The sequence below is a fragment of the Oryctolagus cuniculus genome, chromosome 16, assembly GCF_051225735.1.
Source record: "Oryctolagus cuniculus isolate XC-2025 breed Fujian yellow rabbit chromosome 16, ASM5122573v1, whole genome shotgun sequence".
Classification (NCBI taxonomy): domain Eukaryota; kingdom Metazoa; phylum Chordata; class Mammalia; order Lagomorpha; family Leporidae; genus Oryctolagus; species Oryctolagus cuniculus.
The window spans coordinates 4,184,601-4,245,793 of record NC_142882.1 but is presented as its reverse complement, the minus strand read 5'-3'; the positions used below and the strand labels follow the sequence as shown (position 1 = coordinate 4,245,793).

Below are 61,193 nucleotides of genomic sequence, written 5' to 3'. Positions count from 1 at the left end.
ATAATCATCATCATCAAAATGTCCACTCTTCCTAAAATAATTGCAGATTCAATGCAATACCATTCAAAATACCAAATACATTCTTCTCAGATGTAGAAAAGATGATGCTGAAATTCATTTGGAAACCTAAGAGGTCTAGGATAGCTAAAGCAATCTTATACAACAAAAGTACAGCCAGAGGCATCAGAATACCAGATTTAAAGGCATACTACAAAGCAGTTATAATCAAAACAGCATGGTATTGGTACAAAAACAGATGCATACACCAATGGAACAGAATAGAAATGCAGAAATCAATACAACAATCTATAACAACCAACTTATTTTCATTCAAGTAGCTAAAACCACTCCCTAGAGCAAGAACAGGGATTTCCACATGCAGAAATATGAAACAAGGCCACTACCTTACACCTTACACAAAAATCCATTCAAAATGGATTATAGACCTAAATCTATGACCCAATACCATCAAAGTAAAAGAGAGCATTGGGGAAACCCTGCAAGACATCAGCCTAGGCACAGTGTTCCTTGAAAAGACCCCAGAGGCACAGGCAATAAAAACCCAGATTAACAAGTGGGATTACATCAAATTGCAAAGCTTCTGTACGGCAAACAAACAGGAAAGTAAAGAAGCAATGAATAGAATGGGAGAAATTATTTGCAAACCATGCAACTGATAAAGGATTAATAACTAGAATATATAAAGCGATCAAAAAACTCAACAATAGCCAAACAAAGAACCCAGTCAAGAAGTGGGCAAAGGATGTAGACATTTCTCAAAAAAATGAAATCCAAGTGGCCTACAGACACATGAAAAAATGCTCAGGATCACTAGCCATCAGGGAGATGCAAATTAAAACCACAATGAGGTTTCACCTCACTCTAGTTAGAATGGCTCTCATACTGAAATCAATAAACACAAATGCCAGTGAGGATGTGGGGAATAAGGTACCCTAATTAACTGCTGCCTGGGAATGCAAACTGGTAAAGCCACCATGGAAAACAGTTTTGAGATACCTCAGAAATCTGAATATAGCCCTACCCTAGGATCCATCCATCCAAACCACTCCTTGGAATGTACCCAAAGGAAATGAAGCCAGCAAATAAAAGAGACATCTGCACCTGTATGTTTATTGTAGCTCAATTCACAATAGCCAAGATATGGAATCAACCTAAATGCCCATTAACTGAAGACTTGATAAAGTAACTTGGAGCCTGGAGCCAGTGCTACAGCTCACTAGGCTAATCCTCCTCCTGCGGTGTCAACACCCTGGGTTCTCGTCCCAGTCAGGGCACTGGATTCTGTCCTGGTTGCTCCTCTTCCAGTCCTGCTCTCTGCTGTTGGCCCCGGAGTACACTAGAGGATGGGCTAAGTGCTTGGGCCGTGCAACCGCATGGGAGACCAGGAGAAGCACCTGGTTCCTGGCTTCAGAATAGCACCATGCACTAGCTGCACCACTCCAGCTGCAGTGGCCACTGCGGGGTGAACCAATGGAAAAGGAATACCTTTCTCTATCTCTCTCACAGTCCACTCTGCCTGTCAAAAAAGAAAAAGAAAAAAGAAAGAAAGAAACTATGGGATATGTACTATATGGAAAACTATCGGCAGTTTAAAAGAATGAAATTTGGTCATTTACAACTAAATGGATGACTGGAAAATATCATACTTAGTGAAATAAGCCAGTCCCAAAGGGACAAATATCATTATCTTCTCCCTGATTTGTGACAACTAACAGAGCACCTAAAAGGAAACCTGTAGAAGTGAAATAGACACTATGAGAAGCAATTACTTGAACAGCCCTTCGCTTGACTGTCGAGGAACACTTTATTATTTCACTTTATCTAGTATTTCATTCGTTTTTTCTTCTCTACTTAATACCATTAGCTAAACTCCTTACTTAACCTAGAATTAATCATAAATGTATTATCAATTGAAAATAGATTCCAGTTAAAAATAAGAATGGGAATGGAAGAGGGAGGAGCTGTACAGATCAGCACACATTCACATAGACCTACCCCTAATGGTGAAGCTAAAAATGTTCCATGCACGCAAATCCCATTTAGCTGGGTGGCACTGTTCCCATCTTATGTGTAAAAGTGATCATATTAAGAATCAACTTGATCATGTGAATAGGAACATCAGACAAAGGGATCACATAAATAAGACCAAGTGCCTGATAATAACAATAGACAGAATTACAAAGAAGGTAAAGTTCCAACACGGGAAGCAGTCCACACAGCAGACACATAGAATGACAAACACCCTAAACAGCACTCTGACCTCAGAATCAGCCCCTGAGACCTGACTGAAAACACGATGAGAGAATTTCAGGCATGGAAAGCCAAGACATAGTGGCAAAAATGGTTCTGCATGAAGGATCTCTGTGAGTGAGACCCCAGTGGAAAGAAAAAGCCATCAAAGAAGGATGTACTTTATGCTGAAGGGAGCATAGAACTTCCACTTCGCATATACCCCTGTACAAAAAACTGACAGAGTTTGTGAATTCAAAAGGCTTCTGTAACCTTCGCAGCTCATTTCAAGAGCCTCAGGTGATCACTGACATCATAACTAAGAGTGTCAGTTGTTAAATCAACAACAGGAGTCACTGTGCACTTGCTCCTCATGCTGGACCTCTGTCCTTAATGTGTTGTACTACAAGAGTTTCAGGACAATGCATTATTTTTTTTGAATGTAAGTGAAACTTTTTACATTTGTTTTAACTTTTATTTAATGAATATAAATTTCCAAAGTACAGCTTATGGATTACAATGGCTTGTCCCCCATAACGTCCCTCCCACCCGCAACCCTCCCCTCTCCCACACCCTCTCCCCTTCCATTCACATCAAGATTCATTTTCAATTCTCTTTATATACAGAAGATCAGTTTAGCATCCATTAAGTAAAGAATTCAACAGTCTGCTCCCACACAGAAACATAAAGTGAAAAATAATAGATGATTTTTTAAATGATGATGAAATCAGATCAGACCTATTGTCATGTTTAATCCCAGAGAGAGTCAAGTTGGGAATTGATAATTTCTTCTTCTTCTTTTTTTTTTTACAGAAGATCAGTAAGTATACATCAAGTAAAGCTTTCAACAGTTTGCACCTCCATAGAAATACAGAGTGAAATATATTGTGTGAGTACTTGTTATAGCATTAAGTATCAATGTACAGCACGCTAAGGACAGAGATCCTACATGAGGAGTAAATGCACAGTGACTCCTGTTGTTGACTTTACAAATTGACACTCTTGTTTATGGCCTCAGTTATCTCCCCATGCTCCAGTCATGAGTTTCCAAGGCTATGGAAGCCATCTGAGTTCTCTGACTCTTATCTTGTTTAGACAGGGTCATAGTCAAAGTGGAGGTTCTCTCCTCCCTTCAGAGAAAGGTACCTCCTTCTTTGAAGACCTGTTCTTTCCACTGGGATCTCACTCACAGAGATCTTTCATTTAGTTTTTTTTTTTTCCTGAGTGTTTTGGCTTTCCATGCCTGAAATACTCTCATGGGCTTTTCAGCCAGATCGGAATGCCTTTAGGGCTGATTCTGAGGCCAGAGTACTGTTTAGCACATCCGCCATTCTATGAGTCTGCTGAGTATCTCGCTTCCCATGTTGGATCACTCTTCCCTTTATTTATTCTATCGGTTAGTATTAGCAGGTACTAGACTTGTTTATGTGCTCCCTTTGACTCTTAGTCCTTTCATTATGATCAATTGTGAACTGAAATTGATCACTTGGAATAGTGAGATGGCATTGGTACATGCCACCTTGATGGGATTGAATTGGAGTCCCCTGGTATGTTTCTAACTCTACCATTTGGGGCAAGTCAGCCTGAGCATGTCCCAAATTGTACATCTCTTCCCTCTCTTATTCCCACTCTTATGTTTAACAGAGATCACATTTCAGTTAATTTTCAACACTTAAGAATAACTGTGTATTAATTACAGAATTAAACCAGTCATTTAAATAGAGCAGACGAAAAAAACTACTAAGAGGGATAATGCATTAAGTTGTTCATTAACAGTCAGGGCTATGCTGATCAAGTCACCATTTCTCATAGTGTCCATTTCACTTCAACAAGTTTCCTTTTTCGTGTTCAGTCAGTTGTCACCAATCAGGGAGAACATATGGCATTTGTCCCTTTGGGGCTGGCTTATTTCACTCAGCATGATGTGTTCCAGATTCCTCCATTTTGTTGCAAATGACTGGATTTCGTTGTTTCTTTCTGCAGTATAGTATTCTAAAGAGTACATATCCCATAATTCCTTATCCAATCTACTGTTTTTTTTTTAATCTTTTATTTAATGAATATAAATTTCCAAAGTACGACTCATGTGTTACAATGGCTTCCCCCCCATACCGTCCCTCCCACCCACAACCCTCCCCTTTCCCACTCCCTCTCCCCTTCCATTCACATCAAGATTCATTTTCGATTATCTTAATATACAGAAGATCAGCTTAGTATACCTTAAGTAAGTATTTCAACAGTTTGCTCCCACACAGAAACATAAAGTGAAAAATAATAGATGCTTTTTTTAAATGATGATGAAATCAGATCAGACCTATTGTCATGTTTAATCCCAGTGAGAGTCAAGTTGGGAATTGATAATTTCTTTCTTTTTTTTTTTTTTTTTTTTTTTTACAGAAGATCAGCTTAGTGTACATTAAGTAAAGATTTCAGTCGTTTGCACCCCCATAGAAACACAAAGTGAAATATACTGTTTGAGTACTCGTTATAGCATTAAGCCTCAGTGTACAGCACGTTAAGGACAGAGATCCTACATGAGGAGTAAGTGCACAGTGACTCCTGTTGTTGACTTTACCAATTGACACTCCTGTTTATGGCATCAGTAATCTCCCTATGCACCCGTTATGAGTTTCCAAGGCTATGGAAGCCCCTTGAGTTCTCCGACTCTTATCTTGTTTAGACACGGTCATAGTCAAAGTGGAGGTTCTCTCCTCCCTTCAGAGAAAGGCACCTCCCTCTTTGAAGACCTGTTCTTTCCACTGGGATCTCACTCACAGAGATCTTTTTGCCAGAGTGTCTTTGCTTTCCATGCCTGAAATACTCTCATGGGCTTTTCAGCCAGATCCGAGTGCCTTTAGGGCTGATTCTGAGGCCAGAGTGCTATTTAGGACATCCGCCATTCTATGAGTCTGCTGAGTATCTCACTTCCCATGTTGGATCACTCTCCCCTTTATTTATTCCATCGGTTAGTATTGACAGGTACTGGACTTGTTTATGTGCTCCCTTTGACTCTTAGTCCTTTCATTATGATCAATTGTGAACTGAAATTGATCACTTGGAGTAGTGAGATGGCATTGGCACATGCCACCTTGATGGGATTGAATTGGAATCCCCTGGTATGTTTCCAACTCTACCAATTGGGGCAAGTCAGCCCGAGCATGCCCCAAATTATACATCTCTTCCCTCTCTTATTCCCACTCTTATGTTTAACAGGGATCACATTTCAGTTAATTTTCAACACTTAAGAATAACTGTGTGATAATTACAGAATTAAACCAGTCATATTAAGTAGAACAGACAAAAAAAAAATACTGACTGAACACCAAAAAGGAAACCTCCTGAAGTGAAATGGACACTATGAGAAATGGTGACTTGATCAGCATAGCCCTGACTGCTAATGGACAACTTAATACAATCTACTGTTGATTGGCATTTAGTTTGGTGCCAGGTCTTTGCTATTGTGAATTGTGCTGCAATAAACATTAGGGTGCAGACCGCTTTTTTGTTTGCCAATTTAAATTCCTTTGGGTAAATCCCAAGGAGTGGGATGGCTGGGTCGAACGGTAGGGTTATCTTCAGGTTTCTGAGGAATCTCCAGACTGACTTCCATAGTGGCTTGACCAGTTTGCATTCCCACCAACAGTGGGTTAGTGTCCCTTTTTCCCCACATCCTCGCCAGCATCTGCTGTTGGTAGATTTCTGTATGTGAGGCATTCTAATCGGGGTGAGGTGAAACCTCATTGTGCTTTTGATTTGCATTTCCCTGATTGCTAGTGATCTTGAACATTTTTTCATGTGCCTGTTGGCCATTTGGATTTCCTCTTTTGAAAAATGTCTATGGAGGTCCTTGGCCCATCTCTTAAGTGGGTTGTTGGTTTTGTTTTTGTGGAGTTTCTTGATCTCTTTGTAGATTCTGGTTATTAACCCTTTATCTGTTGCATAGTTTGCAAATATTTTTTCCCATTCTGTCCGTTGTCTCTTCACTCTCCTGACTGTTTCTTTTGCAGTACAGAAACTTCTCAATTTGATGCAATCCCAATAGTTGATTTTGGCTTTGACTGTCTGTGCCTTCCGGGTCTTTTCCAGAAATTCTTTGCCTGTGCCAATATCTTGAAGGGTTTCTCCAATGTTCTCTAATAACTTGATGGTGTCAGGTCATACATTTAGGTCTTTAATCCATGTTGAGTGGATTTTTGTGTAAGGTGTAAGGTAGGGGTCTTGCTTGATGGTGCTGCACGTGGAAATCCAGTTTTCCCAGCACCATTTATTGAATAGACTGTCCTTGCTCCAGGAGTTGGTTTTAGATCCTTGTTCAAATATAAGTTGGCTGTAGATGTTTGGGTTGATTTCTGGTGTTTCAATTCTGTTCCATTGGTCTATCCATCTGTTTCTGTACCAGTACCATGCTGTTTGATTACAACTGCCCTGTCGTATGTCCTGCAATCTAGTATTGTGATGCCTCCGGCTTTGTTTTTGCTGTACAAGATTGCTTTAGCTATTCGAGGTCTTCTGTGTCTCCATATAAATTTCAGCACCATTTTTTCCAGATCTGAGAAGAAGGTCTTCGGTATCTTGATTGGGATTGCATTGAATCTATACATTGCTTTTGGGAGAATGGACATTTTGATGATATTGATTCTTCCAATCCATGAGCATGGAAGATTTTTCCATTTCTTGGTATACTCTTCTATTTCTTTCTTTAAGGTTTTGTAATTTTCATTGTAGAGATCTTTAACGTCCTTGGTTAAGTTTATTCCAAGGTATTTGGTTGTTTTTGTAGCTATTGTGAATGGGATTGATCTTAGCAGTTCTTTCTCAGTCATGGCATTGCTTGTGTATACAAAGGCTGTTGATTTTTGTGCATTGATTTTGTATCCTGCCACTTTGCCAAACTCCTCTATGAGTTCCAATAGTCTCTTAGTAGAGTTCTTTGGATCCCCTAAGTAAAGAATCATATCGTCTGCAAAGAGGGATAGTTTGACTTCTTCCTTCTCGATTTGTATTCCTTTGACTTCTTTTTCTTATCTGATGGCTCTGGCTAAAACTTCCAGAACTACATTAAATAGAAGTGTTGAGAGTGGGCATCCCTGTCTGTTACCAGATCTCAGTGGAAATGCTTCCAACTTTTCCTCATTCAATAGGATGCTGGCTGTAGGCTTTTCATAAATTGCTTTGATTATATTGAGGAATGTTCCTTCTATACCCAATTTGCTTAGAGTTTTCATCAAGAAAGTGTGTTGAATCTTATCGAATGCATTCTCTGCATCAATTGAGATAATCATATGGTTTTTCTTCTGCAGTCTGTTAATGTGGTGAATCACATTGATTGATTTGCGAATGCTGAACCATCCCTGCATACAAGGGATGAATCCCACTTGGTCTGGGTGGATGATTTTCCTGATGTGTTGTTGTATTCTATTGGCCAGAATTTTATTGAGGATTTTTGCGTCTATGTTCATCAGGGATATTGGTCTGTAATTTTCTTTCAGTGCTGCATCTTTCTCTGGCTTAGGGATTAAGGTGATGCTGGCTTCATAGAAAGAATTTGGGAGGATTCCCTCTTTTTCGATTGTTCTGAATAGTTTGAGAAGAAATGGGATTAGTTCTTCTTTAAATGTCTGGTAGAATTCAACAGTGAATCCATCTGGTCCTGGGCTTTTCTTTGTTGGGAGGATCTCTATTACTGTTTCAATTTCTGCTTCAGTTATGGGTCTATTTAGGTTTTCTATGCCTTCCTGGTTCAATTTAAGTAGATTGCATGGGTCCAGGAATCTATCCATTTCTGATAGGTTTCCCTGTTTGCTGGCATACAAGTCCTTGTAGTAATTTCTGATGATTCTTTTTATTTCTGTGGTGTCTGTTGTTATGTTTCCTTTTTCATCTCTGATGTTATTGATTTGGGTCTTTTCTCTTCTTTTTTTAGTTAGTTGGGCCAATGGGGTGTCAATTTTGTTGATTCTTTCAAAAAACCAGCTCCTCATTTGGCTGATGTTTTGTAATGTTTTTTTGTATTCAATCCTGTCGATTTCTTCTCTGATTTTAATTATTTCTCTTCTCCTACTAGATTTGGGTCTGGTTTGCTGCAGATTTTCTAGATCCTTGGATGCATTGAAAGCTCATCTATTTGATGCCTTTCCAATTTCTTGATATAGGCCCCTATTGCTATAAACTTGCCTCTCAATACTGCTTTTGCCGTATCCCATAAGTTTTGATATGTTGTGTTGTTATCCTCATTTACTTCCAGAAAGTTTTTGATTTCTCTTTTGATTTCTTGAATGACCCAGTGTTCATTCAGGAGCATGTTGTTCAGTCTCCATGTGTTTGCATACTTTCTGGGGTTTCCTGAGTTGCTAATTTCCAACTTCATTCCTTTATGGTCTGAGAAGCTGCATGGTATGATTCTAATTCTTTTAAATTTGCTGAGACTTGCTTTATGGCCTAGTATGTGATCAATCCTAGAGAAGGTTCCATGCACTGCTGAGAAGAATGTAAAGTCTTTAGATGTAGGATTGAAAGTTCTGTAGATATCTGTTAGATCCATTTGGGCAATAGTGTCGATTAAATCTGCTGTTTCCTTGTTGATCTTCTGTCCGGATGATCTGTCTGTTTCTGAGAGTGGAGTATTGAAATCCCCCAGTACTATTGTATTGGAATCTAAGTCTCCCTTTAAGTCCCTTAACATATCTTTTAAATTGACCGGTGCCCTGTAATTAGGTGCATATACATTGATAATTGTTATATCTTCCTGTTCAATTGAACCCTTAATCATTATATAGTGCCCCTCTTTGTCTCTCTTAACAGTTTTTGTATTAAAGTTTATTTTGTCTGATATTAATATGGCTACACCTGCTTTTTGTTGGTTTTTGTTGGCATGGAATATCTTTTTCCAACCTTTCACTTTCAGTCTGCATGCATCTTTGTTAGAGAGATGTGTGTCTTGTAGGTAACAAATAGTTGGGTGTTGTTCCTTAAGCCAGTCAGCCAGTCTGTGTCTTTTAACTGGACAGTTCAGGCCATTCACGTTTAATGTGACTATTGATACATAGTGACTTTGCCCTGCCATTTTCCCGGAGATATTTTCTAGTATATGCTTTGAGCTTCCCATGCTCTTTTACTGGTAGGTGTTCTTCCTTTATGTTCTTTCATATTGATGGCCGTGTTTCTGTGTTTCTGAGTGTAGCACATCTTTAATTATCTTTTGCAGGGCCGGACAAGTGGCGGCAAAGTCTTCCAATTTCTGTTTGCTATGAAAGGTCTTTATTTCACCTTCATTCACAAATGAGAGCTTAGCAGGTTATAATATTCTGGGCTGGCAATTTTTCTCTCTTAGCACCTGTGCTATTTCTCGCCATTCCCTCCTAGCCTGTAGTGTTTCTGATGAGAAGTCTGCTGTGAGTCTGATTGGAGATCCTCTGAGAGTAATCTGACGTTTCTCTCTTGCACCTTTTAGGATCTTTTCTTTATGTTTCACTGTGGTGAGTTTAATTACAACGTGTCGTGGTTAGGATCTCTTTTGGTCATGTTTATTGGGGGTTCTATGAGCTTCCTGTACTAGGATGTCTCTGTCCTTCTCCAGACCCAGAAAGTTCTCTGCTGGTATCTCACTAAAAAGGCCTTCTAATCCTTTCTCTCTCTCCATGCCTTCACGAACTCCTAGAACCCGAATGTTGTTTTTTTTTTTTAATAGTATCCTGTAGATTCCCAACAATATTTTTTAGATTTCTACTTTCCTCTTCTTTTCTTTGGTTTGACTGTATCCTTTCCTGTTCTCTGTCTTCTAAGTCTGATATTCTCTCTTCTGCTTCACCCATTCTGTTTTTAAGGCTCTCTAATGTGTTTGTCATTTGATCTATTGAGTTCTTCATTTCATTTTGATTTCTCTTCACTATCACACTTTCCTGCTCTACTAGTTTCTGCATTTCATTTTGATTCTTCCTTAAAATTTCATTTTCACGAGAGAGATTCTCAATTCTGTCCAATAAGGATTTCTGTAGTTCAAGGATTTGCTTTTGAAAACTTCTGAATGTTCTTATCATAAATTTTTGGAAATCCATATCTTGCATTTCTTCTATCTCATCATCTTCATAATCTTGGCTTTGGGTGTTTTGTTTATTTGGAGGCGTCATCGTGTCATCGTTGATCTTGTTCCCTCGATTTCTGTGTTTATTGCTTGGCATGGTTAATTCTGTTTCCCTCACTGTGAGTTTTTTTTTTTTTTTTTCATTATACTATGTCCCTGTTAAGTGTACTGCCCGCTGATGGAGGAGCCTTGGAGGCTTGAGATGGGTGTGGCCTGAGAGCTCTGCTTGGTTCTTCAGGGTTACAGGTGTGCAAAGGTGACACCCTCAGGTTATGCGTGGTAAATCTCTCTTTATTTATTTATTTATTCATTTATTTTATTTTATTTTATTTTAATTTATTTTATTTTTTTGTTCAGGAGGTAAGTAATACTGCAAGGCTGAGCAGAATGGATGGTATTTAGCTTTGCTGGCTTCTACCCAAAGAGTCCTGTGGACTCCCACTGGGTTGCCTAGGCTACTGAACTGTTGTCTTAACTCTCCCCTTTTATTATGTATATCCCAGCTCTTTGTCTCTTGCTCACCTTTGCAAGGTTGGCAGAGAGTGGAACTTGTCTGTACCAGTATGCCCCCACCTATTTATTTATTTATTTATTTTTCCTTCTCTCCTGTAGTCTGTTGGACTTTCCTGCTTCAAAACCCACGTCCCTCTAAAATTCTGTCCGCTGTTTCCCCGCCAATGTCTCTGGTTACTAAGCTTACCTCCGCTTCCAGCGCCGATGTGTGGACTCGGAGCCCTGGGCGTCTCTCCTCTCCCCGCTGGTTTCTTTGTCACATAGACTCCCCTTCCCTCACTGGCGCTCAGATTCTGTGGATTCTGTGGTTCAGCTTCCGCGTGGTGGGCGACCCTGGTCTCCCAGTAGGTCCTTTGAGTCACAGCAAATAGCTCCGGAAGAGTTTCCTCTGCAATTTTTTGCTGATCCTTTTTCTGAGGCTACCGTAACTCCGCTTTTATTAAACTAAATTTTCCTGGACTACCAGTGCGCGCCCTCACTATTCCGCCATCTTGGCTCCACCACAGGACAATGCATTATACACATTAAAATGATTTAACATGTCGAATATTTGCACTGAAATATTCCAACTCTATAATAAAGCTGACATTAATAGTAAATGAATAATGAATGAATAAATACACTAATGAATGAATAAAAAAAGCAAACGGGCAGACGCTGTGGTACAGCAGGTTAGTGCCCTGGCCTGAAGCTCCGGCATTCCATATGGGGGCAGGTTCGAGAACCGGTGCTCCATTTCTCATCCAGCTCTCTACTACGGCCTGGCAAAGCAGCAGAAAATGGACCAAGTTTCTGGGACCCTGCACCAGGAACCTCTGTCTCCTTTCTTCATATCAGTGCAGCTCTATCCAACGTGGCTAATAGGAAGTGAACTGAACAGATGGAAGACATCTCTCCCTCTGTCTCTCCTCTCTCTGTGTAAACTCTTTCAAACAAATGAATAAATCTGAGAAAACAGCAAATGTGTAACTCATTTTAATTAAATAAGAATATTACAATGTCCACCAGGTGACAATGAAAACACAGAAATGAAAAGCAATGAAAAGTTTCAAGGAGAGCCTTTATCTGAGATCAGTTTGTGTTTGTGAACATGAAACTCAGGCTAAGAAATTTATAAACAGTATTATTTTTGAAGAGAGGAGGATTGGGACAAGTGTGAGTGTGTAGTGGATATAACCACCACTTGTAACTATGACATCCCATGTGGGTGTCAGTTCATATCCTGGCTGTTCCACTTGGAATCCTACTCCCTGTTAATGATCCATAAAAAGCAGTAGAAGATGGCCTAAGATGCTGACACTCAAATGGACAACTGAAATAATCTTGGTTTAGCAAGAACCAGCACAGGGCCACAGCAGATATCTTCAGCATCTATCACCAGATGGAAGGTTTCTTCCACTCTCCCTTTCTTTTCTATGAATTGGTGCTTCAGAACAAAAACATTTTAAGAGAAGCATAAACTATTCATAAGAAGGTTACATTCTGCAAGTTATTTTATAACATCAGAATGCAAAATCAGTTTTATAAACCTTAGTCTCTAACAACTGAAAACTGTGAGAACCTTAAGAGCTACACTTCAGAACATCTGTTTCCTTGGAAACTATTCTATCTCTCAGTCCTTTCAAAGAATTCTTCTTAGGACTGAAGAGAATAATGTAGCACTTGGGGACAAAGATGCAGCCCAGGAGCCCTGCACTGGAGCACAAGATGGAGAAGACCTCTACAGCCACCATGACCTTCCCCTTGGTGCTGTGGTAGACAGGCAGGAAGGTCACCCAGACACTGCAGAACACCAGCATGCTGAATGTCAGGAACTTGGCTTCATTGAACGTGTCAGGCAGACTCCTGGCTAGGAAAGCCACAGTGAAGCTGGCCAAGGCCAAGGAGCCCAGGAAGCCCAGGACACAGTAGAAGGCAGTGACCAAGCCCTTGTTGCACACCAGGATGATGTGGCCATGCTCAGAGTGTGCATCTATGTCAACAAATGGAGAAGTCCCAAGCCAGATGGCACAGAGAGCCAGTTGGATGAGGGAGCAGATGGGAATAATGGAGTTAGGTACCCCTGATAGCAGCCAGTGTCTCATCCTTCTCCCTGGGGCAGTGACCTTGAAGGCCAGAACCACAGTGATAGTTTTGGCCAGGATGGTGGAAACAGCCACGGTGAACACCACTCCAAACGTGGTCTGCTGGAGGACACAGGTGGTTGTGTTGGGACGACCAATGAACAATAAAGAGCAGAGGAAGCAGAAAATGAGGGCGATGAGCAGCATGTAGCTGAGACAACGATTGTTGGCATGACTATGGGAGTGTCTCAGTGCTTCACAAAGACCCCAAGAATAGTAGCCGTGAGGACAGAGAAGCACAGAGCTGTACAGACCAGAGTCATCCCCAGGGGATCTTCAAAAGACAGAAAGGTCAGTTTTTTGTAGAAGCACTGGTCTCGCTCTGTGTTGGCATACTGAAGATCTGGACAGTTCACACACTGGTCCATATCTGGTAAGAAATGTAATAAACATCATCCCAAGTTCAGTTATATCTGATTCTCAAGTACCTTCTAGAATACCCAACGAAGCTAGTTTAGGCAAATGGTCCTTATTTGATGTGAAAGACAGCATATAAAATGACATATAAAATTATTGGCAATTATTTATGTCCATCTTCCTCATGTTAGCCAGTTAATACTTCATCTTCCTAAGTACCTTACATAATGATGAGTGCATGCTCTTTTTCTCCTAACAAAGCCCTAAGGGCTACTATCTGAACCTATTCATGGTGCTTTAAAAACATACCTTAACCTCTGTTATTTTAACACCACAAATTCCTTCTTCAATGTTTCTTCAGATTGGGAACTGATGATCAAAGTGCCAGAGGGTTGCATGTGTGGTGAGGGCTACTCTGCTCTTATACAGTGCACATTCTGCTGCATGCTCACTTGGAACAAGATCAAGCAGCAGCTCTGGTTTTAAGTTTTTATTTAATGATTGCATTTTTTATACATTCACCTTTAGGAATATAGGGGTTCTTTTCCCTATACCCACCCTCCCACTCCAACTCCCATCACACCTCCTTCTCCCTCTTCCTCTACCATCTACTTCTTCATTATGGTTCATTTTTAGTTTGATTTTAAATACAGAGGACGAACTCCATGTTAAGCATAGATTTCAACAGTTGGTATCCACACACACAGACCACATATAGAGCACAGTTTAGGAACAAAATTTGCAGTCGAGTCTCATAGTACAACTGATTAGGGACAGCGGTCCTACATGGGGACTAAGTACACAGTGACCTCTGTTGTTACTTTAACAATTAACATGTTTATATATGTATGATGTCAGTGATCACCTGAGTCTCTTGTCATGGTCTGCCAAGGCTATGGAAGTCTTTTGTGACCAGAGACTCCATCGGTATTTAGACAGGGCCATATGTAAAGTGGTTGCTCTCTCCTCTCTTCAGACAAGAGTACATCCCTGTTTGATGACCCTTTCTTTCAACAGAGGTTTCACAGAGATCCTCCATGTAGTCTATTTTTTGCTGCAGAGTCGTGGCTTTCCATGCCTGAAATGAGCCTTTTTAATAGTACTACTCCCTCTGTACTCTCATGGCCTAGTCAACCACCCAATGGTTGCAGTCTTTGTTTTAATGAGTATTCATTTAATTATAATTTACATGAAAGTCAGAGTTTCAGAAAGAGCAGGAGAAGCAGAATGGAGAGAGAGAGAGAGAAAGAGGGATAGGAGGACAAGGAGAAAGGGAAAGAGGTAAAAGAGGAGGGGAATGATCTTCCCCCAGTGATTCACACCCCAAAAGACATTAGTAGCTGGAAATGGGCTGTTTTGAAGCCAGTAACTGGGAGCTTCTTCTGGGCTTCCTGTATTAGTGTGAGCTCCAAAACTTGGGCCATCTTCAGCTGCTTTCCCAAGCATCAGGAGAGAGCTGCATTGGAAGTGAAGCAGCTGGGACTGAGACTGTTGACCAACTGGGATGCTAGCATCCCAGCCAGAGGCTCAACCTACTATACCGCAGCACTGGCCCTGTGTTCCCACTCTTAATATCATGGACTGGGAGATATACTTTGTGAATTTGGGTTGCACAGAAATCACCAGGTGATCTCACTAAAACATATCTCTTTAAGGTAGAATCTGGATTATGTTATGATAGGGGAAAGCACTGATTGACAAACCACCATTACAAGGCAAATGGTCAAGTTCTAGAGAAACACAGAACAGCTGTACACTTGATAACAGCTGGATTATTTGCCAGCATTGAACATTTTCATCAAGGAACACACTAGGATGCTGCCTGTAATCAAAGTCAGTCTGTAGATCAGCTTGAAACTTACTGGCATATTTCCACTTTCCTGTCTTTTTATCCTTGAACATGAATTTTCTCTCCAGCCCTGTCTGTATGTATCCTCTTGTTTTCAATATATTGCTCCTTCGATGACTGATGTCTCAACTTGCAGATTTCTTTCAATATTTAGTTAATCTTACCTTTGGATATATCATACTTTTTAGACATTACAATTGCCAACTTTCATAGCTTTGTTTTCCAGAATTGGTAAGGAAAAGTAACTGCTTTGTACTGTTTTGTATATCAGTACTACTTATTTCAATGATCAATACACTGATTTCATTACACCATCCCAATATCATTTTTTGTGACAGACAGAGTGGATAGTGAGAGAGACACAGAGAGAAAGGTCTTCCTTTGCCATTGATTCACCCTCCAATGGCCACCGCCGCTGGTGTGCTGCGGCCGGTGCACTGCGCTCATCCAAATGCAGGAGCCAGGTGCTTAACCTGGTCTTCCATGGTGTGCAGGGCCCAAGCACTTGGGCCATCCTCCATTGAACTCCCTGGCCACAGTAGAGAGCTGGCCTGGAAGAGGGGCAACTGGGACAGAAACCGGTGTCCCAACCGGGACTAGAACCCGGTGTGCCGGTGCTGCTAGGCGGAGGATTAGCCTATTGAGCCGTGGGGCCGGCCAAATGTCATTCTTTTTTGACAATATGCATGGAGCCGAATCTCCTGTGTAATTTTTTGTAGAAGTTGCGTTCTTTCGTCAACTTTGTATCCAATCTTCAGCTTTAATTTCCATGTTTTGTAGCATTCTAAAATACTCTTTAGGATTGAAAGCTAATCCTTCTTTTTGCCATGTTTGAGTCGTTTTGTTCTTGTTTAGAATTCATTGATCACTTAGAATTTATTAACTATTTTTTTCTCAGTTATGCTAATTATTATTACATTTTTCATGTATTATAAACTGAATCAGATTTTATGAAACTCTTTGGGCATGATGTAGCCTATTTTCAAAATACTGTTGGATTTACATTGAGATTTCAAATGTATGAATTTATTTCAACAACACTGTCTTAAAATTTCATTTTGCTGAATATCTGGCAGTATTTGATCCATCAACTTGAGATGTTCCCATAGAAGAAACAGAATTTTTACATTTTTCCTGTTCTCTATAGGAGTTGAGAAAGGAGTTCATCTGAAAATTGTTTATCACAATTCAAGTATTGGGAATTATTTTAATAACTGTGAGGATATTTGGATGTTTGAAATATTGTTCAACAAATTACATAATATTTCTATCTGAAAATATCTGAATTTCTTCTATATTTTTCAATGTATCAGAATTAAATGATTAATAAGCTCTAAAATTAGTATTTTTATATATAAATAGACCTCTTCAGCTCTCTTTGTGTATACACACTGTTCCATCTTGCTGAGGTTCATAAATCTTTCTTGTTTATGATCACCAACTTTAAATTCTTCCAATTTTTACTTACTTCAATTTCCTTATAATGTCCACATTTTACCTTCAAGGGCTTGTGCTTAATTTGCAGTCATTGACCTACCTTGGTATGCATACTTATTTTTTTAAAGACAGAGTTACAGAGGGAGGTAGAGACAGAGTGAGGTCTTCCATCTGCTGGGTCACTCCCCAGATGGCTGCAGCAGCCAGAGCTGTGCTGATCTGAAGACAGGAGATTCTTCAGAGTCTCTCATGTGTGTGCAGGGGCCCCAGGACTTGGGCCATCTTCTACTGCTATCCCAGGCCACAGCAGAGAGCTGGATCAGAAGAGGAGCAGCCAGGACTAGAACCGGTGCCCATATGGGATGCTGGTGCTTCAGGTCACGGCTTAAACCCACTGTGCCACAGTGCCAGGCCCACTATGCATACTTATTACCATGTATGTCAGCTTGTGTTCTTTTGATATGAATTTTATAAATGTGTGTACATATGTAAGCATAAGAAGGTTCTTGAAGATTTATATTTTGAGCAGCAATGACTTTTGTCAAAGGCTAAATCAGCCCCATTTATGATATTTGATGAGTATTATCCACAGGATGATATACTGTATGATTTCTAAGATAGTTTTTCATATAACACACAGTTTGTGTAGAGTTGCACTTTCTCACTCCAAGCATGCTACACTTGAATTTGGTGAAAGCACTTTTACCTATACAAGCACAAGAAACTCAGACATGAGTTTTCCTATACTGAATTAGCACATACATCACACTACTCCCATGGACTGTACTCTGTTGCCAGAACCTTTCATTATCAATAATAAGTTTCAAAACATTTGAATGATACTAAATATATGGTACAAATAACTACTTGTACAACACAAGAAAAAACTGGAAAATCTTTATGATACATGTGATAGCATAGTTCTGATTCATGAAATAAATATTAGAAATGCCACACTGTTTTGTGGGATGAATATTCTCCAATCTTGGTTTCTATTCATTTTTTACCATATGTATATCAACCTGAACTCCAACATGGTCAGCATTACAGAGACATTCAGTCTTTTATATGCTTTCATAAATAATACAGAGAGTGTATTGTGGAAAGTTTTATCCTTTTGTGGATTATTATTGATTATAAGGATTAATTTCTACTGTAAGGGGAAAAACTGTTCTCAGCAGTCATATTCCACGGATTTTCTTTCCATGGATAAGTTGATAATTTAAGAAACTGGTGGTAACTTCTCCAAGAGGCAGGCATTGACTTACCTGTCTGATTGGAAATCTCATTCCCAGGACAAGGTGTGCAATCAAAACAACAGGCAGGCTTTCCCTCAAGAGGGGTTTTCCTGAATCCAGGGCTGCAACTCACACTGCATACTGAGCATGGAGTCTGAGAAAAATCAGATGAGTGTTGATCGTAATTCAGACTATTACTTAAGTTCCAAGTAGAGGGTTTTCAAGTCTTGCAAACCTATTCACTGAAATTGTAAACATCTGTTTCTGACACAATGACAACATTCTATTTGATTTTCTTAAATACATTCAAAAGACTTGCATGAACAAGTGTGTGTACTGTCCATCCTCAGACACTAAAAACATAAGAAAGTATTTGGATTGGAAGTGGAGTGGTTTAATGTCTCTAAGTGTCTTTTTAATAAGCCATACTGCACATACGCCCTTAGCAGTTGGGGGGTAACAATGTCGTGTGAACCTTATGATCAGTCCTACTTACCTCTGTAATTCCTGTGGCCCACTGTATCAAATTCTCAGAGAGAGACAACTGTTCACTCTGTGAAACATATGGGGAAAACCGTCCTACTTTAACCTTACATCCAAAACCATATGGAAAATTCCAAAAATTGAGAATGTCATATTCAGCTTCCAAATTTTTCCTGTGATTCAAATTCACTAGGTCACCAGCTGGATTGGTAAACTGGAGGTTCTTCATAAATGGGTGCAACTGAAAAAAATGCATCATATTCTCATGAAGACTGACCAAGTGATAACACATGAAACCCAGGTTAGAGAAAGCCTCTCTTTGTCTGTAATCACAAATAAACAATTGAACATGTTTAGGACCACCCAATGAATTGAAGTAAAAAAAAAAATAAACCTGATGAGAACTACATCAAGGTAAGTATGATTTCACTCATTTTTCTACAAAGACAAGGGAAGTCAAAAATATCTAGCTGTGTGATTCAAACCATTTCCAACAGTGCTTCCCAACTACCAACACTCATTTTCTCAGTGTACCTAGGACAACTATCTGTAATAAAGTTACCGGAATAAAGAACTGTGCAAATTATATGAGATCCCTTATGTTCATTGTAGATGAACATGCTCAGTAACATTTGAACCTGAAAATAATTACTGTACTGCTGAAGTTGAAAATGGAATAACACAGTCTATGTATTTCACATTGTGGGGAGCAACTGAGACTAGACTAAGTTACTGGAATTAAGACTTATTCTATGCATCTACTCTCCCACAATATGGCCCTGAGAGAGAGCCCAAACAACCTCTATGCAGCTGCCTCTCGCCAGTTTGACTGATAAGCTGCAGGAGCTGATCCTGCTCCTTATTGGAGGAGAGCAGCATGCTCAGCGTGTGGGTAGCAGAGTTGGTATTGGTGGAAGAGGACTATAAAGGAGGAGAGAGACAACATGCACCAGGAACATCTGAAGGAACACCTGAGCAGCCCCCCGAGAGAGCCGGCCGGCGGTGTGTCGCTCCTCCGTGGAAGCGGGGAAAGTGGCAGGGGGTACTGCCCCTCCACGGAGGTGGAGGGGTCTGCAGCCAACCCGGTAAGGACCAGCAGCAATCCTGGGAAGGGCCGAGCACATGAAAGAACAGCGCAGGGTCCAGTGTCGCTCCTCCATGAATGGGGGGGCAACACACGTCAAAATTAAATTGATAGAATTGGAGAATATTTTTAAGTCACAGTGTTGATGCTTATCCAAATTACCTTCCCACTTTTCATTGGAGCCCTTTTGTTAATGACAAATTACAGACAGAGGCTCATTTTTATCTTGTGTTTTGGAGAAAGGTTCCCAAGCTACTTGGATTGCACACCTGCAGAAACTCTTAAGGGGATCACTTCAGGAGTACATGTCAACAATGGAAACCAAGTTACCTGCCAGGGAGAAGAAGCCACCTTTGCCCCATTGTTCACTGGCTGCAATTCTACCTCTTGTAGAAGCATCTCATGTACACTGTGGGCCACAGCATACACAGCATTGTATATGTTGTAACTCCCATCACTCATGGTCATATCAAAACGATGTGGAGGCAAGGATTCCAAGGAGGCATTCAGTGGACAGTTCTGCAAAGTTTTACAGGATGTCCCAGTAACTGAGCAATTAAAAGCCAGTGACCAGAATTTGGAGAGGTAAGAGTCTTCTGGGTACTTGGAAGGGTTAGCTGTCCGAAGAAAGTTTTTGAAACCAGAGATCTCACTATGGTGGTCTGAAAAAATGAGGGTCCCATGGAATGAGTGGAACAGGAAAGGTACCTCAGAACTGGCAAAATCCCATTGTGAAGTGGTGACCCAGACTTTCCACATCATTAACTCCTTCCATGATTGAAAGCTGGCGCCTATGAGTGACTCAGTGACACAGAAAAGAATCACCACATTTGCTGAAGATTTTATGATCTGGATATGAAACGTATTTTGGAATGAAGAAAGTGACTCTACAGTGGCTGGGATCAATTCCACAAAGTCTACACAGATGCCATTTTTTGCAACTCTTCTTTCAAATCAGACATAAACTGAATACATTTTGGGAGGTCTGAGATGGCCAAACCCACCCAGGTCCACCAAAAATAGAGCATCAAGGAGGCCATGCCATGGGCCAGAGAAGTGTCTTTGGGTGCCATCTGATAGAGGGAAGGAAACTGACCACTGTCACTCAGAAGAGGTTCAAAAGGCCTAAGAGTCAGCTAAGGGAAAAGGCAAGAAATCTGTGTAAGGTTATTGTCATAGTGTAAATTATCATTCCTTAAGAAATTAAGCAAATGATGGAAGTGTCAGATTTTAGAATATTTCATTTTTCTCATCTCCCACTACATGAGATCTTCCTAGTTCATGAATTATTAGACTCACAGGTTGAGAAAAACATTTCTCCTTTTCACTCACCCATACCTCTGCTTCAGAACAAATGTGGCTAATTCACAAAATCTCTGCACGTCTTCTCTTTAGATCACATACTGTGTCAAATGTATAAGGTCTCTGTCCCTTAAATTTTTGGTTCTACGTAAGGCACCCAAGGTGATGTACTTTATCCCACTTTTTCACTACATACTCACCTGTGGAATTTTGTAGAGTTCCAGCAGTGTCCCCATTTGGACAGCAATGCTGCTTTCTGATATTACAGCAACAGACTTGCTCTGTTTCCTACATGTGTACTTAGGAACGTGCTTTTCCAGTCCCGCAAGCCAGATGAAGGGGTTCTCCATCACAGTCATATGAGTGTGCATGACATTATAGAGACCAAATCCCAAGGTCATGTTGGGTAAAAGATGGGGGTTTTTGTTGATCTCCTCAATAGCGAAAACCAAGGCCAGAGCATACTGGTAGTTTTTGGACTGAAGCCTGCAAGAAATACACAAGGATTTTAAGGGAAAAGCCTCCAATCCAGATTATCATCAATTCTGTGATTACTGTGACAGATAGATTGGTCATGGCCAAACATTCATATGTTGTAATCCGTATGTGTAGATTTGCTGAGTACAGAGTGTGAACTTTTGTATTTGCAGGACACGTCCTCACCAGAAACAAAGCTGCTACCAACTTTTACTGGTTTCCAAGCCTAAATGATTCTGAAAAATAAGATCTGCTTTTACATCATAATGTCTTGGGCATGTTATCCCATGGTTGTCCATGCAGCCAAAGAGCATGATCTTATTTTTGGATGCATATCTCATCAATTTTAATCATTGCTGGCAACAGCTACCTCTTCTAAGTGTTTGTATTTGATATCTAAAGTAAATACTACAACAGGTTCTGGAATGCACTCTCTAAAGTTTATGCACACCTAGGAGTACACTCCAGTTGTCAACGAAATCATGACAAGGAAAGTCACATCATCTTCAACTGCCTCTAAATTATTCCTACATTCACAAACTACAATGATTCTTCATCTTACCACATCATTAAGTGCTTGTTGAAATAGCAGTCATACGACCATAATGCTGCAGGTTGTAAAGGGAAAAGAGAGTAACCCAATTGAAGGCTATGTGATCAAAAAGAAGGATGATGTCGCAGCACTGAAAATGGTATATGGGAGTCTGTAATTAATCCTGAAAAATCTCTTCCCCATCAAACTTACCCATCAACCAGTATCACAAGCCAGGAAAATAAAATCGAATTCAAAGCTTCAAAGAAGGGAAATAGTGAAAAGAGAGGAGCACTTTAGAGAAGCCACAAACACTCCCTGGGTGAACATGAATCACTGGGCTTCGAGGCACCTGATGGTTTTCAATTAAGCCAGTCATGCATTTAGATCACTAAACATATGTTAAAGTAAATCATTATGAGTGGTAGCTGTATTTACTCCAAACAGGACTTCTTCACTCAACTTTTCCTACAATATTGAATATAAATAGCCTTCCATGCAAAGAAAATGATGCATTTCTACTTTCTAGGATCTGACATTTCACAAAAAAATGCAAATGAGGAGCCCCTTGTATTTATTTCTGATGTCCTGTGTGTTAATTCCTCATGAATAGACCAGGTCACGAACACTGCTTGTTAAGGGTCACTGTGTGCTCCAGAGGAAGTGACAGTTTTTCAGTTCTTGGTCCTTGCTATAACATAATATGGATATATGTATGCATATTATATATGTATTCTCTCTATATATCTATACATAGGTATACTATAACCATGCACACAGTAGCTATATATATAGTGTTTTATGTATATATAGTTTCCATACATATTTGCTATCCAAATATGTCATTCATACTTTGTAGCATGTGGAAATTTGAAAATCATTGCTATGAATCAAATAAAATTCAGTTTTGTATTTCATATATCTGTTTCTCTCCTCATTACTATCACACTTCCATTATTCCTCATCCTCTCATTTCTTTCTCCAGCTGCTGCCTTGTACCAAAATGTCTAGACACTCTTTGACACACTGGAATTTGTAAGAGTTTATCTCTTTTATGCTGTGTTCTTTATCTCTAAAAACAGTTTATCAGTAATTGTATATTCTAAAGTTGGTGAATCTAACATTGGAGGGTATAGTGCCTAAATCTATTGACAGTTCAGTATTTCTTGTTTTTCCAAGTATCATCGACACAGATAATTTCCCTTGGTTTGCTAAGATTTTATCATGATCTCCAGTTTGCATGGCATACATCTTGGAGGAACTTGGGCTCTATTCATAGCCTCTTTTCCTACTACTGGAAATTCACTACCTCCTGGTCTCTGTCATTAAGGGTACACTTAAATGATGTGCTGCATGCATAACCATGGAGAATACTACTACTAATGAATAAATATTTCATGAATTGGATGCCATGTGCACACATTAAATTAGGTGAATTTATAAAAGTCAATGTGAAGTGAATAATATTGTTGCACCAAGCTAATATCCATTAGATTTTTTTCTACATAAATCTTTGGACAAATGCCATCAGTTGCACCACCTTGGTGGCACCAAATATACTTCTCAAATCCATTGGCTTTAACGATACTGAAATGATCTATGTCCTAATACCTACCTTCTATCAAAGTTCTATGCAGCTGCAACCTACTTCCTGTAGCCTTACAGTAGAAACCAATTAGAAAATTGGCACCTTCATAAACAGGTTTGAAGAAAAGAATTCTGCTATCCTACAACATACTATATTCTGCATGCATGGAATTTATATATGCTATATATGTATATGAAACCATTATATTTAGCTACAAATAAAGGATCTTCAAGAGGGGCAGAAACAGAATAATCCCCCTTAAGAAATCTATTTTGCCCAGAAAAGGCAGAATTGGGGAAACACTATATATGTAGTAGATTACAACCATTGAAATTCTTATGGGTATATTCATCAGTAAAATATAATTATTACTATATTTGTGAAAAGGTGTTGCCCTGAGATTTCTTTTACATAGTAAAAACTCTTTGAATGTCTTTATTCCTTTACAAGTGTAGAAGAAATGAAGTGTTCTCATGGCCCCAAATCTAGTACGTTGCCGAAAAGAGTGTGAGCCTATGTGGAATAGCTCATGTAACTCAGTTCATTCATTTCAGTGCATGGGTTCTGCAAGAATCTGCTACTGAGGCACAATAGGCCCCTGGGCTGATGAAAGTGGACAGGGAAGGACAGGAGGATACCGGCCAGACTCTGCTTCCTCCTCTGATGAGACATTTCCCTGAACAATCCACAGTGCTAGGCAGAGGGAAATGTCTTCCTCATGCCCCAAATCAATTACCAGTAGTTTTTAGGCAGGGCAGAAGATGGACAGGGCAGGGATACAGAACATATTTGCCTATAGATTTGCAGACCGAAAAACAAGTAGCTAATATGTAAATAAATGGAAAATGATTATGGCAAGGAGAACTTACCAGCTGAATCTGCGATATTTGCTGAACCTCTTCATGATTATGGGAACCTCATATGTGTAAATGCGCAAAAAAGCAGTAATCTCAATATCCCCATCCTTGTAAAAACTCTGTTCCATCTGGGAATAGCAGTCGGGACCATCCTGACAAGTCACAAGGAGATACAGCTGCAGAAAGAGCAACAGAAAAATCAAAGGAAACATCTGTGAAAAACCCTATGAGACAAGAGCACTGGAACATGCAGGGTCATGCAGGTGGATACATAGAGTGTGTGTGTGTGTGTGTGTGTGTGTGTTGTGTGTGTGTGTGTGATTGCTTGAAACAAGCCACTTTAATACTGCTCCATCTGACTTCTTTCCACCAGCTGTCCACTCATCCATGGGGGAATCTGATACTTTTCTGCCCTGAGGCTCTGCAGTTCAGATCTTCTGTCCTGGTGGAAAACACAAGAAGAAAAACATGTTTGTTAATCATCCTCCTCACCCCAGGTGCCAGGATTTCCTCCAAGTCCATGGATACAAAGACTCAAGGGAGAAACTCCTGCTAGTTACATTTGGTCCAAGGGCTTTGTCAATAAACCACTTCATGAACTTTTGGCAATTATGTACCGGGATTGCATCAGAGGGCATGAAGGGAGACATGAGGTGAGGCTTTTAGTAAGCTTTCAGACCAGAAATCTCCAGTATCACACACTACAATGACTCAAAGTGCAACAGGGCAGCCTCCATCAGCCAGTATTCTGGGCAGCCACAAATCACTTTGATAGCACATAGACCCCAAACCAATCCTGTTTACAGAGATGCCCACTAGGACATGTGGTTTTCAATCACTGTGCAACCAGTAATCAGCCTGAATTCAGATATGTCCATTCTGCATTTCTAATCACTTCATCTTTAGTTGTAAAACATAAAAAAACTTCCACATTGCTGTTAACCCTGGTAATCCCATAATGATCTGCTTTTGCACCTACAACCTTGGTTGATGCTCTCATGAGAACCTGGACTATTTGAGTACTTATAGCTTTTTACTCTAAGCAGACAGTACCAGCTGGAAGTCACCTCTTTATTCCCACCACCACAAACACCAAGGGCAGAATGATGCCTCCAGACACCTATACTTCTTGAATGCAAGTGACTTTCAGGATGCTTATGTAGGACACCATCAGGGCAGCTAGGTACTATTAATCCTTTGCCAAACCACAGACTGCACAACACAAGAGTGAACAAAATGGATACCATGTCCTATAGGCAATAATGAGGATCGACACTGACTAATCATTTGTGCTTGTATACTTGTGTGAGGTATTGCCAAGAGAATAAATCTAATAAGGGGGTAGAAAGGGCATATATGAGAACTCTATTTTTCCACGCAAAAGTTTTCTAAACTCAAATTACTGTAAATGTGGTGATTAATATTTTAAGTAAAACACATTCTTCATTGCTTAGCCACTGCCCAGATGCTATTAGGGAGATTTTTTTTTTAACTTTTATTTAATGAATATAAATTTCCAAAGTACAGCTTATGAATTACAATGGCTTCCCCCCATAACTTCCCTCCCACCCGCAACCCTCCCCTTTCCTTCTCCCTCCCCCCTTCCATTCACATCAAGATTCATTTTCAATTCTCTTTATATACAGAAGATCAGTTTAGCATATATTAAGTAAAGATTTCAACAGTTTGAGATTTTGATTAGGGGTACATGCAAAATGAGATGCAGTATACGAACAAAATACACAACAGAATTCAGTGACTTGCCTAAAATTGAAAATATAATTTCTTGATGAGTTAAACTTAATACTGGTACATTGATGAAGCTTGTTGTCTATTCAGTTAAACAAGAAAAATAAATCTAAATCAGAGAGCAAGCATCCACTGTTCTCTCTAATGTGTAGGAACTAAAAATAGAGACAACCTGAATGTACTCGATTCACTGAAAAAAGATTGGGAACGGAGAGGATGAACTCCATGCAATGAGGAGGCTTCAGAAAATTCATGGAAAATGTGTGTTATGAAACAGTTATGGATGAATTTTTAAAAAAATTAGCACCCAGATTTATTCAATATTTTTAGCTTCAGTGTTTCTTTCATATTTAACATTTTCATCTTCTATATCCTTAATGCTGCATTTGACATTTTTTATAGTTTGTGATGAATGCTTCAATTCTAGAACTTCAGACTTAATTCAGGGAAATATATATTCTAATTGCATAAACTTATATGGAATCTGAGATTACACATTTATGTCAAATTGAGCTTTAGCAACAACATCATAAAAGTTGATAATATTTTTCTATTTGAGACTTTTTATAATTTATATTGAAGTCCAATATCATGTAGGTTACTGCAAAACAATTTCCAAAAATAAAAATATGTGGACATTTGAGTGCATAGGTACAGAGTTCTGTCTGTGTACAGGGAACACTCACATGAACTTACACTCATTCTACATCGAGAACACTGTCTCCAATGGACTATCCTGGACTATCTTCTCAGGCTCAATACACTTCAAATCAAAAGTAGAAATTGCTATAAGTACATGGTAACATTAATGTCATAGCAAGCAGTAAAGGAAACTAAGAAAATTCGCAATGCAGAGATGAGCTGGCATGTCAGCACTCACTGTATCAATTCTCAGTAACTCCAAATTAGCTATGCTGGTATGTAAAGTCTACAACACTGCATTTTTAACCATTCTGAATTATGTCCCAGCCAAAAATCCCCAATTCCTCCAACTTCCAGCCATACTTAATCTGATGAAGCTCCTCTGAATACAACAGAACATGACACTTTGCTAGTGTTGCCATTTATGGTAATCCATCAGGAATCTGTTTCTACCATCATCCATCTAACCTAGGAATAATACTGCTGATTACTGAAGAAAGACCAAGATGGCTGAATGAGAAGGACATACTGTTATAATCTAGGAGGAGATATAAAAGTAAAAGTGGAAGAAACACATTCTCCTGGGATAGTTAGAGAGAAAACCATAGTGGGAATTCTATGGAAGGAAGAAGAATGCTGTGGATCAGTGTGGAAGTTGCAGACATGAAGTATGTTCAAGGACACAACAGACAACCCCAGCAGCCAAGAGCCAGAGAAAGCAACAGTGTTGGAGAGGGAGGGGTGATCAGACTGCAGTGCCTGAGCCACTGGTTATGTAATTGGAGGGAGAGATTTCAAGAGTCAACCACCTGAGAGAAAATTGGAGAATATGGCTACATTTCCTTCCAGATACATGTTTCCAACATACAAATTAAAAAAACAGAAGGGACAGTACAAATATCATTGAAACTGCATAGAGGAATTGAACAGACATTCCTGCACAAATAGAAGAGCCAAAGGCCTTACCAAGGGTGCTAAACATTAGTAAACTTGGAATACTATTCAAAATCACACTGAGATATCACCTCACATCTGCTCAATTGGCTACAATAACTTTTGTTTTTAAAGATTTTGTTTGAATGGAAGATTGAGAGAGTGAATGTGAGTGATACAGTCAGAAAGAGAGAGAGAGAGAAAATATCTTCCATCCCATGGTTCACTCTCCAAATGATCACAACAGCTGGAGCTGAGCTGATCCAAAGACAGGAGCCAGGGGCTTCTTCAGGTCTTCCAAATAGCTGCAAAGGACCAAAGACTTGGGCCACCTTCCACTGCTTTCCCTGGCCACGAAAGGGACTTGGATCCTTAGGGATCTTTGGTAAATGTCTCCAACCATGATTATTATCAACTCCAAACTTAGAACTACTAGAGAATGAATGTTTTGTGCAAATATGGGGAGGTTGAAATACTGCTCTGTAGCATGATTATAGTTGGTGAGGTCTTTGGGTGGTAATAGCAATTTTTTATGGCTTACCTAGTTGCTTTCTTGCAATTTTCAATATGAGACTGCACGGGGAGTTTGTTACATCTCTCTAACAGGTGAAGACTGTGAGAAGAGGAAAGGAAAACTATCTTTAGTGGAGGCAGGAAACGTGTCCTGGACAAACACCAACCTCATGTATATTGATCCTGGTCTTACCAGCCTCAGCATTTCTGAAAAATAAATTTCTGTTCTTAGGTCAAAAAGTCATGGTATGTTATGACTAACAAAACAAGTAAATTGGGATGAACACTAGTTACTCTCATTTGTGGCAACAGACGGCTTTCCCAAGTCCTTGGATTTTGTATTTATAGCAAATGCCAGAACAAGCTCTGGAATGTTCTATCTAAGTTACATGTTCCACAAGGAAGAGAAACTGATTTTCAAAGGAAAGCAAAATGAATTAAATAAAAATCAGTCTTGCTGAATTTTGCACATGTGCCATCATGTACCAAAAATGGTTATATATATATTAGCACATCATTAAATGACTCCTCAAACAGCATCATCATGAACATGACTTTGTGCAAGGTCTTGGGAAAGAATAATTCATCTGAGGGCTATGTGGCTAGCAGAGGCAGGATATCTAAGTGTGGAGCATGGTGGAGTACAAAGTTTGGCATTTATAACTGTTAAGCCTCCTCCTTTTCAAAACTGGGCATCAGCTCCCACCCCAAATCAGGAAACTAATTCAGATTCAAAGCCTGAATGAAGGAGAATCTTAAATGCAGAACATTTAGAAGATGTCAGAATCACTGGGGGAACTTCAAGTACTGTAGATCAAAAGGCACTGCACCTAGTGAAGCTGAATGGCTGCCATCTAGTTTTCTATGGAAATCTGAAAAGTATATTCATATAAATAATGACTATTGGTAGCAGTTCTAACTCCAAATAGGTCTTATTCTCTGAATCTTAACTCCAGACGTGCATGCAGATTGAGTTGCAGGTAAAGAAACACATCATGCGTTTCTACAGCCACTGACACAAAACTTCCCCAAGGTTAGAACACAGGTGCCCTTTGTGTTTCAAGTGTCCTGAGTATTCAGTCATGATGAACAGTGTATTTCATGTTGACAGCTTATACACCCTCATATGTTCTGACCAGAAGAGGTATCTTTCAATTATTGGGCACATGATTTTATATGTTTCCAACATGACAAATTGTAAACTTGACTTTTCAAGTATCTCTTTATTATCTATGTTGCTTTCTGGGTGAGATAAGTGGAAAATTGCCATTCTAAGCAAAAATATATTTTCTGATCTGTATTTAGTCTTTCTCTTCTCTTCTTTGTCATTCTTCCAGTTTTCCTCTAATTGCTCTGTCCCTTTCATTTCCTCCTCCTCTTCTTCTCAATAAAGCTGTATATGATGACTGCCAAAGAGGCTTTATGGGAGTTTGCAAGTGGATACGCTACATCATTCCATCCTTTATCTCTTCAAACAGGTCATCAGTGGTAAGAAGAGATTCTGACACTGGGAAATCTAACAGTTGGGGATTTAGTGGCTCAAGCAGTTATTTTGAATTTAATATTCTTTTATTCTGCTGTCATCAACAAACGTCTATTTTTCCTTCACGTGTCTAATGAGGTTACTTCATAAGGTGCTTCTTGCATGACTTTTCACTTGCGATTTACCTGTGTCCTTATCACAATCTTTTCCTCCACTTAGGAACCATGAGAGGCTGGTACTGTGTTTCAATAGGCTAATCTTCTGCCTTGCAGTGCTGGCACACCGGGTTCTAGTCCTGGTCTGGGTGCCGGATTATGTCCCAGTTGCCCCTCTTCCAGTCCTCCTCTCTGCTTTGCCCAGGAGTGCAGTGGAGGATGGCCCAAGTGCTTGGCCCCTGCACCCCCATGGGAGACCAGGAGAAGCACCTGGCTCCTGGCTTTGGATCAGCTTGATATGCCAGCTGCAGCATGCTGGCTGCGGAGGCTATTGGAGGCTAAAACAATGGCAAAAGGAAGATCTTTCTCTCTGTTTATCTCTCTCTCACTGTCCACTCTGCCCATGAAAAAATTAAAAAAAAAAGAACCATGAGAGTTTCTCCTGGTCATGGAATAATCCCATGTTGAGTGATTTCATTTTCCTCTCATGTCTCAGAGTTTATCTGGGATTCCCACATTAATTTGCCCCAGATGCATAGTGAAATACACATAAATCTTTTCCTTTTAGGATGGTTCTTAGCCTTTGTCTGTTGTTTTCTCTGCAAAAACATTCAACTGTTTGCAATCCATTTCTTTCTACCTGGGGTTTTCTCATCTAGCAAATTTAGGGAAATAATCCAAATCATACTCTTTGAAAGACCTTGATTTGTGTTAAATGAAGAAGGGAAATCTAAAAACACAAGGAAGTAGAATTGGGCAGAGTCTCCTACTTACCACAGGATTCCTGCCTCTGTCTTCTGATGAGAAAACTGTGTGCACATAGCTGAGGCTCCAGACTTCGGCTGAAGATCAATTTGGGGGCATTCATGTGGATCTCTGCAAATATCAGGTGTCGCTCTTGAGGAGCTGACATGAGAGGTTCCACAAGAAGGAGCCCTTAAAACCATCCCCTACCCCTTCAGGTGCATTTACTGCAGTCTTGCAGGCAAGGTCAAATCCATACTCTGCCTCAGGCACCCTCTAGTGCCTGAGGGCGGTATTGACCCTGACTGAAAGGAAGGGAGACATGGGCATAAGAGCAGTAGACAGCTCCAAATCAAGACTGGGTCAACTGAAACATCCAAGTATAATGGAAAGGATCTCCATGGGAACATTAGATGGCTGTGCAGAAATAAACATGTGTGTGTACAGGAAGTCTGAAAGACTATTTAGATAGGAGCTGCCTGTGAGCAATGGGCTTGTAGTTGGTTTCCTTTTCTCTTTATAAATACTTAGATTCATTTGCATAAGGATACTATTGAACAATAAATGATAACTGGCCAATTTCACATTGAATTTAAAAATGAATGCCAATGTGTTTCCTTCTTAATGAAATAAACAAGCCTATAATAAAACAGACAACTCATGCAAAGTAAGTCAGCATAGAATATACTATTCAGATAATACATAAACATATGATCTAACTATGATTGATAGAAATTATAATCAGATATATTATTGGCACAGTAACTCAGGACTTAGTTTTTGCATGCAAAAATGTAGAATTTCAGTGCCAGTGATCTTGCCTTTACAAACACACATACATACACAACAAAATTGTTTTAAAACTCAAGGACTCAGATACCAAATGACTTGGATATTAGAGGACACATATGCTAATGGCTATTCATACACAACTGAGTATGACTCAGGAAGTGTTGCTATGTTCTGAGACAGCCACATAAAGTTATGATACCTCCCACCCAAGTGCTTCTCAGGCTATAGCTGCTGAAGACACTGTTGGAGGGTTTGGGGAGAAAGAAGTAATTCTATGAGGAACTGATGACTCTGCTGGAGACGATGGGGACATTTAATTAAAGATGCCTCAGTTAGGGAAAAGGCTCTCAAAAGGTAGTTGGAATTTGCATGATTTGGTGCTTCACCACTTATCTTTGAGAATAATGGAAATTGGAGCTGGGCAGTGGTGCAGTATGTTAAGTTTCCACCTTGAGTGCACACACTTTACAACCTCTGCTGGAGAGCACTTGGGAAAAAGGTACCCTAATCCACAGTTGGTGGGAATGTCAAATGATGCAGCACTGTGGAATACAGTACAGAAATGTCTGTGAAAGAAAATAGATCTGCCATATGACCCAGTCAACTGACTCCTAGGAATTTACCCAAATAAAATGAAATCAGCATGAAAAGGGGTCATCTGTACCCCCATGTTCATTGAAGCTCAATTCAAAATAGCTAAGTATGGAATCAACCCAGATACCCATCAACTGATGACTGGATAAAGAAACCATGGTTTATACTCTAAGAATATTCATCAGCAGTAAAAAAAAGGAATACTGTCTTTTGCAATAACATTGATACAACTGGAAACCATGATACTTAGAGAAATAAGCCAGTATCAGAAAAGACATGTACTATATGTGTTCTCCTATCTGTCATAACAAGTTCCTAAAAAGTATTGTATTGGAGTGAAATTGACAATTGAGGATCCATTATTGTTTATAGCCTTTGTCTCTATTTTTGAGGGATACTGTTGGTTTCTTCCTACCATTGTAGAACACTTTACATATTGTAGGGTTAATCTCATGGGTACAAAGTAAACTAGAAAAGGGTTCTTTGCAAAAACAAAGAATGGGAATAGGAGAGGGAGGGGAAGAAGCATAAGACTGTTGACAGGAGGGAGGATTAGGTGGGAAGTATCACTACATTCCTAATCTGTATATATGAAATTCATGAAACTTGTATACCTGAATTAAAATTTGAAATATAAACACACTGAGTAACTTACAAACAACAAAAAAAAATTAAAGGCAGAAGTTACAACAAAATACAAGTAATTCATGAACAATGGGAATAGGATACAATGGACATTTCTGCACAGTTAAATATATGACCAGAGGGCATTACAAAGGATCCTAATCAGCAATAAGTATGGAGAAACCATTCTACACCAGAAGGAGCCTCCACCTCACATCTACTACATTGGTACAGAGAAAAATTTTCCAAGTGATGTAGATAACACAGGGAATTTGGAATCTTTAAATGTGCTAGAAAGTAACAGCACATATGGTATGGAAGGCAGTTGTCATCTCCTTAGCAAATTCAACACAAAATTAATTTATGACCAAAACATTCCACACCTGAGAGTACACTCAAAAATTAGAAAATATGCAAAAATCTCTTCCATATCAGTGCTTGTATCCAAACAGCCAAAATTGGAAATGGCACACAAATCAGTCTACAGTTAATTGGAGACACAAAACTCAAAAAAATTACAGCAAGGGTTTATCAGTTTGTCATGAAAAATGTAGATGCTTGCAATAATGTGGATGCCCCTTGAAAACACCATGCAAAATGAAAGGTCACCGAAATCCACAGAGTCCAATATTTAATTTGTACACAACATTCAGTACCATGAAATCCACAGTAACATAAACAGATTGGTAGTTGTGCAAAATCAGTTTTTCCATCTTAGCTTCTAACCATTAAAACTGAGATTGCCTTAAGACTTACAACTGAGAACATCTGTTTCCTTGGAAACTATCCTATCCCTTAATCCTTTCAAAGCATTCTTCTCAGGTCTGAAAAGAATAATGTAGCAGTTGGGGGCAAAGATGCAGCCCAGGAGCCCTGCACCAGAGGCCAAGATGGAGAAGACCTCCATGGCCACCATGACCTTCCCCTTGGTGCTGTGGTAGACAGGCAGGAAGGTCACCCAGACACTGCAAAACACCAGCATGCTGAACATCAGGAACTTGGCTTCATTGAAGGTGTCAGGCAGATTCCTAGCTAGGAAAGCCACAGTGAAGCTCAGCAGGGCCAAGGAGCCCAGGTAGCCCAGGACACAGTAGAAAGCAGTGACTGAGCCCTTCTTGCACACCAGGATGGTGTGGCCATGCTCAGAGTGTGCATCTGTGTCAATAAAAGGAGGAGAAGTCCCAAGCCAGAAGCCACAGAGAGCCAATTGGATCAGGGAGCAGATGGGAATAATGGAGTTAGGTACCCCTGATATCAGCCAGTGTCTCATCCTTCTCCCTGGGGCAGTGACTTTGAAGGCCAGAAGCACAGTGATAGTTTTGGCCAGGACGGTGGAAACAGCCATGGTAAACTGTTGGGAGCCACTGTGCTGGTTTCCCTGTAGAGGCCTTTGTTTAGAGTAACCTTCAACTGTGTTCCCTTAAGGATTCACTAGAAAATTCCACTTGTACAGCTCACTGATATGGTTAGCGCTTGGCCATCTGGGTGCTCTCTTTCTTGTACCTTGATAAGCACGTCTGGTAGCTGTAAGACCTCGCTGTAACTCCCTTTGTCAAATTGATACTGATTCCTGTGAAATTATTTTTTGTACTATCTTGTAAGATTACCCCTGCTTACCCTCAAATGTTAAAATCCTTGCCTTGTACTATATAAGCTACCTGCTTCTCCAATAAAGTGAGACCTTGATCAGTATATTGTCTTGGTCTCCCTTCTCATATCTGGTTTGTCTCTCCATTCAGGTCTGCCCTCCTCGTGTCCTAGTTGATTACCCTGTGTGCCAGGGCAAGTGGCGCCCAACATGGGGCTCGCGGAATGGTAATTGAGCTGAAGGTCACTGGAAGAGCCGGCCATTTCATTTAGGTCACCACCATGTCTCATAACCGCCACCATGGACAATTGTCTGTGATACAGTCCTGAAGAAGGTGAGGGAAGACCTGCATAGTGGCCACTGTGTCCTGACCCATCCGTGACACAGGCCACAAAGGTAAAAAGAGCAACACAATTATGGGACAAACACTCACTAAGCAAGAAATGTTTTAGAAGGGCTAAAAGCCTCACTCAAGGCACAAGGAGCAAGGGTTTAAAAAGGTGAGCCATAGAACAGTTCATTAATGCTACAGGAATAGTCAGTCCTTGGTTTGCAGAAGGAGTTGAGAATGAACAACATTGGGATTTGCTTGGAATAGATTTAAATGTGCATTTAAAGAAGCAAAGCAAGCTGTGACAAAGGCTGTGAAAGCTTTATTGCAGATGTAGAGAATAGGGTTAAAGAAACAAACCATAGAGCGATTTATCAGTGCTGTTGAAAAAATTAGTCCTTGGTTAGCTGAAGAGGGTGCTGTGGATAAGAAACACTGGGAGTAAAAAATATAGATCAGTGTACACTGGACAGCCCTCACCCTGCATTTAAATATTTCATTTGAAGTAAATGTTACCTGTTGTGAAGTTAATATTGCTATGTGAAAAGAGGAATTGTGGTGACAAAGTGTCCAGACTACCCATTCTGTTTTTGTATTATGTATTAACTCTATCCCTATTATCGATAGGAATGCTTGGACAGATTACACTTGGTTTGCTTCACAAAAATTGTAAATCAAAATATGTCACAAATAGTTAAGATTCCACAAACCTACAAAAATATAACAATTACAGATAATAAGAGGCTAATTCCCCCTCATATATGTTTCAATTTATCCTTAAAACACATTGAATATTATTGTGTTTGATTGCTGAATGTATACTTGTATGAGAAATTTGTATTGTATTCTTACGATATGTTACTTATTCCTATACCTTGGTGCAACTCTAGGGCCAAATGTAGGGACAGATTTTTGGGATGGAGAGGCTTGTATCTAGGTTTGGCTCTGATAAACAAGTAACTTGTCTGCCAGATGACCTTCTCCTGCTCCTTGGGAGCCTGGCCAGTTCCCAGGGAGGAGGATAAAGGAATGTTTTTGATAAACAGGTAGGCATGCTTTGTGTCTCAGCTCTCTGGTCAAGATCCAGGATGGGATGCACTGCTCACCTAAAATCTTGGCAATGAGCCACCCTTGTCTTTAGGCACTTCAAGAGGGAGCCAGAGCAAGCCTCTGCTGCTGCTATTTCATCCCAGGGGAACACACAGTCAAGCTGAAGTTTAAACATGCCTGTAATGATTACTGTTGATGTTTGATTCTCAGTATGGATCCCTTTCTGGTGCTGTGTGATGACTGCCTAGTAATGCCCACAGTACTGTAAATTCTACAAAACATAAGTACAATGCAGATATGGATCTATTGGCTATTGTGGCTGAGGTGTTCTATGACAGTCCCTTTGATGAGTGATTAACAAAATGGATCAATTTAAAAACAAGATATTCAGGACCTGCCACTCTGCTTGGTATGTCATTAAAAAAATCAACAAGGAGGGCTATGCCCGATAAATGAGGGTGCTATAAATGGGGGCAGCAAGGACCTGTGCAAAAAAATTGTCCAAAAGTTAAAGTTCAATATAAGACTCCTCCTGGGATTTGCCCCCGGTGCAAAAGAGGAAGGCATTTGGTCAATGAATGTCACTGCAAAACTGATATAAAAAAAGGTAATTCATTACAAGAATAAAGTTCAAAAAACTAGAAGCAGGGCTGGCCCTAGACCCCAACCCAACAAAACCAACAAATTTTTTGGGGCCATGACATTTGTTCCTCAGCGGAATACCCTAAATCCATCAATTCCCTCCACAGAGCCACAGAGGGTAGTGCAGGACTGGACCTCAGTGCCATCTCCTATACAGTATTGACCATTGAGATGAGCCCACAAGCGCTCCCTACTGGTATTTTTGGTCCTTTGCCAACTGGGTTTTTTGGTCTCCTACTGAGCAGAAGTAGTACAACTATGAAAGGGTTACAGGTTTTTCCTGGAGTTATAGACGCTGACTTTACTGGTGAAATAAAAATTATGGCTCAAGCCAATAATGTAACTTTAACTACAGCACAATGCATTGCTCAACTGATTCTGTTCCCCTTCTCTTCAATTGGTAAGTCTTTTTTAAATAAAAGAGGAAATAAAGGTTTTGGATCTTCTGATGCTTATTGCATACAACCCATAACTAAGGACTGACCCAAATTTTTCTTAAAATTAAATAAAAAGTTATTCAGTGGTCTTTTAGATACTGGAGCTGATGTCTCTGTTATTTCAGTAGCAAGCTGGCCCACAAATTGGAGAAAGGAAATTACCATGACTCAATTGCAAAGTATTGGTCAGAGTCAGAGATTAGCACAAAGTTCCAAATTGCTGCAATGGGAGGATGAAGCAGGTAATACTGGAGCCTGTCGCTCCTATATTTTGGCTGCATTACTTGTTCATCTATGGAGACATTATATTCTAACTCAAATGGGGGCCTTAATGCGTAGTCCAAATAAGATTGTTACCATTAACATGCTTCAGTAAGGTCATTTGCCAGGTAAGGGTTTAGGCAAACAACAACAAAGCATCACATCTCCAGTTACTTTAACTGTCAATCATGACCAGAGAGGCTTGGGTTTCCCTTGATGGCTACTGGTCAGCCTGTGCCCCATGCAAAATAAAATAAAATAAAATAAAATAAAATAAAAATCAGATAATCGTGTGTGGGTTGGATCAGTGGCCTTTACTGCAGGAAAAGATAAATGCTGCACAGATATTGGTGGAAGAACAATTAACAACAGGACATATAGTTCCATCTGATTCTCGTTGGAATAGTCCTATTTTTGTTATCAGAAAGAAATCTTGGAGATAGCAATTGCTTCAAGGCCTTAGGGCTGTTAATGCTACTGTGGAAATTACGGGGGCTTAACAACCAGGTTTACCATTGCCTACTGCAATTCCAAAGGACTCTTATACTGCAATAATAGATTTAAAAGATTATTTTTATACTATACCTTTACATCCAGAAGATTGTCCCCGATTTGCTTTCAGTGTTCCATGAGTAAATTTTTAACTTTTATTTAATGAATATAAATTTCCAAAGTACAGCTTATAGATTACAATGGCCCTCCCCATAACTTCGCTCCCACCCACAACCCTCCCCTTTCCCACTCCATCTCCCCTTCCATTCACATCAGGATTCATTTTCTATTCTCTTTATATACAGAAAATCTGATTAGTATATATTAAGTAAAGATTTCAACAGTTTGCACCCACATAGAAACAAAGTCAAAAATACTGTTTGAGTACTAGTTATAGCATTAAATCACAATGTACAGCACGTTAAGGACAGAGGTCCTACATGTGGAGTAAGTGCACAGTGACTCCTGTTGTTGACTTTACAAATTGACACTCTTGTTTATGGCATCAGTAATCTCCCTATGCTCCCGTCATGAGTTTCCAAGGCTATGGAAGCCTTTTGAGTTCACTGACTCTTACCTTATTTAGACAAGGTCATAGTCAAAGTGGAAGTTCTCTCCTCCCTTCATAGAAATGTACCTCCTTCTTTGATGACCTGTTCTTTCCACGGGGATCTCACTCACGGAGATCTTTCATTTAGGTCATTTTTTTGCCAGAGTGTCTTGGCTTTCCACACCTGAAATACTCTCATGGGCTTTACAGCCAGATCCAAATGCCTTTAGGGTGGATTCTGAGGCCAGAGTGCTGTTTAGGACATCCACCATTCTATGAGTGTGCTGTGCATCCCACTTCCCATGCTGGATCATTCTCTCCCTTTTTTGTTCTATCGGTTAGTATTTTCAGACACTAATCTTGATTATGTGATCTCTCCCATCAGTAAATTTTAAAGAACCTATGCAAAGATGCCAATGGAGGATCTTACCTCAAAGTATGACTAATAGCCCTACTTTGTGCCAACAATTCATTGATGCTGCTCTTCAAAAAATTTCCAAAATATATGGCAATTTATATATTATACACTATATGGATGATATTTTGATAGCTGGACCCGAGGAATTTTTGGTGATGCAATGTCTGACAGTAATGAAAGAGCAATTATCTGCTTTTAGTCTTATCATAGCCTCTGAGAAAATGCAACGTCAATATCCTTATCAATATCTAGGCTTCCAATTGTACCCATGAAAAATACTTCCACTGAAAGTCACCTTACAATTGGATTCTTTACAGACTTGAAATGATTTTCAGAAACTTCTAGGGGATAATAATTGGCTTCATCCACATTTACACCTCACAACAGGAGACCTTAAACCTTTATTCGATATCCTAAAGGGAGATAGTTCCCCTACCTCCCAATGAGTGCTTACTTGTGCAGCATGCCTAGCCTTGGAAAAGGTACAACAAGCCTTATCTCAGAGCTTTGTTTCTTGCATTGATTATAATCAACCTTTAATTCTTATTATTTTGATTACAGATTATTTATCCACCGCTCTGTTGTGGCAAGAGGCCCCTTTACTTTGGATATATTTACAGGCTACCCTTAAAAAGAATGTTGTACCATATTATAATGCAATAGCTGAGATTATAGCTAAAGGGAGACTAGCATGTAAAAAGATATTTGGAATAGAGCTGACATGTATATGTCAACCAACCATATACTAACAAACAGCTAATATGGCTCCTGTCTTTCACTGAAGACTGGCCTCTTGCATTAGCTTCTTTTTCAGGACAAGTTCATAATAACTATCCAGCAGATAAAGTGATACAATTTTTATGACATCATTCCTGTGTATTTCCATGAAATACAAGCTTTCAACCCTTAGAGAATGCTGGCTTGATATTTATAGAGGGTTCCAACATTGATCAAGCTTCAGTAATTTGTGATAGTCACCGTTCAGTTATTAACACCCTTTTTCATCTCTACAGCTAGTTGAATTAGCTGCTGTTGCACTTCCATAGCAGTCTACTTTGGATGTAGCAGTTAACATACACTGATAGCAAATATGTGTTCCTATAAGTGCCTCAATTGGAAACTTGTTCATTCCTTCCTGAATCCTTTGTTTTCTTGCATTTGCACTGTCATTCGACAGCATACCTGCCCTTTCTTTACAGGTCATATTAGAGCACATTCCAATGTTCCTGGACCTTTGGTAGAGGGCAACCATTTGGCAGATTCTGCTCTATGCATATATTCTATTGATACAGCAACAAAAGATCACATTTTACATCATTTAAATGCTCATACGTTATGCTTAAAACATAATATTACTTGAAAACAAGCTTGACAAATTGTAAAATTCTGTTCAACTTACTCCATCCAGTTACCAGTACCTCACTTTCAAATTCATCTTTGCGGTTTATTCCCCAATAAACTATGGCAAATGGATATCACCCACTTCATGGAATTGGGTAAATAAAAATATATACATGTGTCTATTGATACTTGTTCTGGATGTATTTTTGCTTCCTTACATACAGGTGAAGCTACAAGACATATTATTGCCCGTTGCTTACAAGCTTTTGCTTCCCTAGGAACTCCAAAGCAGATTAAAATGGATAATGGAGCTGCTTATATTTCTGCCTCTTTTAAAAATTTTTGTGTAACTTTTTTATATCTCATGTTACTGACATTCCTTATAATCCTAGGGTTAAGGCATTGTTAAATGTACACATAACACTTTAAAGCAATATTAAAAAAAGGGGGGGGGAGTTTGTGGTTCCTGCCCATTCTCCTAACAAATGGCTTTCATATGCTTTATTCATTTTCAATTTTTTCACATTGGATAAAGATGGTCATTTTGCAGCTGATCAAAACTGGCATCCACAAACAGCTATGACTATGGGAGTGTCTTGGTGCTTCACAAAGACCCCAAGAACAACAGCAGTGAGGACAGAGAAGCACAGAGCTGTGCAGACCAGGGTCATCCCCAGGGGATCTTCAAAAGACAGAAAGGTCACTTTTTTTACAGAAGCACTGGTCTTGCTCCATGCTGGCATCTGATGTTCTGGACACTTCATACAATGGTCCATATGTAGTGAGAAATGTACAATAACATCATTCCAATTTCGGTTATTTCTGATTCACAAGGTCCTTCTGGAATACCCAACTGAGCTATTTCAGGAATATTCTTAATTGATGTTGAAGACAGCATTTAAAATGGCATCTAGGAAATTATTGGCTGTTATTCATGCCCAACTTCCTCATGTTAGCCAAAGTTATTACTACACCTCCCTAAGTACATTACATACTGATGGATACATTCTTTTTTTCTCATAACAAAGGTCGTTCCTTCTTAACCTTTCTTACCAGGCACACATTTCTATACTTGTGATGTTTCCATCTCCAATTTCCTTGATTTCCATTTTCAAAATCACCTGTTAGGTCATCAAAGAAGGAGGTACCTTTCTCTGAAGGGAGGAGAGAACTTCCACTCTGACTACAACCTTGTCTAAATATGATCAGAGTCGGTGAACTCAAAAGGCTTCCAGACCTAAAGACATTATTGGGGGTGGAGCCAAGATAGCAGAATAGTGAGGGCACGCACTGATAGTCCGGGAAAATTTAGTTTAATAAAAGTGGAGTTACGGTAGCCTCAGAAAAAGGATCCTGAAAAAATTGCAGAGGAAACTCTTCCGGATCTAGTGGCTGTGACTCGGAGGACCTACGGGGTCGCCCACCGTGTGGAAGCTGAGCCACGGGAGCTGCAGGGTTGTGCACCAGTGCTGGAAGGGGAGTGGATGTGACACAGACGACCAGTGGGGAGAGCAGGGATGCCCATGGTTCTGAATCCACACATCAGCGCTGGAAGGGGAGGTGAGCTCAGTAACCCGAGACATTGGTGGGGAAACGGTGAACAGAATCTAGAGGGAAGCGGGCTTTGAGGCGGGAAAGTTCACCAGACTGACTACAGGAGAGAAGGAAAAAAAAAAGGTGGGGGGGTACTGGTACAGAGGAGTTTCTCTCTCCACCAATCTTGCAAAGGCGAGCAAGAGACAAAGAGCAGGCCCCACTCTGGATATACATAACAAAAGGGGAGAGCTAAGGAACTGAGGCACTACAATTCAGTAGCTTAGGCAACCCAGTGGGAGTCTGCAAGAGAAACTGAGCCCACACAGACTCTTTGGGTAGAAGTCAGAGATCAGAAGCTAAATACAATCAATTATGCTCAGCTATGCTGTATTACTTACCTCCTGAAAAAAAATGAAATAAATAAATAAGAGAAAGGTTTACCACTCATAACCTGAGGGTATCACTTTTGCACACCTGTAACCTGGAAGAACCAAGCAGAGCTCTCAGGCCACACCCATCTCAAGTATCCAAGCCTCCTCCAACAGCAGACAGTCCACTTAACACAGACAGAGTATAAAAAAAAAACCTCACAGTGAGGGAAGAGGAATTGACAATGTCAAGCAACAAACACAAAAATCGAGGGAACAAGATCAACGATGACACTATGAAGCCTCCAAATAAACAAAACACCCAAAGCCAAGATTATGAAGATGATGAGATAGAAGAAATGCAAGATACGGATTTCAAAAAAATTATGATAAGAACATTTAGAAGTTTTCAAAAGCAAATCCTTGAACTACAGAAATCCTTATTGGACAAGATTGAAAATCTCTCTCGTGAAAATGAAATTTTAAGAAAGAATCAAAATGAAATGCAGAAACTAGTAGAACAGGAAAGTGTGATAGTGAAGAGAAATCAAAATGAAATGAAGAGCTCAATAGATCAAATGACAAACACATTAGAAAGTCTAAAAAACGGAGTCAGCGAAACAGAGGAGAGAATATCAGGCTTAGAAGAAAGAGCACAGGAAAACATACAGTCAAACCAAAGAAAAGAAGAGGAAAATAGAACTATAAAATATATTGTTGGGAATCTAAAGGATACTATTAAAAAAAACAACATTTGGGTTCTAAGAGTTCGTGAAGGCATGGAGAGAGAGAAAGGATTAGAAGGCCTTTTTAGTGAGATACCAGCAGAGAACTTTCTGGGTCTGGAGAAGGACAGAGACATCTTAGTACAGGAAACTCATAGAACCCCTAGTAAACATGACCAAAAGAGATCCTCAATATGACACGTTGTAATTAAACTCACCACAGTGAAACATAAAGAAAAGATCCTAAAATGTGCAAGAGAGAAACATCAGATTACTCTCAGAGGATCTCCAATCAGACTCACAGCAGAATTCTCATCAGAAACACTACAAGCTAGAAGAGAATGGCAAGACATGGCCCAGGTACTAAGAGAGAAAAACTGCCAGCCCAGAATATTATATGCTCCTGAGCTCTCATTTGTGAATGAAGGTGAAATAAAGACCTTTCATAGCAAACAGAAATTAAAAGAGTTTGCCACCATTTGTCCAGTCCTGCAAAAGATATTTAAAGATGTGCTACACTCAGAAACACAGAAACACGGCCATCAATATGAAAGAAGGTAAAGGAAGAACACCTACCAGTAAAAGAGCATGGGAAGCTCAAAGCATATACTAGAAAATATCTCCGGGAAAATGGCAGGGCAAAGTCAATATGTATCAATAGTCACATTAAACATTAATGGTCTGAATTCTTCACTTAAAAGACACCGATTGGCTGATTGGCTCAAAGAACACAACCCAACTATTTGTTGCCTGCAAGAAACACATCTCTCTAACAAAGATGCATGCAGACTGAAAGTGAAAGGTTGGAAAAAGATAATCCATGCCAACAGAAACCAACAAAAAGCAGGTGTAGCCATATTAATATCAGACAAAATAAACTTTAAGACAAAAACTGTTAAGAGAGACAAAGAGGGGCACTATATAATGATTAAGGGTTCAATTCAACAGGAAAATGTAACTATTATAAATGTATATGCACCCAATTACAGGGCACCGGTCTATTTAAAAGATATGTTATGGAACTTAAAGAGAGATTTAGATTGCAATACAATAGTACTGGGGGACTTCAATACTCCACTCTCAGAAATAGACAGATCAACAGGACAGAAGATCAACAAGGAAAGAGCAGATTTAATTGACATTATTGCCCAAATGGATCCAACAGATATCTACAGAACTTTCAATCGTACATCTAAAGATTTTACATTCTTCTCAGCAGTACATGGAACCTTCTCTAGGATTGATCACATACTAGGCCATAAAGCAAGTCTCAGCAAATTTAAAGGAATTAGAATCATATCATGCAGCTTCTCAGACCACAGTGGAATGAAGCTGGAAATAGGCAACTCAGGAAACCCCAGAAAGTATGCAAAAACATGGAGACTGAACTACATGCTCCTGAATGAACACTGGGTCATTCAAGAAATCAAAAGAGAAATCAAAAACTTTCTGGAAGTAAATGAAGATAACAACACAACATATCAAAACTTATGGGATACATCAAAAGCAGTATTGAGAGGCAAATTTATAGCAATAGGTGCCTATATCAAGAAATTGGAAAGGTATCAAATAAATGAGCTTTCAGCGCATCTCAAGGACCTAGAAAAACTGCAGCAAAACAAACCCAAATCTAGTAGGAGAAGAGAAATAATTAAAACCAGAGAAGAAATTAACAGGATTGAATCCCAAAAAAACTACAAAAAATCAGCTAAGTGAGAAGCTGGATTTTTGAAAAAATAAACAAAATTGACAGCCCATTGGCCCAACTAACTAAAAAAAGAAGAGAAAAGAACCAAATCAATAAAAACAGAGATGAAAAAGGAAACGTAACAACAGACACCACAAAAATAAAAAGAATCATCAGAAATTACTACAAGGACCTGTACGCCAGCAAACAGGGAAACCTATCAGAAATGGATAGATTCCTGGACACATGCAATCTACCTAAATTGAACCATGAAGACATAGAAAACCTAAATAGACCCATAACTGAAACAGAAATTGAAACAGTAATAAAGGCCCTCCCAACAAAGAAAAGCCCAGGACCAGATGGATTCACTGCTGAATTCTACCAGACATTTAAAGAAGAACTAATCCCATTTCTTCTCAAACTATTCAGAAAAATCGAAAAAGAGGGAATCCTCCCAAGTTCTTTCTATGAAGCCAGCATCACCTTAATCCCTAAGCCAGAGAAAGATGCAGCACTGAAAGAAAATTACAGACCAATATCCCTGATGAACATAGACGCAAAAATCCTCAATAAAATTCTGGCCAATAGAATACAACAACACATCAGGAAAATCATCCACCCAGACCAAGTGGGATTCATCCCTGGTATGCAGGGATGGTTCAACATTCGCAAATCAATCAATGTGATTCACCACATTAACAGACTGCAAAAGAAAAACCATATGATTATCTCAATTGATGCAGAGAAAGCATTCGATAAAATTCAACATCCTTTCATGATGAAAATGCTAAGCAAATTGGGTATAGAAGGAACATTCCTCAATATAATCAAAGCAATTTATCAAAAACCCACAGCCAGCATCCTACTGAATGGGGAAAAGTTGGAAGCATTTCCACTGAAATCTGGCACCAGGCAGGGATGCCCACTCTCACCACTGCTATTTAACATCGTTCTGGAAGTTTTAGCCAGAGCCATCAGACAAGAAAAAGAAATCAAAGGAATACAAATCAAGAAGGAAGAAGTCAAACTATCCCTCTTTGCAGACGATATGATTCTGTACTTAGAGGATCCAAAGAACTCTACTGAGAGACTATTGGAACTCATAGAGGAGTTTGGCAAAGTGGCAGGATATAAAATCAATGCACAAAAATCAACAGCCTTTGTATACACAAGCAATGCCATGACTGAGAAAGAACTGCTAAGATCAATCCCATTCACAATAGCTACAAAAACAATCAAATACCTTGGAATAAACTTAACCAAGGACGTTAAAGATCTCTACGATGAAAATTACAAAACCTTAAAGAAAGAAATAGAAGAGGATACCAAAAAATGGAAAAATCTTCCATGCTCATGGATTGGAAGAATCAACATCATCAAAATGTCCATTCTCCCAAAAGCAATGTATAGATTCAATGCAATCCCAATGAAGATACCAAAGACATTCTTCTCAGATCTAGAAAAAATGATGCTGAAATTCATATGGAGGCACAGGAGATCTCGAATAGCTAAAGCAATCTTGTACAACAAAAACAAAGCTGGAGGCATCACAATACCAGATTTCAGGACATACTAGAGGGCAGTTGTAATCAAAACAGCATGGTACTGGTACGGAAACAGATGGATAGACCAATGGAACAGAATTGAAACACCAGAAATCAACCCAAACATCTACAGCCAACTTATATTTGACCAAGGATCTAAAACCAATTCCTGGAGCAAGGACAGTGTATTCAATAAATGGTGATTGGAAAACTGGATTTCCACGTGCAGAAGCATGAAGCAAGACCCCTACCTTACACCTTACACAAAAATCCACTCAACGTGGATTAAAGTCCTAAATCTACGACCTGACACCATTAAGTTATTAGAGAACATTGGAGAAACCCTTCAAGATATTGGCACAGGCAAAGAATTTCTGGAAAAGACCCGGGAGGCACAGACAGTCAAAGCCAAAATCAACTATTGGGATTGCATCAAATTGAGAAGTTTCTGTACTGCAAAAGAAACAGTCAGGAGAGTGAAGAGACAACCGACAGAATGGGAAAAAAATATTTGCAAACTATGCAACAGATAAAGGGTTAATAACCAGAATCTACAAAGAGATCAAGAAACTCCACAAAAACAAAACCAACAACCCACTTAAGAGATGGGCCAAGGACCTCAATAGACATTTTTCAAAAGAGGAAATCCAAATGGCCAAAGGCACATGAAAAAATGTTCAAGGTCACTAGCAATCAGGGAAATGCAAATCAAAACCACAATAAGGTTTCACCTCACCCCGGTTAGAATGGCTCACATACAGAAATCTTTCAACAACAGATGCTGGCGAGGATGTGGGGAAAAGGGACCCTAACCCACTGTTGGTGGGAATGCAAACTGGTCAAGCCACTATGGAAGTCAGTCTGGAGATTCCTCAGAAACCTGAAGATAACCCTACCGTTCGACCCAGCCATCCCACTCCTTGGAATTTACCCAAAGGAGTTTAAATTGACAAACAAAAAAGCGGTCTGCACCCTAATGTTTATTGCAGCACAATTCACAATAGCCAAGACCTGGAACCAACCTAAATGCCCATCAACGGTAGACTGGATAAAGAAATTATGGGATATGTATTCTTTAGAATACTATACCGCAGTAAGAAACAATGGAATCCAGTCATTTGCAACAAAATGGAGGAATCTGGAACACATCATGCTGAGTGAAGTAAGCCAGTCCCAAAGGGACAAATAACATATGTTCTCCCTGATCAGTGACAACTGACTGAACACCAAAAAGGAAACCTCCTGAAGTGAAATGGACACTATGAGAAATGGTGACTTGATCAGCATAGCCCTGACTGTTAATGAACAACTTAATACATTATCCCTCTTAGTATTTTTTTTTGTCTGTTCTACTTAATATGACTGGTTTAATTCTGTAATTATCACACAGTTATTCTTAAGTGTTGAAAATTAACCGAAATGTGATCCCTGTTAAACATAAGAGTGGGAATAAGAGAGGGAAGAGATGTACAATTTGGGACATGCTCAGGCTGACTTGCCCCAAATGGTAGAGTTAGAAACATACCAGGGGATTCCAATTTAATCCCATCAAGGTGTCATGTACCAATGCCATCTCACTATTCCAAGTGATCAATTTCAGTTCACAATTGATCATAATGAAAGGACTAAGAGGCAAAGGGAGCACATAAACAAGTCCAGTACCTGTCAATACTAACCGATGGAATAAATAAAGGGGAGAGTGATCCAACATGGGAAGTGAGATACTCAGCAGACTCATAGAATGGCAGATGTCCTAAATAGCACTCTGGCCTCAGAATCAGCCCTAAAGGCATTCCGATCTGGCTGAAAAGCCCATGAGAGTATTTCAGGCATGGGAAGCCAAGACACTCTGGCAAAAAGATCTCTGTGAGTGAGATCCCAGTGGAAAGAACAGGTCTTCAAGAAGGAGGTACCTTTCTCTGAAGGGAGGAGAGAACCTCCACTTTGACTATGACCTTGTCTAAACAAGATAAGAGTCGGAGAACTCAAGGGGCTTCCATAGCCTTGGAAACTCATGACTGGTGCATAGGGATATTACTGATGCCATAAACAGGAGTGTCAATTTGTAAAGTCAACAACAGGAGTCACTGTTCACTTACTCCTCATGTAGGATCTCTGTCCTTAATGTGCTGTACATTGAGGCTTAATGCTATAACGAGTATTCAAACAGTATATTTCACTTTGTGTTCTATGGGAGTGCAAACTGTTGAAATCTTTAGTTAATGTATACTAAACTGATCTTCTGTAAAAAAAGAAAGAAATTATCAATTCCCAACTTGTCTCTCCCTGGGATTAAACAGGACAATAGGTCTGATCTGATTTCATCATCATTTAAAAAAATCATCTATTATTTTTCACTTTATGTTTCTGTGTGGGAGCAAACTGTTGAAATCCTTACTTAATGTATACTAAGCTGACCTTCTGTATATTAAGATAATCAAAAATGAATCTTGATGTGAATGGAAGGGGAGAGGGAGTGGGAAAGGGGAGGGTTGCGGGTGGGAGGGACGGTATGGGGGGAAGCCATTGTAATCCATAAGTCGTACTTTGGAAATTTATATTCATTAAATAAAAGTTAAAAAAAAGAAATTATAATAAGTCTCAAAGAAAAACATGAACTTTTAAGATAGTTTTGCTAAAATTCAATTTATACAGAAATGTATATCAGATTTTTATACAGTTATTCAATTGGAATGTATATTTCTGTATAAAAATACTGAAGTTCTACATTTGAGGCCTTCATTTCAAGCTATCAAAAACATCAAATTCAGCATGAAGAATGTAGAAGATAAAAAGTGATAAATATGAGATAAACACTTAAACAAAATGATGAATATATCCGGCTGCTAAATTTTTGAAATTATTTCATAACACACATTTTCCATGAGTTTTCTGAAGCCTCCTCATTGCATGGAGTTATTTTTCTCCATTCCCAACCTTTGTTCAGTTAATCGTGTACATTCAGAGTGACTCTATTTTTATTTTCTACACATTACAGAGAGCAAGAGATAATCGCTCTCTGATTTAGATTTACTGAATAGACAGCAAGTTTCATCATTTTACAGGTAATAAGTCTAACTCATCAAGACATTATAATTTCATTTTTATACAAGCCACTGAATTCTGTTCTATATTTTGGGCCTTTACTGCATCTTCATTTGCATGAGCCACTATTCAAAATCTCACTAATTGCATCAGAGCATGGCTAGGCAATGGAAAATGTGTTTTGCTTAAACTCTTAGGCGTCTCATCAATAGCAGTTTCAGTTTAGAAAACTTTTGATTGAAACAATAGAGCTCTCTTATATGCTCTCTTGTCCCATCCTTATTAGATTTACTCAATTAGCAATACATCACACTGGTAAGGAAGCACAAATGATTAGCCAATGCTGATCATCATTATTGCTTACAGGACATGCTATCCATTGTGTATTGTGAGTCTGTGAATTTGGCAAAGTTTCAATGGTAAATAGCTCTCCTGATGGTGTCCATAATAATCTTGAGAGTCACTTGCAGTCAAGAAGTACAGGTGTCTGCAGGCTTTATCCATCAGAATTTCTTACATCACTCCTTTTTTTGCAGTGTTCATTGTAGAGATGACCATCTGCCTTCATTAAATCTTCTCCTAGGTAGTTTTTCCCTAGCTTTTATGAATGAGATTGTCTTATTGATTTCTTTGTGAGAAAATTATTTTTGGTATATAATGCTAATGATTTTATCTGTTTATTTTGTACCCTGCAACATTCTGAATTTGCTTGAGCTCTAACAAAGTTTTTGGAAAAGTCTTCAGATTTTTCTGTGTATGGAATCATATTATTTGCCAACAGAAATAATTTGATTTTTCTGTTTCCTGTCAGTATGCCTTTTGCTTCCTTCTCTTGCCAAATTGCTATGGCTAACACTAGTAGAATCAATTTTAATAAAAATAAAATGGTATCTTGATTGGGATTGCATTGAATGTATAAATTGCTTTTGGGAGAATGGACATTTTGATGATGTTGATTCTTCCAATCCATGAGCATGGAAGATTTTTCCATTTTTTGGTATCCTCTTCTATTTCTTTCTTTAAGGTTTTGTAATTTTCATCGTAGAGATCTTTAACGTCCTTGGTTAAGTTTATTCCAAGGTATTTGATTGTTTTTGTAGCTATTGTGAATGGGATTGATCTTAGCAGTTCTTTCTCAGTCATGGCATTGCTTGTGTATACAAAGGCTGTTGATTTTTGTGCATTGATTTTATATCCTGCCACTTTGCCAAACTCCTCTATGAGTTCCAATAGTCTCTTAGTAGAGTTCTTTGGATCCTCTAAGTACAGAATCATATCGTCTGCAAAGAGGGATAGTTTGACTTCTTCCTTCTTGATTTGTATTCCTTTGATTTCTTTTTCTTGTCTGATGGCTCTGGCTAAAATTTTTGGATGGGGTGTTCAAGCCTCTGGAGGCAACTGTTAGTTGCTTCCAAGATTGTGGCAGGCAAGGTCTCAAGATGGCACTGTGTCACAGAAACCTGGGTGTGGATGGAAGGGCACAGTAAGAACTTTGAAAGGCAGAGTTTCAGAGAGAGAAGGAAAGACCGAGAGTGATCTTCCATCCACTGGATCACTCCCCAGATGGCTGCACTGAACGGGGCTAGGCCAGGCTGAAGGTAGCTGTCAAGAGCTTCTCCCAGGTCTCCCATGTGAGTGCAGAGCCCCATGGACTTGGGCATCCTCCGCTGCTTTTCCAGGTTCATTAGCAGGGAGCTGGATTGGAAATAGTGAAGCTGGGACTCATACCAGTACCCATAAGTATTGTGGCACTGCAGGCCACCACTTAACTTGCTGTGCCACAGTGGGGCCCCAATTCTGATTTCTGAGGAATCTACATATTGTATTCTATAACGATTGTGCTAGTTTAACTACCACCAGCAATGTACTACGGTATCTTTTTCTCTACATTCTCACCAGTATTTACTATTTTTTTTTTAGATAGCCATTCAAACTGGGGTGGGTGAAACTTCATTGTCGTTTTGATGTGCATTTCCCTGATGGCTAGTGATCCTGAGCATCTGTTCATATGTCTGTTGGCAAGTTTTACTTTCTCTTTAAATTTTGAAAAAACAGAATTTCAGTCCACTCTATAATCACAGGCTAACTATACCAATAACCACTAGACAAATAAAAAGTAGAAAGAACACAGTTCCACAGGGCTATACATGAAAGCAGAAGGAATACACTCCAAAGTAATGATAAAATTTTAGTTATAGCATGCACACAAACCAGTAGCAAAATTGTTCATCATAATTGATTATTATGTATAATACTGAATTGTATGTGCTACCTATATGACTGGTAATGCAGTAGGTTCGTTTATACCACATTACCTTAAACACACAGGAATGCATTAATGCATTGTGCCTGGATATTAAAAAGGCTGCAGGATCACCAGGTCATAGGAATTTTCCAGCTGCATCATAATCTTATGGGGCCACTGTTGTATTGTGATCAAAACACTGTAATGTGGCACGTGGCCGCACATTCTTCATGGTGGAGGTTGTGTTTTCATGTTGTTGGTTGTTTGCTTTGCAGAAGCTCTTTAGTTTGATGGAATGCTATTCATCTGTTTTTTACATTTGTTGCGCTGGCTTTGAGGTCATTTCCAAAAGTCATCATCCATATTTAGTAGCTTTATAGTTTCATGTCTATGTCCAAGTTCTTAATCTTTTTTCAAAGATTTATTTATTTGAAAGTCCAAGTTAGAGAGAGAAAGAGAGAAAGAGACAAAGAGAGAAAGAGAGGGTGAGAGAGAGAAAGTCTTCCATCTGTTGATTCTCTTCCTAGGATGGCAGCAACAGCTGAAGCTGGGCTGATCCGAAGCCAGAAGCCTGGTGCTTCCTCCAGGTCTCTCATGCAGGTACAGGGGTCAAGGACTTGAGCTGTCTTTCACTACTTTTCCAGACAATAGCCGAGAGCTTGCTCAAAAGTGGAGCAGCAAGGACTTGAATTGCTGCCCATAGGGGATGCCAGCACTGCAGGCAGCAGCTTTACTGTTTCATCACAGCACCAGCCAACTTAACCCATTTTGAGTTACTGTTTGCATGTGGTGTGAGGTAAGGATGTGATCTCATTTGCTATATTTTGATATCCATGTTTCTCAGCACCATTTTTTTAAAACAGAATGTCATATCCTCATTGTACATTATTGAAATCTTTGGTGAAAATCAACTTAGCTGTAGTTGAAGTGACACTAGCAAGATGGATGCAACTGGAAACCATTATACTCTGTGAAATAAGCCAGTCTCCAAAAGACAAATTTCATATTTTTTCCCTGGTATGTGACAGTTAATATAGAATACAAAAAAACCTACAGGAATCAAATAGATATCCTATCTATTTAGCCCTTATTTACATTCCTGTGAACTGTGAACTTCCTACATTTTACTTGTTAAGTATCATGGTTAGTAGTGCATTAAGCCTGTGATCGTAGAGGGGATTGAAAGCATCTCTTTGAAAAAATAAGAAAAAAAAAGGGAGGGAGGGAGGGAAATATGGGTATCAAATATTTCGGTCTCCGAGTGTAGCAGACACTTCACTGTCAGATTTGTGTAAAAACATGTCATGTTGTTTGCAGAGCAATGAAATTACTCAATTACACATTTTTCAGAACATATTCCCATCATTAAAGAATGTTAAGATTATGGTTGAAAATAATACATACTGGGGCCGGTGCCGCGGCTCACTACGCTAATCCTCCGCCTTGCGGCACAGGTACACCGGGTTCTAGTCCCGGTCGGGGCGCCGGATTCTGTCCCGGTTGCCCCTCTTCCAGGCCAGCTCTCTGCTGTGGTCACGGAGTGCAGTGGAGGATGGCCCAGGTGCTTGGGCCCTGCACCCCATGGGAGACCAGGAAAAGCACCTGGCTCCTGGCTCCTGCCATCGGATCAGCGCGGTGCACCGGCCGCAGCGGCCATTGGAGGGTGAACCAATGGCAAAAGGAAGACCTTTCTCTCTGTCTCTCTCTCTCTCACTGTCCACTCTGCCTGTCAAAAATAAAAAAAAATAATACATACTGTAATCTCTTAATAACTAAACTATATAAGCAGTTCAAATAATTCAATAGTAATAAGGCAAATAGGATTACTTAAGCATGGCAAAGGGCCTGAATATGTATTTCTAAAAAGAAGATATATACATGACCAACAGTTACATTTAAAAAAAACTCAATATCACTAATCAATAGAAAAATTATAAATATTATAATGAGATTGTGCCTGGGCTATCATCAAAATCATAAGATAAAATAAATTAGTTCTGATAAGAAAATGAGGAAATGCTTGTACACTGCTAGAGGGAATGTGAATTAGTACACCTATATGAAAACAGCATGAAGATGCCTCAAGAAATTCAAAATAGAATGACCAGGGCCAGCGCCATGGCATAGTGATTAATCCTCTGCCTGTGGCACCAGCATCCCCTATGGGTGCTGGTTCTAGTCCTGGTTTCTCCACATTCAATCCAGCTCTCTGCTATGGCCTGGGAAAGTAGTAGAAGTTGGCCCAAGTGCTTGGGCCCCTGCACTCACATGGGAGACCAGGAGGAAGCTCCTGGCTTGGATTGGCACAGCTCTGGCCACTGCAGCCATCTGGGGAGTGAACCAGCAGAAGGAAGGCCTTTCTCTCTCTCTCTCCCTCTCACTGTGTGTAACTCTACCTCTCAAATAAATAAATAATCTTAAAAAATAGAATGACCATATATTCCATCAATAGATATGTACATATGATCTATGTGTATATACGTGTGTATGTGTGCATGTATGTATATTGCAAGGCATATATCCAAATGATAAGACATCAGTATACCTAAGCAATTTCTGCACTTTCATTTTCACTTCTGGATGATTCACAATAGCCAAGATATGGAATGAACCTAAATGTCTACAAAGAGATGGATGTGTGAAGAAAGGGTGGTCTAGAGAGACAACAGGATATTATTCAAGCCTTTGAAAAGGAAGGAAATCTTGCCATTTTTGGCAGCATGGATGAATATGGAAGACATTACATTTGCTGAGAAAGCCAAGTACAGAAAGACAAATACTGTCTGATGTCATACACATGCAGATTGTTAAAAAGGCAAACTCGCCAAAACCAAGAGTAAAATATTGCTTACCGGGGCTGGATGGTAGGGAAAATGGGGAGATGTTGGTAAAGCAATGCAAAAGTTCAGTTAAACAGAAGAAATAACTTCAAGATAACTGGTGGACAACATTATCAGTACACTTAGTTACAATGTGTGTATGAGATGAACCACATGCTGCACTTTTTTCACACCACAAGGAGGAAGTCCTTGGTCTCAGACACCTTCTCAAAACAGTAAACCCCTCCCGATACTTATAAGACTTTTACTTCAGTTAATTGTGGATTCATATTTTTGGCTGCTCACTTGATGGGTTGCTATGTGGAAAAACTGGAGTCCCACCAAATGCTTCCCTAGAGATTTTTCCAGGAAACATTAACTTGCTGACCTTATCAGACTCCATCTCTTTCATCTACAATGTTATGTATGCAGTGGCTCATGCTCTCCGTGAAACACTTTGGGAGAAAAGTAGAAATGGGATCTCCATGAAATGTAGACTAGATTGTGCTTCTTCCCTGGCAGGTAAGTCTCCTCTAGAAGCAGGATATGAATTAAGCACCTGGTAGCATCTTCAGGTATTTTTATTGAGGTACAACACCATGACCCGGTTTTCATCTCAAGATCAGCAGGATCAGGCAAAATGAAAGATGGGTTCTTCCTCATCTTTCTGCACTTTTGTTTTCACTGCCAAATGATGCACAATAGCAAAGATATGGAATCAACCTGAATGTCTACAAAGAATGGATGTGTGAAGGATGGTCTAGACAGACAACAGGATACTATTTAAGCCTTTGAAAAGGAAGGAAAGATGGGTTCTTCCCATATTTAAAGATATGTCTTTAAACACTATCAGTATTGTGAGAATTTTGCCACTGGAGCACCCATTTTTGACTATTACAAACTGTGTAGCAGGACATTCATCAAGTAGGACAAAATTCTGTAAAAATGTCCAAAACAATTCAGGGCAAATAATGATAATTACAAGTTGGTCAAATCTGTATTTTCCCTTGAAATATTTTAATGTCAGCAAATATGGACATAATGACTGGATCTTACAGCAAAATTTCCTCCATAATACTGCCTATGTTATGGCCTACATCCTGAAGACTTCGGGTAAAACAGAAATAGATTCAAGTAATGCCCAAAAATGGCTATGGGAAATGCAGTGTTTAAAGACATGAATATTGGGCTGGCACTCTGGCAAAGTAGGTTAATCCTCGCCTGCAGTGCCAGCACCCCATATGGATGCCAGCTCCAGGCCTAGCTTCTCCTCCTTTGATCCAGCTCTCTCCTATGGCCTGGGAAAGCAGTGGAAGATGGCCCAAGTGCTTGGGCCCTTGCACCTACATGGGAGAGCTGGAAGAAGCTCTAGGCTTCTGGCTTCAGATCAGCCCAGCTCCAGTCATTGTGGCTATTTTGGGAGTGAACCTGCAGATGGAAGATCTTTCTCTCTGTCTCTCGCTCTCTCTGTCTGTAACTCTACCTCTCAAATAAATTAAATCTGAAAGACATCAGTATTCACCCAAAACCAGAAAATATAACTGAAGCACGGACCACATCTCACCTTTATAAATGAGACCACTGATGATGTATATAAGCTCATGCACCCTCCATGGGTTTTGTGAATATATATAAATTTATCTGAATGTTAATTGAGTTTTCAGAATATATAAGCCATATACAGAATATATTTATGAACTCCTGTTCTCATTCAAGGAACACATTTAACGAAATTTGTTGAATAAATCATTAACATTTAATCATACAAAAGGCTGCATGTGTTAATGCTACAAAGTATAATTCACCATCTAATTCCTATTTTTTCTCACAATAACAACATACACTACACTGTTTCATGCTTGTTTAGAGTTGACACTTACCAAGTAGGTGATTTTCCCAGGATGGTTTCAATGATGTGATGATGTCTTATTTAGAATGCTTTCATTACCACAGTTAACTATATTCTAAGCTAAAGCTTCTTAGAGAATAATAGATGGATTATTTCCCACAACTGACTGTCATGGCACCAAAATGTCAAAGGTGAGCACACTCTACTTAAAATCTCTTTAGATTCAACGGTCTTGAATTTTTAAGTTGAGCAGAGGTTTCTCCCTACAATATCAACAAAAGAATCACACTGTTACCTGAAGAAAAGTTTGGGGGTGGGGAGTTCTGACCCTTTTGAAATTTATTAAGGCATGACTGATATACCAAACATTACACACTTTTGATGCATCTAGACATATTCACACATTCATGATATCATCACCAAAATCAAGAAATTAAGCAGGGGCCAGCACTGTGGCATAGGGGGTAAAGCCATTGCCTGTAGTGCCAGCATCCCATATGGGCACCAGTTCTAGTCTTAGCTGCTTCTCTTCCAATCCAGCTCTCTGATATGGCCTGGGAAATCAGTAGAAGATGGCCCAAGTTCTTGGGCTCCTGCACCAATGTGGGAAGACATGGAGGAAGCCCCTGGCTTTGGATTGGTGCAGCTCTGGCTACTGTGGCCAAATGGGGGGTGAACCAGCCAATAGAACACCTCTGTCTCTCTTTTTGACTCTCCTCTCACTCTGTGTATCTCTGACTTTCAACTAAAAAATCTTAAAAAAAAGAAATTAAACATATGATCTATGTTAACTCTCTTTAGAAGTACACATGTAAGGTTCTAAGAATACCCAAAGAGACCCAATTAGCCAGAATTGTAGCACAGCCAAGCCTCAGCCATTCTCTACAATAACCCAGAATATTTCTGGTTAGATTCAAGTATTCCTTCAGAGTTTTCATGAGAAGAGATCTTCTTATTTGAGGCCATGAGATGAGGACCATCCAAAATAAAGTAAGTCTCTGGCAAAAAGAAAACATCGGAGTCAGGAGGAAAAAAAAATTAGGATTATTACATATGAATTTTCAACCAGTTATTTGAATGTATTCCTCATTTCTAAATTATGCCTGCCTTCTAGCTCCATCCATTCATAAGGAAACTCCAATTTACAAACAGCACTGGGGACCACATCTCCTTAGATGAACAAGAACACATGTCACAATATGATATCCAGAATGTTTTAAATTTCCCAGTTGGTCTTGGATTTCTGCTAAAGTTGGAGAGAATTCCCCTAAGAGTCCGTATAAGCAAGGCTTACTCATCAATGAAGGCATGATAGAATGGCCTATTGCATTCAAAGAGGTATACTTCCACTTCAATACTGGATATCAACAGAAAGATCTGAATACACTCCTCAAATCAGATATAGTGTGAACCCTTTAATTTAGTAGTAAACCCACTTTTCACATGTTGTCTGTGTACTCTGTGGTATTTCTTATATATATTCTGATTAACTGCCTGTTAAAAGATCAAGTTTGTTTGGGGAAACTCTGAAAGACACTGGCACAGGCAAACATATCTTGGAAAAGACCCCAGAAGCAAGGCAATCAAAGCCAAAATTGACAAACGGGATTACATACATCAAGCTGAGAAGCCTCTGCTCTGCAAAAGAAACACTTGGCAAAGTGAACAGGCAACTGACAGAATTATAAAATTGATAAAAGATTAATATCCAGGATCTATAAAGAGCTCAAGAAACTCCAAAACAACAAACAATTCAGTTAAGAAATAAGCAAAGGATTTCAACACACATTTTTACAAGGAGAAAATTCAAATGGCCAACAGTCACATGAAAAAATTCTCAGGATTACTAGCCACAGGGAAATGCAAATCAAAACCACAAAGAGGTATCACCTCACCCCAGTCAGAATGGCTTTCATACAGAAATCAACAAACAATAAATGCTGCCAAGGATGTGGAGGAAAATATACCATAATCTACCATTGGTGGGAATGTAAACTGGTATATCCATTGTGAAAGACAGTATGGAAATAACTCAGAAAGCTGAAAACAGATATACCACACAACCCAGTATCCCACTCCTGGGAATTTACCCAAGGGAAATGGAATCAGCCTATGAAAGAATTATCTCTGCCCTATGTCCACTGCAACTCAATTCACAGTAGCTAAGATAGGTAATCAATCCAGATGTCCATCAACTGATGACAGGATAAAGAAATTATGGTACATATACACTGCAGAACACTACCCAGCCATAAAAAGGATGAAGTCCTGTCTTTTGCTAACAAAATATATACACCGGGAAACCATTATACTTAGTAAAATAAGCCCATTCCAAAAAGACAAATACCATGTTTTCCATGATTTGTGGTTAACTAATAGAGCCCCAAAAATGTAATGTATAGGAGTGAAATTGTCATTTTGAGATGTAATGATTGTTTAGAACACTTGTCACTACTGTTGAGGAACAGTGTTGTTTTTCTTCTTACTATTTGTTGAACTCTTTTCTGAGTGTAGGGTTAATCTTATGAGTATAAAGTAAATGAAATTAGATCACTGTAAAAATTAAGAAGGAATAAGAGAGGAAGGAGGATGAAGGGTGGGAGCTTGGCCAGGAGGGAGTGTGGAAGAGGAAGTATCACTATGTTCCTAAGTCTGTATACATGAAATTTGTGTATCTTAAATAAGAATTTTTAAAAAGATCCAGTTTGAATAAGCCATTGTTTTTAAATCTGGTCTATTTAGTCTTGCAGCACTTGAGTGAATAAAATGAACAAAGTAATGAATACATAGAGTTCAAAACACAGACATACAAATACCAAACATATCTCCCCATGTGTCTTGAAACTCTTAGTCATGCATGCTAAGAATCTTTCTTATGTATTGACACACTATAAACACAAGTAGATTATGAACTGACACACCACGCACTTCTTTGTAGACACTATTTCCATTGTCCTGGAAGTTGTACACACCATTCAGTCCTCAACCTTTGTTCAACTAAGCATCTCTAAGCAATGATTTATGCCATCCTAGGCATAACTTGGACTATCCTAGGTAATTCTGTAGGCCATTTATATAACAAGTGTACTTGCAGCCCTAATGTGTTAATTTATGGAATGAAGTGCTCTGCATGGCCTCTGAAGCCCAGAAATGGATTAAACACAATCCACAGTTCATAAAACACATTTCATTTCAGTATTGGCCTACATATTTTGTGCAGTCACATTTGGTGGTATGAAGACTTATCACAACCTTAGGTTCTTTTACCTACTCTTAAATAAGTCTTCTACCCAAGCAAGGATGGTAAAAAGATGAAGACAATTCAAAAAGTTAGGAGCAGTTTTAATGGCATAATAGAGAGGCACCTTACTCCTCTAGTCTAAAGGAAGATAGTTTTAAAAAGAGGGAGAGAGCAACCTCAGAGAACCCTTAGTTTTTTTAGGATGGATTAGATGGCTATTAACATCACTTACAAAAGTGTATTGAACTTAATGGAGCTTATGTTGAGAGAGCATATTTTTTTTTATTTTTCTTTTCTAGTTCCATTTTGCCATGGCCATTGTGATGTCTCCAACTCTTGTAGAATTTGCTGATTTTTCACCTTCAATTATGGCTACATTTGCTTATTTCTAGGCAAGGTGGTTTACTGAGAATATTTCCATAGTTGTTCCTTCTGATAAACTGAAACATTCATCAACATAAAATAACTTTCTGGTTTCTTACAACCATTTTTGATTTAAAGTCTGTTATACCTGAAATTAGAACAGCTTCCTCAGCTCTTCCAAGAACATTCAGGATAGTTTCTAGTTATTTTCTCAGTTCATACCAAACACATAATGTAAGACACAACTTAACACAAGACTCTAGCGTGATTTCAAAGTACATAAACTCCAAAAGCAGCAGCAGGGAGGGTGCACCAAGGGGTGGTTGCCAGTGGCCAGGCCATGCTGAGAGGGGCACATGGCATGCTTACTTCAGTGCTGTGGATGTCTGGGGTACCTGCATGCGACAAGGTCATGGCCCCCAGCAGATCAGAGCGAAAGGGCAGGGCAGATGCCCAGCATTTTTCCATACAACCCTGCTGGAGTTTCTGGTGTGCCTCCTCTCCAAGAAGCCACTAAGATATGAAGCATTAATCAATGACCTGAGTAATGAAATGCTGAGAAAAGCCTATCCCACCACTGACAGGATTCCTAACATCATGCCACAGGCAGCAAGGACAACCCAAAAAATAAATAAACAGAGCAGCAATAGATCATATTTTTTAAAAAAACACACCTACATTTTCTCAATACCATATTCCTTTTAAAACAAGGTGACAGGTAATAAGTTCAAGAGAATGTTTCTGTCTCTTCTTATGCTGATAGTCCTTATTCCACTGACTTCTCCAGCTGGACTTAGGGGGAAGAAAATGTCCCACAGGGTATCCCAGTACCACCAGCCTCTGCTTCTACAGTTTGTTCCTGTCAAGTCCCATAGCAGTCCATGTGTTCTTGCACCTTTAGACTTGGATAGGCATTAAACTCTTCAGGCCTAGCTAAGGCAACCAGAGTCAAGGTGGTATATAAATTCATGATATGTTGGGCATTCATCTCTGAAAGTTCTACTTGGTAGAAATACTGGAGATCACTTTGAGAAAACCAATTATCATGTTCATCTTGATGCAATGAGAAGAACACAATGCAATTTCTCTGACACTGTGGTTAAAAAATAAAAAAGTATAACCTGAATCCAATCTTCTATCAGTCAAAGCAATCTGAAGAACATTTTACAAAATTCTATGAAATAATTACTTCACCTTCAAAGCAGTCAAGGTCATGAAAAACAAAGGCTGAGAAACCATTCCATTCAGTACTTAAAGAAACATGTTTTCTAGGAAAGCAAACAAAAGCAACTAAGTATACACAATATCTGGGAGTAAACAGAACCCATAACCTTTCATGATAATTAAAATTTTAATAGCCTGAAGAAAGAACCAACCCATGGAGAGCTATGCCACTTTCAAAGAGGAAGAATTAACTTGAAAAACATGCCAATTTTCCCAAAATGGACTTCGGAAATCAGTGTAGCTTAAGTCAGCGGCCACGTACCTTACTGGACCTCCATTCTTGATGCGTGTGCAAGGGAAGGTGTCAAAGGCAGACAACAAGCAGGAGCTGGCCACTAGACAAGGAGCAGCCATTCACATCTGGAGCTGCTGTGCTTCCCGGAGCTCCACCCTAGAGCCGAGAAAAGCCCCACCTGTGGAATGGGCCTCCCTCTAGGTCAACCCCAGGCCCTACCGCCTACCACACAGACATGGTCAGCTGCACCCCCAGGCCAGGTGCTGCTCACACGCAGGCTCCCGCTCAGTGCCCAGGGAGTGAAATGGGTCTAGCATCACGGCCTGGGCCTAGCGTTCTCAGCTCGCCACAGTATCGCCTGGAAGCCACCCCCCCACCTCCCAGTCCTCCCCTGACCCAGGCCAAGCCCATTCTCCTACTCAGGAAGCAAACCAGAAGACCTCTGCTGGGGGCTGTAGGAACTGGTAGAGACCACCTCAGGCCAGAACTCTGCCACAGAGACTGCCATCTGGGACCTCCCACACCGACAGGAAACAGAAGCTCTGTGTGCCTACTCACTTTGGCCAGAAGTGGAAATGCGGGGCAGCCCTCCCAGGGCCTGAAATGCAACCGCCAGGCATGCAATTTACCTGCCACCAAGGGTCCAGTGGGTGAGCATCAGATGAGAGGCAGGGCCGCTGCTTGCTTGTGACCGACCCTTGTGGGGCCCTTTCTTCCCCCACACCCATGTCACAGACATGTTTTGATTGTTACCAGCTGTGGGAGGGTGCGCAGGATAGCTCCTGGCTTCCACAACGAAG

At 39.6% G+C, this 61,193-nt stretch overlaps 2 pseudogenes; one reads left to right on the top strand and one right to left on the bottom strand.

Moving 5' to 3' along the window:
* Nucleotides 1-12,405: 12,405 nt before the first annotated feature.
* Nucleotides 12,406-59,348, bottom strand: LOC138847784 (vomeronasal type-2 receptor 116-like; annotated as a pseudogene).
* Nucleotides 59,349-59,669: 321 nt separating this feature from the next.
* On the top strand, nucleotides 59,670-59,871 carry LOC127486084 (phosphatidylinositol N-acetylglucosaminyltransferase subunit Y-like; annotated as a pseudogene).
* The last annotated feature ends 1,322 nt before the right edge of the window (nucleotides 59,872-61,193 follow it).